Genomic DNA, 72,089 nt, shown 5'->3' with positions numbered 1-72,089 from the left:
TATTCCAACTTCTAGCCTTAAAGCCTTGGGTTGATGGCAAGCTATCAGCCACAGCTCTTTGGAGGCTGAGTAATTGATTCCCTGGTCCACTGTTAAATGCATCCTGGGGCCTACAAGGGTTGATTGCTAATAAAATCTGAGATTAAACTCCCATTCCTGGTGGCAAAATGACAATTTGCAATTCTAATTATAGCTAACCAGGGAGAAATACTATAGCAGCAGAAAACAAAACCAACAAGCTGTGCTATACAAGGGTGATCAAGCCATAAAGAAGGCAATTATTTAAAAGTCTTAAATGTTACAATTCCAGAAGGATGGAGTTCAGAGGAAGATGAATACAAGTGGCCATGCTCCTAATGGCCTTGCACACCTGACATACCACTCCAAGACAAGGCAAATGAGCAGACACTCTCCAACATTCTGACCACCTCCTTGAATCCCCAGGAAGCCATTGCTGACCCCGCAAGTCTAGGAGAAACATATTCATCTTCTTTGTGAATTCTTTCCTGATGTTGGTGGGCTGGATTCAGCATTTCTCACCTGGATTTTTGATTTGTTAAATAAAATCTTTATTCACAAATTCATGCATCAAAAATTGTTATACATTTATAGTACATTGAACCTTGGAAGAAGTTGGACAAATGGCAATGGATATGTGGATTTTACACTGATTCATTACATTTCTAAGTTTCATTTTTACATTGTTCTCTCAAGGCACCTTCAGGGCAGAGATTGCTATCTCACTGCTGTACACCTAGTAGTTATCAGGGTTCTGGTCACATAGCATGAACACAGTGATCTATAATTATGATTTTCATATAACCTCACACCCAGATCAACTCATAGATTTTGAATCACAAACTCTTTATTACTTTACTTCTCCACTCCACATACTTCATCACGTTTATCTGTGTACAGCTTTTCTATACTTTTTATTTGGGGCTGTTCTTTCTCTCTCTCTCTCTCTCTCTCCTCTCTCCTCTCTCCTCTCTTCTCTCTCCTCTCTCCTCTCTCCTCTCCCCTCTCCCCTCTCCCCTCTCCTCTCATCTCTCTTCTTTCCCCTCTTCTTTCACTGTATGTGTCTCCTACTCTTTATTATATGTGACATTGTTTGAACACTTGACTGTATTAGGTCTTGCATGAGGTCATACATGCTGAGGGCAGAGATTATCCCATTTATATTCACAATTATTTCTTCTGCAGTTGGGGGCTTGGACCCTCCAACTAGCTCATTGAGATTAGGAGCCTCATTTTAGTCCTTTTTGTATTTTCGATGACTAGAATATATTAGAAACTTGTTAACAATTAACATGAACTGATTAATAAAATAATAATTGCATATTGCATTTTTTCCCCTTCCCCTCGTCAGAGAACTTCAAACTTGGAATCAAATTTAGTATATAGCAGGACTGCAAATAAGATGTAATGTTTATTATGTGCATCCTGTATGTCAGATGAAAAGATAAAGTCTTTACAAATGTAATCTGATTTATTATTCTATAACTTTATGAGGTTACTTTATTTTCAGGACCCCCCATTGTATGGATGAGTGAACTTGGGGTTTAAAGATTGAAGCTAGAGGTTCCTGGCAGATCCATGATTCACACAGGTCTGTATTACTGTGTTCTAGCACAGAATGATGAGGTTGATCAAATCCCAAGTTTGATCACTGCTAGGTCAATTGAACGTGAGACTTCAAAGCAATGCCTTGCTTCTGGGATTATCGTTTGGATCAGCTCAGCATCAACTCATGAGCAAAATGTCCATAGTAATTGAGAAGGCCTTGGATCTGCAAAAGAGCTCATGGTGACCTGGTCCATTTTCTGTTGCTAATAATGTGACACCACAGGCCAGGTAAGTGATAAGGAATAGAGGTATATTTCAATGCATGGTTTTGATCTAAGGAGGAGGGTCTGGATGCAGTGATGGCCTTCTAGCTGGCAGAGCCTGAGGGGGTGCAGGGCGTCATTGGGAGTGCACATATGAGTTCATGTGTGCACACACGTTTCTCTTCTCTTCTCTTTTCTTATAATGCAACTAAGATTTGATCATGAGGCTCCACCCCATTACCTTGCTTGTTCCTAATCACCTCCCAAGTCCCCACCCCTCCATGCCAGAGTCTCTCTTCTACCCTCCTATCTCATCAGGGCACTAAAGTCCAAGGTGAGTTTTGGAAGGGACAGACTGTGTTCAAATTGCAGCTCTCGGTGTTCTTCTTGCTCAGCTTGTTCATTTTCTCAAACTCACATCTACCTTTTGACTTGGGTGGCAGACAATTAGCCAAAAACTGATTATCAATTCTATTGGCTTTACTCTTTGATTTGTCTTCATTTTATTGATCAAATAAAATTCATTTCATCAACCATTTGCATTTTTTGAGGGGGTAGAGGGAATTGAACTCAGGGGCACTTGACCACTGAGCCACATCCCCAGCCCTATTTTGTATTTTGTTTAGAGATAGGGTCTCACTGAGTTGCTTAGCATCTCACTTTTGCTGAAGCCAGCTTTGAATTCATGATCCTCCTGCCTCAGCCTCCGGAGTGCTGTGATTACAGGTGTGTGCTACAAGCCCAGTCATCTGCACTTTTTATAAGAAACATTGTCAACATAAAAACAATGTCCCTCAAATAATAACTAGGTTTTATTACACACTTCTTTTTCTCCTATTTACTCATTTGCTTCTGACAAATTTCAGGAATACTCCATTTGAAAATTCTCACATAAAATTACTTCGTATTCTTAGTTATCAGTCTATTTTTTTAATAAAAAATAAAGACTCACATTTGCTGAAGTTTTAATAATATCTTAGTTTATATTAAATGGTGCTATGTTTTATTAAACTACAATTGTTTTATTATTAATATTTCAGAAATATTAGCAAAAACTAAAACAAAAATTATTGCTTCTGTAAGCAAGCAGCTTCATTTTAATTTGTATTTGTGAGACACCTTATTCTACCTCTTTTCCACATTATAAAGAATCTTGCCCTTCCACCTCAAATCCCACAGTCCCAAACATTTTAATATTAATATATAGCAATTTTTATGTCACATGGTATTATTATAATCAAATTTACAAATTTACAAAAGTCACACTACATTAAAAGAATCATATTACACTTCTTGTGTTTTTAACTTGAGCTCCATTTTAAGAATCACCAAGATGCCAGTTTATAAAATTAACTTTAGAAGTCAGACCTCTTAATTTGTTCTTTTCTTCCAGAACTGTGCATAGTTAAGAATGCTCAGTGGAAGGCTAGTTGGCAGAGTGCCAATTGACAGAGGATGCAAAACTAGACGCAAAGCAGAAAATTTAAAACAAGTCTACTGCCTTCTCAAAGATTTCAATGGAGAATGCTCCATAAGAGGAGCAAAGGATGGTGAAGAACAACCTTGGACTGTCACAACAAATACACACAGATTTTAAAAGAGCGGCCAAGGAATAGCAATCAAGTCCTGAAGGCACAGTGGTTAAACTAGAATGTGAGAAGAGAACAAAACACATTTAAAAAGAAATAGAACAATTCCAGTACAATCAAGGAAAATAAAAAAAAAAACATATTTGCAAATCCTGCAGAAACAATAGATGGGTCTGTTTAAATTGTGAGTGTTTTCCTGAAGGGAGGAAGAGCATGAGGAAAAAATTAACATTAAACAAAGACGATTGGGGGGAGAGAAAGGGAGAGAGAAGGGAAAGCATATGGAAATGGTAGGAGAACCTCAATGTTACACAAAATTACATAGAAGAGGTTGTGAGGGGAAAGGCGGGGAAACAAGGTAGAGAATTGAACAACAGCAGATGAGGTAGAGACGGAAGATGGGAGGGGAGTGGAGGGGGGATAGTAGGGGATAGGAAAGGTAGCAGAATACAACAGTCACTAATATGCCATTATGTAAAAATGTGAGTGTGTTACCGATGTGATTCTGCAATATGTATTTGGGGTAAAAATGGGAGTTCATAACCCAATTGAGTCAAATGTATGAAAGATGATATATCATGAGCTTTGTAATGTTTTGAACAACCAATAAATAAATAAATAAATAAATAAATAAATAAACTTTAAAAAGGAGGCCGGGAATGTGGCACCCAGCAGCAACATTATTGATTCTTACATACATTCACATGGGGTGGAAGTTAAAAGAAATTATATATGCATACTAAATACAATAGATCACATAGGACAAAATTCTAGAGAAAAAAAGCTAAAAGGGGAAGTTCCTCCTCTCCTTCCTGATGGGTGCTATAAGACAATTACCATGATTTAGACAGGGAATCCAGATCCTTTGAAAGAGCACTGCCCAGAGATGGACCAAAGCCATACTTTTGGCCTTTGTTGTATCATATGTAGCTGTGTTAATTGGCCCAAAAGATTTTATAAAAACAGAAAAGTATATTTGTGATCTTCACTGTATCAATAGGGCTATCTATTCTGAGTAGAGTGTTTAGTTAATGATAAACATATGATTTCCTTAAGATCTGTTAAGCAAGTCTTTTTTTGACATAGTTATAATCGATCCAACAAATTCATTCTTGGTGAGATATAATTATTCAGCTTTATCATCTTTGTACAAATTAAACTTTATTTATACTATAAATAAGTATTATGACTATAGCTACAAGTTCATCTCCATCATGACTCTATATTTTATGATTGGAATAAGAATCAATATACCTCTGGAAGATGCATTTAGGAATTGATCTCTCTCTCCTCTTCCCCTGCCCCCTATATTGCATAATACAGTAACTATCAATCACATGTGATATGAATTGTTGAAATATGACCAGCACCATGTGAGCTGTGCTGTAAAATATTCATTAGACTTTAAAGATAATATAAAATATGTACATAAAAATCCCTGTATAATGTCATGCTGATTACATACTGAAATAATATTTTGGATATATTGGGTTAGATTAAAAGTATTAAAATTAATTTCACCTGTTAATTTTTATTTTTTAATGTTGCTACTAGAAAATTAACAATTACATGTATTACTCACATTGTATTTCTAAGGACAGCCTTGGTCTATGGAATATGTTTATTTCCTACTTAATTAAAAGCAACTGAAGTGTTAAAAAAAACAATAGATGAGTTCTATGACATCAAGTAAAGATAAATAGATAAAATACACTTCCATGAATGTCAATCATTCTGTGGTCCTCTTGGTTTTTGAAAGAGAATTTTTTACTTCTTGGGTCTCAAAATATTTGTAGTTTTCATTAATGGCTAGAGAAAATACAACTCTCACCCTTTGTCACTAAATGACCTGCTAAGTTTGATTTGGGTTGTTAAGTGTGTCAAGAGTTATCTTCTTAAGGAATTGGGAATAAACAGAGTCACTAAAGCAAAGTCTACCATTTGAACCAAAGAAATGGGGAAAAATCAAAGAGCATTCTTGTTTCTTTGTTATCATGGTTTCCAAAATCCATGCTGTTTAGCATCCTAACAGGAAACTTTTATGAAAAATAAACCTTATAAGAAGGGAAATTGCATGGATTTGGAAGTAGACCCACGTTGTTATACAAAATTACATATAAGAGGAAGTGAGGGGAAAGGGAAAAAAACAAGGGGGAGAAATGAATTATAGTAGATGGGGTAGAGAGAGAAGATGGGAGGCGAGGGGAGGGGAGGGGGGATAGTAGAGGATAGGAAGGGCAACAGAATACAACAGACACTAGTATGGCAAAATGTAAAAAAGTGGATGTGTAACCGATGTGATTCTGCAATCTGTATGCGGGGTAAAAATGGGAGATTATAACCCACTTGAATCAAATCTATGAAATATGATATGTCAAGAACTATGCAATGTTTTGAACAACTAATAATAAAAATAAAATAAAATAAAATGCCCTAGCTAGACTTAGAAAAAAAAAGAAGCAACATTTAATGAAATTGGGGATACATGACTATAATTCAAAAAAAATATATTAACCTCTAATTACTATTAGGTACCACTTATTAGACTGTTCACTTCCTCCTGTTTACTATTAGTCAAGCTGCTACCTACAGATGAATGGTACTCACTGGTTTATGGTTTATGGTTTTGTGGTATAAATACAAATCATATGTAAATTTTATGTTCTTAACTGTTATTTCTACCCCATCTATACTAACATTGTCCTCATAGGCCTAAACAGAAAGCAGCCTATTCTCAAACTATTTTGTAACCATATATATTTTTAAACATATGTATTATGTCTCTAACATTATTAATGTTTTAATGAAACTATGTGTCAAAAACAGGATCCATTTGTTTGGCAATTTCTACACAAATTAAAAGTGTTCACTTCATTTAACATATATTGATTATACCTCTAGATATCTTTTGTGTAGATATATGTGAATACATGTAAAAGCATAAGAGCAAAGTGATATTTAATAAAATCTTGCTTGTAATAGGAAAGAAAGAGATAGCACAGTAGATATCCATCCATTGATAACACATAAGTGATAGTACAGTATACCCATACTGTGGTTAAATTTTTATATAATTGATATAAACTAAGGTCTGGGGCCACTCAGATGTGAATTCCTTATATAACAAAATTTATATATTTTATTGCAGGAAGAGTATTTAGATGTCTTCTAGTGATTATTAAGGTTTGGATCTGGCTTTTCAGGAATGGACAAGAACAAAAGCAGCCAGCTCATATGGTTAATGGTGTCACAGCCTCAAAACCCTCTTCACAGAAGGTAACTAATTCTCCATTTCTCTCCAGAAAACATGTGACCTATGAATATGCATACCGTCCAGCAATAAAATGCATCCCATTCAATCAATGAATTCCTTTCTCTAAATTTCCCTGCTACCAACTGATCTGGGAGGCAGACTTGTGTCTGTATCTCCTGGTTTTCTTGACAGATATTAAAGCCTTTTCTTCTTGAAACTCCTGGTGATATAGTATCAGCTTCTTTGCTCATGGCACAGAAAGCCCTTGCTTAAAAACATAAGCAAAATGTGAAAATAAGATAGAAGTGTACATACTTACATGGACAAATCTCCAGGATTTATAATGTCAAGAAGGTAAGATTCAAAACACCTGTTCATATAGTGTAATTCTCTTTTTGCTAAGAAATATAATTTTAAACTTGCAGAATATTAGATATCTAGAGATTGTAATGGCTTAGGATCTGAAATGCTGTATATTGTGGCCAAAAATATTATATTTTTTTTATGTCAAAAGAAGCATGCTGCTTACAATAAAAATATGAAAAACGAAAGAGTAGTCTTACATAAGAAATTAATTTTCCTTTTGAAATTTGCTGATCATCTCAACTCTTTCAGAGAAACACATTACAAAATACATTTAAATGGAAATTGTACAAGTCAATAAAATAGCCTTGCAGTAGTTATTTTAAATCTAATGTTACAATTTGCATTACATAAAGAAGCTATGCACTGCCTGTTTGCTAACATTTGCAGTCATTTATAGTCTGTAAAAGGAAAAAGGAAGAGAGGATTGGCCTTGGCATAGTTATTCATAATTCTCTACAGGAAAACAAACCCCAGTTCCTCATCAGGTGATCAACATCCCTTTGAAGCCAATCAGATTGTAATGACTATAATTTTGTTGGAACTATTCTGTGAATCCAAAATCAAACAAAATGTATTTCACAGTCTAAACACAACAGAAAATAAAATCAAAAGTGACATACAACTCTAGAGCATAATTCTCTTCATTTCCAAGTATTACAGATTGGTCAAATGAGATAATTTAGAACATGTGGAAAATTAGAATCTGTTTATGCTATGTGCAGAGTTAAAATAAAAATTTATGGATATTATATACTAAAAAGTAGGAGCCTGCATCTCTCCCTAGGTCAGGCCCTCTTGGTCTTGGCATCTTTTCAGCCAGGTTATTAATTATTATGGGGACTGTTAATTGTGTTGTAGGATATTTAGCAGCAGCCCTAGTCCATTTTCCACTAACTTCCAGTAGCATATCTTTCCTCCACTCTTCCATTTCCAGTTGTGCTCACCAAAACTGTCTCTGGACATGGTCAAGTATGCCCCACAGTGACAAACCATTCCTGCTTGAGATCACTAAGATATAATTTATTGACTACTTTAATAGGGTTTAAATGGATTTGGGTTTTAAAACCTTTTTTTGGTATGATCCTCAGTAAAATGCATATTTAAATTATGAATTCGATTATAAATAAATATATATGTGTAAATGAGAATATATATCAAATATGTAACATATGTATGTACATATATCAAATATGTAACAATTATTTTTGTGGTGGACACTGAACAATCAAAGCAGACAATGGTGGTGGTGCTACAGCCTCTGCCACACCAGGAATACCCCTTTACCTGATGGGATTTGGAAATCTGGAGAGAAGGCAAGGGCTGCTATTAAATATCCCACAATTTAATTAACATGTTTTTTTCCTGATTTCTTTCAATGGTTCTTTGGAAAATATACTGAATTGTTCTAAGTTTCATTTTTCTGAAAAGTGAGTATAATAACAGTATCAAATGCAAACAGTAATCTTGAAAATTAAATTAAAATAATATATGCATAGTTTATAGCTCAGCTCCTAGAATGTAGTGTTCCATGAAGGTTACAATTAATAAGAATGACAGCAGTAACTATTTGAATACCAAGCCCTGTCATTCTGTGAATCTCAAAAACAGGAAGTGCATAATATAATTTGTAAATGAATGTTAAGGGTGCTTCCAGCTGTATAACAAAGTCTTTTTGGTCATCTTTCTTGTAGACTATTTTAAGTCACTTGAATTCTGTATTCGAAAATTTATTTGGGTTGCTAGGTTTAGTTTACCAATGGTTAGACTTCTTTTGGCTTTTTAATTCATTTTTTTGCCACTATTTGAAGGAAAATACAGGAACATCCAACTGAACTGAGTCTCATATAAATGCACATCTGCTACACAGCAATTCACATCTGCTATCTCCTTAATATAATACTAGATTGACACCAGCCTCCTGCAGCTCCCTCAAAAGTGAAACCGTTAGGGGGTATTCTCTGTGTTGAAAACAAAATCTCATCCACAATTTTATCTGAAGTCTCAAGAAATGGTTAACACCATAGTCAAGTGGTTTCCCTCATAAAAAAAATGGCATTCATGTTGGAAATGAGCTTGGCAGATTCGTTTTTCTTTTTTGTACAGATTTTTTAAAACTATATTGGAGACAATCTTTTGGAGGAAGTGAGGATACATAGTTAAATAGGAATTGTAACTAAAAATATATTTGAGATTCTGGAAGTCACAGTTTAATTTTGTTGGTCACTAACCCTAGTGAATCTTCATCTTATTTAACAACATGAAATGAAATACAAGAACTGAAAGATTAAGATCAATCAACTTAACTTGTTTTCCTTTTTTTAATTTGTTCTTTTTAGTTACACATTGCAGTAGAGTTATTTTGAAACATTTTCACAAACATGGAGTATATCTTATTCTAATTAGAATCCCAGTTGTGTGGATGTACATGACATTGAGATTCACCCTAGTATATTCATATATATACATAGGAAACTTATGTCAGATTCATTCCACCATCTTTCCTATTAACTTGTTTTCATACAGATACAGTATCAGAGGCTTATCGCCTTAGTTTAAATTTAATCTTCAAAGTTTTTAAGAAAACAAAAAAAAAGTGTTTAAAGAATATATGTTTTCAAATGCTAACACAGTATGAATCTGGTAAAGCTAAGATAGAGTGAACCTTCTGTTTCTTCCATTTGTTATAATTAAACAGTGCAGAGACTGCACAACAACTCTTCAAGGACTCTGAAAAATAAATTACAGCAGATAGATTAGAGGAATTTTGGAATACCAAAATATTTTGGAATACCAAAACAAAGAAACAGAGACCTGGTATTCAGCTCCTCTCTTGCCACCTGACCTCATCCCCTCATCCTTCATAAACTTATAGCAGTCCAAATATGCAGCCAAACAAAGATGTGGCCATAGAAAAATCTCTCTCCAATGAGAGAGAACATAGAAAGGTGACTTTGAGAATAGAAATAGTGGTGGACACCTCCATTTTTATCTCACAGCTTTTCCTTCCCTGGAGGCAGAATTCAGTCTCCAAGTCTCAGTTGTATGGTGTGGACTTGTTAGCCACACTTAGGTTTCTGATTTTCCTTGGAGAAATTCTCAGGAGATGTGCAACAGTGCAGGAACATTAAATTCTCGCTTTCTGACTAGAGAATGAGAAAAATAGGCTCTGAGAGATAGTGAAGTTGGGGAAGTAATGTAGATAAGAAGATCAAGAAGAAAATGGTGTCATGTCTTATCTGTGCATCTGTGGAAATGTTCCAAGAACCAAAGAATTTGATGACTGACCTTGAATATAGGCCACTCTCCAAGTCCCCACAGGTGTCTGGGTTGCACATACACAGGATGGATCCAGACAGCACAATAACAGCTTTAAAAACTGAACTTACATTAGAACCACAGCCCACATAAATCAGAACAGTATTTGAGTGCTACACCAAACAAGACTGATCATTTGTTAAAATAAACATTCTGCAGAGGATTTTAACAGGACCTTGAAACATCTACTGTAATATTTCAAATGTCCTGGACACAATACAAAATTACTCAACACAAAAAGACAGAGGAAAACTTCAACAACTTTCAAGGAAAAGAAGAATTGAGAGATGCCAAATACACAATGACCAATAGATTAAAATGATCAGTTCCAAATGTCCATTCAGTTATTATAATTAAGCCTCATTATGTATGGGTGAGAACTCTTGAAACAAATGGAAAGACTGAAATATTCAGAAGAAAAAGAAATTATTTAAAAATAGATACATTAATAGACATGGAAAATAAAACATTCCCAAAATAATGTGGCCTGAGAAAAGGGGATTAAAAAAGAAAGCCATGCACTGACAGCTTTCAGAAAACAAATGTTTTCCTGATACTAATTGCAGGCAGGAAGGAGGTGTCTCATCACACCAAGGTGATAGCCTTTGAGGGCATTCACCTTCTTCAGAGTAAATACTCACCAGATGCATAGTACAAACCCCTGACCCAAGAGCTCAAATTCCTCAGCACTGAAACTGACCCCTTCACTGATTGATAGGACAAACCCAAAATTCCTGGGTATTGTAGAAAACTGATATGCCCACTAGACCACCTCTCAGAATAACTTATATAAGCCCAGGCCCTTCCTTTCTTCAGTGGCTCATTTTCTACCAGGAATATGGGTCCATTCCTGTAGGTGTAGTCCCATTCCTGAATAAAGGCTGAAAAGATCTGTGAAGTTTGCATCCAGCCTGATGACTTTGTTCTAACACACATAAAACACCCAGTACAAAAACTTCCTGGATGAAGTGAATACCAGAATGAAAATTATATGGGAAGATTCATTCAGTGAACTTAAATGCAAATTAATAGAAACAATCCAATCAGAACAGCAAGAAGGGAAAGGATTGAAAAATTAAGAACAAAGTTTCAGAAAAAACAAACAAAAAGAACAAAATCTTAGAGACCTAAGACTTTGGAATGATACCCAAACATCTATTCTTTGTATCATTGTAGTCCCATAGGGACAGGAGAATGTTTGTGTCTTAAAAGTGAAGAAATAATATTTGAAAATGCCCCAAATTTAGTGAAACACAAAAACCTGCAAATTTAGAAACTAACGTTAACCACAAATATATGAATTCTTGGAAAGACACACCCATACACATTCAAATAAAATGCATAAAACAAAAGACAATGGAAAATCAAAGACACCCTAAAAGCTTTAGAATGGCTGAAGACAAATGTCATGTGACCTGCATGGGAAACGGAAAGTGCTCATCACTGTGGATTTCTCATCACAAACCACTGGGTAAGAAGAGAAGTGAACATATTTTTTTTTTTTCAGTGGTGAGGACAAAAAAACATTGCCAACCAAGAATTCTGTATCCAATAAACAAACCTTTCAAGAATGATCATTAATAAAAACATTCTCAGATGAATTAAAACCAAGCTCATCTAGCAACACTGTTGTAAAAGAAGCACTAAAAACAGTTTCTCAAGCAAAGAAGAAATGATACTAGAAGAAAACAAATAAGGGATGAGAAACAGAAATGGTAAATACTTCAACAAGTATGACAGACCATTTTCTTTTCTTCAGTTCTTTAATGTGTGCATCCTAGTTAAAAGGAATTATTTAAGATTACATGGTGATTTTGAATTTATTTGATAAATATAAAATTTACAACATACAAAGAGGAAAGAGGAGGGACTTTAAAGGGTGCCAGGAATCTACATTTTAGAGGTAGAATATAGACCTGGTTAGATTGAATAGTGACACGTGTATTCTACAAACCCCACAACAACCACAATGATAAACATAAAAACAGAAATAACAAAAATTTCAATAGATAATTAAATGGAGATCTAAAAATTACTCGCATAATCCAAAGAAGATAGGAAAGAGATAAGAGAAATAAAAAACCTGAAGACAAAAAGGAAAACAAACAAAAAAAGTAACCTGAATCCAAACTTTTTAATATTATAATAAATGCAAATGATCTAGACAGAGGTAATCAGATTGCATTACAAATTATCAAAAACATGGTGTATATGAAAAATTATAATTAAAAGTTGAAAATTGTATGAAAGTTATACCATACAAATAATAAACAAAAGATGGCTAGAGTGGTTGGGGCAAGGAGAATCACCAGGCATGAAAAGAAATATTACAATGTTATATAAGAGCATTTCATCAAAAAGGTATAATAATCAACAATTGTATACATGTAACAGAATAATTTCAAAATACTCTGTGTGTGTGTGTGTGTACATACATATACACACTTACACTTGGTACTAAGGTCTGAATGTTAGTATTGCCCCCAGAATACATATATTAAAACCTAATCTTACTAACATTGATACCTAAAATGATTGTATTAATAAGTGGGCCTTTTCAGTGGTGGTTAAGTTATTGGGGCAGAGGCTTCATGAGTGAGGGTAGTGCCCTTACACAAGAGGCCTGTGAGAGACCCCTTCTCTACTCCACCATTCGAGGATACAGGGAGAATATACATCTATGAGCAGACAGCAGGACTTGCTCTGGGACTTCCCAGTCTTCTGACCTGTGAGACCTGAATTCTTACTGTTTATAATTATGTTAGGCTGTTTTGTAAAACAATTGTTTTGCTACTGTAACACAATGCTACAGTCTAGGAAATTTATAATGAACAGAAGTTTATTCGTCTCATCATTCTGAAGGCTCTTGAAGTCCAGAATTGAGGGATCAAGTTTACTGAAGGCTTTTTGTTTCATTATAACATGGTAGGAAGCAACACACAGATGAGAGAATAAGAGTGCACAAGAAGGGCTGACCTCACATGTATTACAAAACCCACTCCTGTGATAAGGGCACAAATTCACTCACTAGGTGGAGAGCCCTCATGACCTAAATAAACAACTCCTGTTAGTCCCCAGTCCCAATAGTGTTGCATTAGGAGTTAAGTTTCCAATATATGATCTTCAGCAACACAATCAAACCAAAGCAAAAAGCTATCCAGTTAGGATATTTTGTAACAATAACCCATACTTCAGTGAACCCAAACAGTTGAAGATGTGAATGTTCCTTCAATGTAACTGACAGAAAAAGTGAACTGAAAATCCGCAAAAATAAGACTTGAACAATGCTTTGATAACCTGGACATAATCCATGAACCCTCTACCCAATAGCTTGAGAACAGCTCTGCTTTTCATATACATTTGAACATCCACATAGAAGATCTTGTTCCAGATCACAAAAAAAAAATACATTGTATATGAGGGAAATTATACAAACTATCTTGTCACCCTAACAGATGTGACTAGAAATCTTTAACAGAAGACTATCTAAAAGAAAAATCTCTATGTACCTGAAAAATTAAACTACACACTTGTAAATGATTACTAAGTCAAAGAGGAAGTATCAAGATACATTAAAAAAGATTTTGAGTGCAAATGAAAATACATCATATCAGTATTTGAGGGATTCACCAAAGAGAGGAATTAAAAAAATTATAACATTAAATTCAGATATTGGGAAAAAGAATTAAGTTTCAAAATCACTAATTTAACCTTCCACCCTAAGGATCTAGCAAAAGACCAATATAAACCCAAGGCATTCAAATAAAGGAAATGGTATGAACAGATATCAAAGAAATTTAGAACAAGATAGTAATAGAAAAAAAAGTCAGTAGAACCAAAAACTGATTCTTTGCAAATGACAATGAAAACAATAAAGTTCTTAGTCAGTCTGACTAAGAAAATGAGTAAACACAAAGTTTTAATATAAGTGCTGGGAGCCATCAGCCAAGTAGGTATGACAATTTCCTTGCCAGCGTACCCCCATGTTTCTCTAGTGGAAGGACTCATAAAAATAGGACATTTTGCAGGACATTGCATGTAAGGTGACCTTGCTCAAGGACCATGGTGGATCCGTGTTTAGGGTGTTCCCCCTTTAGAATAGGGCAGTTTAGCATAATAGGAGATTAGGGTGTTCCTCCTTTAGAATAGGGTGGTTTAGCATAATAGGAGATTAGGGTGTTCCCCCTTTAGAATAGGGCGTATCCTGCTGCTGAGTTCCTCTTGAGTTCTTAGGGTCAGACAGTATTTTTGGGAGACAGAAGCCCAGGAGTAGTGGATTAGGGCAGAGTGTGGATTTGGGCAGAGAACATGGATTCCCCCAGAACGTGTTTGTAGACGGCCAGTGTGAGTTTGGGAATAAAGAATTGCTGTTTGAATCTACAAGCTGTGTATTCTCCGGGTAAAATGAAAAACATGGACACTCACAATGCTGACAATACATGAAGCAACTGGAAATCTATCATGGGTGGGAATGCAAAATTGAAAAATAGTTTAGCCAGGATGAATATGATATGCCTACATTTATTTTCTTCTTCTTCTTCTGCTCTTCCTCCTCCTTCTTTTTTGGGCGGTAGGGGGTAGTATTTTTCCTCTATGGTGTTCTCTGAGCTTTTTGGATCTCTTTTCTTTGATGTTTAACATAATTTTGTGCAAATCCTGTCAGCTTTGTTTCAAATATTCCTTCCTCTCTCTTCTTCTTTATTTGCCTATGACGCCTGTTTTCATCTTTCTAGTTTCTCACAATACTTGGATATTTTGTTGTGATTTTGCTAGTATGTTTTCCTCTTGGTTTTTAAAGTTTGTATTTTGAATTGTTATGTCCTCAAGCTCAGGGATTCTTCACTCAGGGTGTCCTGTCTTGCAATGAGCCCATCAAGGACATTTAAAAATTTTTTAGAGTGTCTTCATATCTACTATTTTTTTTACTCTTCATTGGAATTGGCAACTCTCTGTTTACTTTACTCATGTGTTCTTGAATATTATCTTTCCATGGAAGCCCATAGCATATGAATCACTTGTCTGTTTTAAATTTTCCAAGTGATGAATTCCAACATTAATATCATATCTGAGTGATCCTAATGCTTTTTAAATATTCAAAAAATATTTTTTTCCTTTTGGTACGCCTTGTAAATTTTTTGTTGACAGGTGGGCATGGTGTACCAAGCAAGAAGAATTGACGCCAATAGTTTAGTGATGTAATGTAATGTGAAGGGTGGGGGGACCCTGTTGTATTCCTGTGAATAGGACCTGGTCTTTTGGCATCCCTGGAATGTGAACTTCACCAGTTTTTTTCTGTTTTTTCTTCCCTCTTCAGTGGGCAGGGTGGTTAGAAGGGGATGGAGTTAGCTATTTACCTCCCCTGGGCGGGTAGATTGATTATGTCCAGCAGATCAGGCTCTGGCTAATGGGTTCCTCCCTGAGGTAGGCATTAAAGAGGAACAGAATGCTTTGGCATATTTGAAGACAGTTTCTGTCTCACTGTCAGAAGCATGAGGGAATGTTTTTACTCAATTTCCTATGAGAACCTGGAGAGGTCCTGAAAGCAAACTTTTAAAAGCATGGTGGTGTCGCTGTGACTTGTTCCCTCGAATTTTTCACACTCCAATTTGTCCACACTGAGCCTCCAGCTATTCAGTTATAGTTTGGCTATTTCCTCCCCTGGCACTGATTCCTCAGAGATTTCTTGTCAGGGATATCTGCTCCTTTAATTTGTGATTCTCTGTGTTTGTCTATCTGTCTTTCCAATGTGGGGGCAGTTTCCCTGGAAGCTTACATCTCTGCCAGATCTCAAGAGTTGTTGATTTTAACTTTTAATTTGTTAGAACAGAGAAGCAACTGCTAAGTTCCTTCTTCCCTGCTGGAAACTAGGAGACCTAGGATCCATCAATCCCACAAAATATGAGCATGAATATTACAGTACTCTATTTGCAACCACCAAAGACTAGAAATGACACAAGTGGCCTCCAGTAACAGAATGGAGAAATTCTGGTTTAAACATATAATGGAATACTACTTCACAATAGAAGAAATGAACACTTGATGCATACAATCATATGGGTGGGAATTTCCAAGGCATGTACTGTGAAGGAAACAGTCTCAAAGTTTGCTTGATAGTGATTTTATTTATTCATGCATTCTCATATGTACATACACACACACACACACACACACACACACACGCACACACACACACACACATTTGGAAAAGGTAGAACAATCCAGATGGAAAGCAGGGCATTGGTTGCCAGGGCTAGGGTCACAGAAGGCTCTGATTTCCAAGAGACAGCAAAAGGGTGTTAAGAGTAATCGTGTACTCAGAGCGTACTGGTTGTTCCATAAGTCGATGGATGTGTCAACACTCAGAAATGTACAATTTAAAACATGTATTTACTTCATGTTATTTTAAAAATATTAGTAGAGTAATAGGAATTCTTTCCCCTTATTTAAAATAATTTTCAAAAATTTCAAGAAGTTTTTGATGCTATTTTTAAACACATTTATAGCTCCAAAATTAGACATCATGTCAATCATATTTTTGACTACTTTAGAACACCCAGAATATCAGAGTGATAGATGCAGTCATTCAGGAGTAAACTGACACTAACCAAGATGCACTAACACAAAATTGAATGAACCAACACCTTGTGAGCCTTCTGCTTTAGCAGGAAGGGCTATTAAACACAGCCTGTTATTTAATAAAGTACTGTGGAGAGGAAGTCTTGGGAAAATAAAAACACAATAAGAGACAAACGCCTTTATTTTTGAGTACTATTTAATGAATATAATTAGTAAGCCTCAGTGGTCCTGTAGATGCTTTGAGGATTTTTGCATTCATATTAAAAATGAAATGAATGTTCTGGCAGCTCCTGAAATGGAATGTTAAGATAAGAAATGTAACATAAAAAGCAGTCACCTTGAATCAGAACTGCAGAGCTGACTGGAGGTGCTGCTGAGACTATAAAGAAGTTTGTCTTTTCTCTGCAAGATCACCTTTCATTTCAAACTACTGGCTTCATAAAAAAAATAAATAAATACCAAGGATGAGGGAGAAAAACAACTGTCAGCCCTAGCAGGAACTCGTGAGGGGTTAAGACTCTGGAGGATTGGAAGAGAAATCAAACAATGTGGGACAGTAAGTAAAATGAGGATCAGTAAGTTGGCAATTAAGTTGGATGTTAATTAATCAGCAAAAAAGAATTGAGATAGCCACCATGCAGAAAGCCAGTGGTGAAGGCGTCCATTTCCAGCTACTTCCACAAGGGGAGTTTAGTGTTGATACTTCTCCAGGGCATCTCTCCAAAGTGTGTCAAGACAAGTGCCAGCCTGCCTAGCAAATCACAAAGGTCACACTTGTGTTCTCTGCCAGAGCCTCTGGGCCCATGTCAACATCATTAGGATGCTTTCTCTCAACCAAGAACTGGTTCTTACTCTGCCCTATTTTCCACTATCATCTCCCACAAAATCTGCTTGCCCTCAGCTGCAGTCAGTTACTGTGGCTTAGTTTGACTGGTAGCTCACTGCTCAGTAATATATAGAAGCTGAAGACCAAATGGACTCCTATGTGTGCATTAAATGTACAAGGACAAGGTGCACAGGGTCTGTAATTATCCTTGTGTACCAAAGTCACATGAAGTTTTAAATTAGGGGAATCCTCAAATAAGACAAGCAGCATGAGTCATTGTAGAATGAAGTTGGGTCTCTGGGAAACTATTGGATCTGAGGCATTGATCGGACCACAGGAATCCTGGATCAATCCTTTGACTTTGCTGCCTACATCATTATATCTTACACTTTACTAAGGTAAACTGCAAAACTAGACAGAGAATAATGCACAAAAGCAAAAGTTGGGGGTGGATGATGGTAAAAATGCAGGCCACAGTTCACGAAAGACAAATAGAATCTTCACTGGATTTTCTCCCAGGTAATTCTGTTGAAACATGAAGCTTGTCCACTTAGCAGCATGCAGTGTACAGTCACTGAGTGAAAAGGGACATAGGGTCATGACTGGCTATCTGGTATTGCTGAAAGAAACTGCCAGAGAGCATTCCTAATTGTATGCTAAAATGAAAAATTTAAGATAGGAGAAAAGAAAACTTCTGAGTTAGCATATTCATCTTTCGACAACTCTGAGAACATCTTGATGGTGTTTGCATCCTTGACTGCTTAAAAAGAACAAATTGTTCACCACATAAAAATCCTTCAGATGAGGTATCCTGGTGTGTGCACCCCTTGAAGAATAAAACCTATCTTGGGAATCCATTCATGGTGGGTCTAATCTAGAATCCCATGAAATGATGCACATCATAAATGTTTTGTGAGATTAAAATGAGATTTATTTATTAGTATTTTCTTGACTGTATGAGTTAACTTTAACAGCATCTTCGATGATAATCTATTTCTGGTGATAATTGTTCATGCACTCCTAAATTTCCAACTTTTATAGAACCTAAAATTATCTGTGGTCAATTTTATCCCAAAGTGCCAACCCAATGAAAAGGAAACAAATCAGTCATCTAACTGAGTTTTGCAAAATTATATGATAGATATATGCAAAAAAAATGTATTTTACTGGCATTTTCCTCCTAAAAAGATATCTAGTTATGCATGCAATCTCAGTTAATTTATTGAAAAATAAATGGATAAAATAACTATGTGGCATAATGTAAATCTTGAAACCACAGGTGTAACTGAAATTTTTACATTTTAGTATTTTTTGCAGAAATAATCTTAACTGACAATTGATCTGCAGACTCAATTTCTGAAGCTATGTTTACAACAAAAACCAAAGAAACAAACCTCAAGGGTTATTGAATCATTTTCAAGATGCTGAGCCATGAACCTGAACTAAGTTATGCCCCTTCTGAAAAATCTAACTATCAGACAATAAATCAAAAACACTATCCATTCCCTACAGGAAGAGAAGACCAGAAACCAGTCCAATTGGCGTGATTCACTAGGTCAGTACATGAACAGAACATCTGTTATAAGCTCCAGTGCCTACAGGCCAGACCAAAACCTAGATAACTGGATCAGTTTGCATAAGGATGGTGTTAACTCAAGATCACATGGCCTTGGGCATGACAAAATCACTGGCTTCTCTGACTCCTTCCCTAATGCCACAGCTTATTGAGACAAATTTGCTATATTTAGAAACATAATTTTAAAACCAAGGAAAAATTTTTTTGCCAATTTTTGCCTTTTATAAAAGCAAGACCAGTGTAATCAAATTTTCTAACTTTAACATATATTTATTTTTAGCTTTTTAATTCTTATTTTTTTAATGCCAGGGATTGAACTCAGGGACGCTTAACTACTGAGCCACATCCCTAGGCCTTTTTATTTCTTTGTTTGTTTGTTTATTTGCATTTTCAGACACAGTCTCACTAAGTTTTAGAGTTTGGCTTTGAACTTGAGATCCTCCTGCCTCAGCCTCCTGAGTCACTGGGATTAAAGGTGTACACAGTCACATTCAGTTCTAGATTTTCTAATTTTAAAAGAAAACAATTAAGTATAATGTTTTATATTCTCTAGTTAAAAACATTAAGTACATACACATATACACATATGTATTACTTATACATACAAATTAATAAAATTTAAATATCATTGTGTCTGGACTGATTTGTGTCGCCACCCCAATATCCATAAATTGAATCCCTAATCCCTAGTACCACAGAAAGTGACTGTATTTGGAGGTAGTTAAGATAATGAGGCCCCTAGGGTGGACTCTAATTCAATATGACAGCGTGCTTATGAAATTTAGATGCAGTCACATAGCAAGGGAAGGCCATGGGGAAAGAAACATGCAGAAGTTGTCAATCTGCATGGCAGGAAGAGGGTGTCAGAGGAAACTCACCCCATCAACACCTTCATCTTGGACTACCAGTTTCCAGAATTATGAGAAGATACATTTCTGTTGTTCATGCCACCAACTCTATAAACCTTTGTCAGGCAGCCTTGGTGAGCTAATACAACTACAATCAAAAGCACATTAGTAGCTACAACAATCCTAAGTGCATGTTGAACCCGAGTCATCTCTGAATTAGGAAGCACCTGTGCTGTCTTAGTGATCATCCCTTTACAGGACTCCTTTACCAGCCCCAGTCCCAAATGACCTTGTTTGGGGAAGCTTTAATTTAGAAGATTGCATGTTTCCAATATAGCTCATTTTTGATATGGTCTCTCTCACAGGCTACCCCATACTTCTAACAACAGAGTTTAGCTATCATAGCAAGTAAGACAATTCAATCACAAGTCATGTTCCACATTCCAGTAGAAAGAATTAGAATAGTTTGTGCACTGTTCGGTCACACATTGACTAGAGCAGACCTGGGTCATTTTTCCCTTTGCTTTATTACTTCTATTACTATGACTCCTGAAACCATTGATATTTTTAAGGTTGTCTGGTTAAAGAAAGAGAGAGAGAGAGAGAGAGAGAGAGAGAGAGAGAGAGAGAGAGAGAGAACACTTCTGAGTAAATAAAACCACAGAACTCTACAAAAAAACCCCACAAATGGTCACAAGATAAAACTGGGCCCAAGTTGAGATCACCATCTTAAGATATATTCTTTTTTTAAAAATTTATTTTTTAGTTGTAGGTGGGAACAATACCTATATTTTATTTTTATGTTGTGCTCAGGATTGAACCCAGTGCCTCACTCATGCTAGGTGAGCACCCTACCTCTGAGCCACAACCCCAGCCCCAACATATGTTCTTTTTATAGTGGTGCCATTATATTAATCATTAATTTGGGGGTATCTCTCAGGCTTTATCATAATACAAAATTTGTTTGTGGGAAATCTCAGATACTTTACTAAAATTCCAGATGATAAATTTTGTTAACTCAGTAAAAAGACTATCAACTTTAAAATAGTGTATACTTGATGAAATAAAATCCTAACCCACTCAAATGCTAGTATTATTCCTTTTGTAACCAGCTCAGACCTTGTTCCCAATTCCAATTAATGCCAATTTAATAATGAGGACACAGTTTTTTGAGAAAAAAGAAAAACAAGGTTTATTCCTTTGCTAGCAAAGGAGAAACACAGGGGACTTCTGTCCCAAAGACTGTGACTCTGCCCAACAGGAGAGACAGGGGGTTTTAAAGGAATTCTTCAAGGGTTACATTACAGGTGTGCTCTGGTAGGGGGATCCCAAAGCACCCTGATGGCATGTTAAGATTCACTTGTTAATTTGGGGTTAGTCACTCCCCAGATCCTAGGCAGGCATTTTCTTCCTGTAGTGGGAGTTCAAGGGCAATTAAGTAGGTGAAGATAAGATAACTCTGTATCCCTAATCTCTTAAGGAGGGGGAGAGGGAAGAAGAAAGAAAAAAACATTTTTATGAAAAATAAGTCTTAGAACAATGAGTGCTATAGTCAGAAGGTAAAGGGACCACTGTTACACTTCAAGTTTAAATTTGTAGCTACTATGAAGTGCTAAGCTGCCCCTGGACAAAGCCAGAGGACTACTGGGAAGTCTGTTTATTATTTTTCTCCACCTCCCATTTCTATTTTTCAAAATCTTTGTTGAAGGATTTTATGCCCTCAGATTCCTAGAGCTTTAAGAAGCCTTCAAGTTCATTTTCTCACTGCTTGGAAATGTTAACTTTGACCTTGAAAGAATTTGGCAGCAGGAGGAGAGCCAAAGAAAATAATGAAAGGCAAATTGGTCTTCAGCATGACTAAGGTAATTTCCTCAAGGTTTGCCTCTCAGAAGTTTCATATGAAATTCTCCATATCCAGAATCCTACTCCCAGTTTGGATGTTTGGCCCAGCTGAGGTTATACTAGGCAAGTGCTAAAAACATATTTCAGCCTAGAGACCTCCTAGCAGTAGTGTGATATGAGTGAATTATTTAGCCTCTCAAATACTCAGCTTCTTCTTCTATAAAACCAATCCAACCTCAATGGCCTATTGTCAGAGATAGGGAAATTATCTATGTAAATCACTTAGAATAGGGCCTGTCACGTTAAATGTACTCTGTAAATATTTGTTATCAAGGAGTCCTGGCACTAGCTCTGAGTAAGAGGTAATAAACATATTCCTCTCTGCCTGTTCCACTAATCATATTTACATGTTATGTTATGCTTTGTAACATGTTATGTTACCTGCACAAAATGCATGCCACTGCTTTTTGAGGACTGAGACAGTGGAACCGTAGCAGGCAGAATCGTAATGCAAAGGATCTACCACTCACACAGTAATCAGTTGTTTTTCCTTTTTTCTTTGCTTTCCTGTTTGTACTCAATGCACCACAAGTGCATACTAGTGGGCGTGGAGAGAGAAAGACAGAGCAATCTCTAAGTAAAACTCTATAATTCTGTGTTTAGTAAGTGAAAATGAAACTCGCAACACTCAGTTGAATGTGGTAACATACCTTTCTTGTTTCTGTGTTGTCTCTATTTTCCCACAACCTAGTCTCGAAGGGATTCCATAGGGTTGGTGTCAGCTGTAGAAAACAGGCACACACACAAACGGAGGCTAAGGTGGGGCAGTGTCTCTTCCTCTTGAGTCAGTAGAACTGTGCTTCCTAGAGTAAAGATTCTGGGCAGTAATGCCTTTATGCACCCTCTCTTCTGCTACTTGGCCCCAGATGAGGCAGTTATTGCAAAAGCACTTGTAAGATCAAGACAAACTGTCTTTGTGTGTAGAGAACAGAAACAGAAGCCCCAGAGAAATAGACATTACTGAGAGCGCTGAAAAAAATTTTGGGAAAGCAGCCAAAAAAAAAAAAAAAAAAACTTCTTTTGAAGTTCTAGACCTACTTCAAGCTGTACATATATGGTTCCAATACTGTTCAGCATATTAAAGACAGTGAGATCTGAATCAACAGATATATCAGCCAACACCTAGGATTCAAGAACCATAAGTGGGTGATGCATGAACAAGACAGATCTGAATAGCACAGTAATGTCTGAAAACTGTAAGTCAGACATAGTGATTGAATTTAAAGAGGTCTGGTGCTGCTAAAGTAAATATGTCACATTTATAAGTTAACAATCTCAGTCTTATATGATGATACTCCAAATATCTAATATCCAATATAAATTTATTTCTGATTAAAAAAAAATATATATAAAAATCTTAACTCAAAAGGAAAAAGATAAGTCAGGCTTGATGATATATGCCTATAATCCCGGCAACTCAGGATTGCAGGTTCGAAGCCAGCCTCGGCAACTTAGCAAGGCTCTAAGCAACTTAAAGAAAGGGTTTTAGATGTGGCTCAGTGGTTAAGTGGCCTTGGGTTCAATCCCTGATACCCTCCCACCAAAAAGGAAAAAGACAATCTGCAGATATTAAGAATAGTATGTCATTTATGTGATAATTGCCTAATATTAATTTTATGGAATTTCTTATAAGATATTTTTAGCAAGAAATTGTAAACACTTGAGATATTTAAAAAATAAAATATCTACGAAAAAATTAAAATGAAGTGTAAATTTTAGAAATAGAAAGGATACTAAATCAAATTACACTGGATGAGCAACAGCATGAAGATGATGATAGGAAGGGTGAGCAGGTTTGAAGATAGAGCAAAATTTTCAACACCATTCCACTGTTCTCTGGGCAACAGATAAAAAGTAAAAATAAGCTAAAAAAAATAATAAGCTCAAGAAGATTTTGGATAATAGTAAGAAGCATAACATCTGTATCATCAAAGTTCCAAATCAATAAATACATAAAATGGAGGAAGAGTATGGTATTGAAAAGAATATTTTTAAAAAGTAGCTGAGAATTTTCCCCTAATAGATACAGCCCTACAGATTTAAATAAGTGCAGAGAGAGAGAAAAAACACAAAAAGGCTAAACTCACAGGACATCATTCCTAAATCCTTCATAATCAAACTGCATTTAACTGAAGAAAAACAAGACTTGCAAGGAGACACAGAAAAGGACACATTATATATAGGGGAATGGTAATTGGAATGAGAAATTTCTTATCAGTAAGCACACAGGTCAGAAGGAAGTGACACAGTATTTTTAAAGTGCTGACAGAAAATATTAACCCAGGATTCTATATCCAGCAAAAATAGCATGTACAACCACAGATAAAAGGAACACAGGAGAAGAAAAACTAAGGTAATTTGTTTCCAATGAAACTTCTAGAAAGCTTCATTGAAGGACATTCTTAAAATATGCATGAAAGGGTATCAAAGAGGAAAACTCTTGGAACCTCAGGAATGAAGGAAAAACAACAACAAAAAAAAAGGTAAATCCTGGGTAAATGTATTACATTATCATTGTCCTCTTGGGAATTGCACAATATGTTTGATGATTGAAACAAACATTTAAAATTATCCTTTATTAATCTGTCCTTTTTCCTTGGTTCCTAGCATTGCGTTTCAAAATGCTCACAGTATTCTTGAACGTTAGGTGTGACTGTCATTCCTGATGGTTGGTAAATGTGGTTTCCCAGTAGGTCCTAAGGTAGTTTTTGCATTGGGCTTGCCAAGGCCAGAAAGATCAGTCATTTAGCTAAATTTAGTGAATTGCAACACATCAACGGGTATCAGAATAATTGTTTTATGAATTTTATAAGTATGCATCCATACAATATACCAGAATATTATGAAATAAAAGTGTGGGAATAACCTCTCTTGTGTTTTCTACATTCTATTGGGAGTTGTAAAGTATCCTTACATAGACTATGAAGCCAGGTAGGTACATTGTGATTCTCAGTGCAGATACCTGAAAAGGCATAGAAAGAGACATATACAAAAGCAGAAAAGAGGAAAAAAAATGAAAATAAAATTTTAAATAGAAATTAGAAATCTAAAAAGAAAATGAAAAAGAAGAAGGGTATCTTTTTAAAAATGGTAAACAAAAACAGATAATAAAATGATAAATCTGTGTGTTCGCTTTTTTCAAGTACCTAATCAAGGATGGTTATTGAAAAATTACACACACACACACACACACACACACACACACACAAATCTCTTAAAATTGGATACTAAGAAAGCAAACAATTTAATTTATTAATGGGTTAGAGACTTTAACAGATGCCTCACCAAAAAATAAATAAATAAATAAATAAATAGATAATGGCAACATGGATATGAAAAAATTCTCCAAATCATCAGTCATGAGAGAAACACAAATTAAAGCAATGCAGTATGACTATATGCCTATTAGAATGGCCAAAATCCAGAGCCCAGACAATGCCAAATCCTGGTGAGGACAGGGGACAACAGAAGCTCTCATGCATTTTTGGTGGGAGTACAAATGGCACAACTATTCTGAAAGAGTGTTTGTTAATTCCTTACTAAACTATATGCAAGTTGAAAGCTTACATATGTACAGAAACCTGCATTCAGTTGTTTATGGAAATTCTATTCATAATTGCCAAAACTTGGAAGCAAATTAGGTAAACTTAAGTAGGTAAAGGAATAAGTAAGCCATTGTACACACAGATAATGAAATAATATTGGTAAAAAGAAATAAATTATTAATACATGTCTCAAGAGACATGGGAAATGAATTAAAAGTGAACCTAGTTGCACATGATACTACATAAACTGGAAGGGTTTTCTGGACTGGAAGGTCCAAGATAGCAGGATTTGTCTTGCATTACTGCTAGCTGACAACCAGGACAACATGCTTTTCCTTCTCCAGTGTTTTAGACCAGGTTCTTTAAATGGTGGTCTAAAGAAACATTCCTTGAGGGTAAAGGTGAATGCTGCAGAGCAAACTATAGTCTGTGCTAAGGAACCTGCCCCAGCCAGCCTGCCACATATTATGGGTCAAAACCAATCACAAAACCAAGATGGATTAAGATATAGGAATAAGTTGCATCTTTTCATTGCAGAAGCCTGGAAATATTTATGGTATATTTTTTTTCTGTCTACCATATCATATCTTTTTAGGTTAACACAAGTTAATGACTGAACTAATAGTGGGTACTTTTCCAGAGAACATGGGAAGATAGAAATTTCAGACTTATCCCTAAGCAAGGAAGAGAGAGAACCTTCCTCTCCAGTAGGCGCTCCCTCTGTTTGTCATGTGCATTGCCCCATATTCATGATGCCACTTAACATCTCTATCTCGAAGGGTTTTTTTTTTTCACCCATAAAAATCTATTGAATATGGCAACTGTGTATTTATTGCCCATCTCAGGCCAGCACCGAGCTCTTTGCAAAGCAGATTTGATGATCTGCAAACACCTAGAGTTTTAGTTTATTTCAGAGGGGGGAAAAATCACACTAACAGAGGAATGAGATTCATTAAATTCACCCTGTGTTGATTAGGAACTGGAAATAGTATTCCTCACTTTTATTTGTCAGGTAAAAAGATAGAATTCTTATGATTAAAACCTTGAGGGATTATTTATACTTTGTAAAAGGTGTTAAGCAATTTTCCCAAGGAAGTAATTTCCAGATTTCTATTTTCAGAACTGCTCCCCCCACCGTTTTTCTTGCCAATATACTTGAAATCCTCATTTTCACTTTTCTTTAATGCCTTGTGTTTAATTTAATATATTGGGCTATTTTATTTTTATTTTTGTGGGCTACTTATCCAACATATTCCTGATTATCTAGTGATGCTGTGGTCATGCTGACATGTAAAACAATGGAGATAAAATGCCATCTATATTACCTTAGCTGAATATAAATTTCTTGAATAGCATGCAGGCTTATTTTAGTATCTATTTTTTTTTCTAATGTAGCAACAGCTTTCAAATTCACCTTAAGAAATACTGAAACAACAGTATTTATTAGCAGTGTGAAATGGCCCCCCTCTTCTTAAATATATCCTATGCCTAATATTTCAGTTGTTTGTTTCCTCATTTCTAACCCAGATGTAATGATTTGATTAGTGTTATTCTTTTCTTTTAAATACAACAAGTAGCTTATAATGAAAAATGGCAAAATTGGTAAAATTAGAAATTTAGGAACAAATAATATTTACAGTAGTAGTCAATATTCATGATGGCTGCCAGGCACAGAGGCCCTCGCCTATAATCCCAGTGGCTCAGGAGGATCACAAGTTCAAAGCCAGCCTCACCAATGAGGAGATGTTAAGCAACTAAATGAGACCCTGTCTCTAAATAAAATAAAAAGTAGGGCTGCAGATGTGGCTCAGTGTTCAGTGCCCATGAGTTCAATCTCTGGCACCAAAAATAAATAATCAAATAAATAAAATATTCACAATGGCTTTGTATAGCAATTGGAGGTAGTGTTTCAAAAGAAAAAAAAAAAGTGGCTTGATGAACTTCCTCACTTTTATCCTCTTAAGAGATCTGTGAAAAATATTTTTTCCTTTTAATCATAGACTTTGACAGTCATGAGGATATGGGTGTATTCTTGTATTGGCCCCTGCTTCTAAATACTCCCTAAATCTACTTTCTCTATTGAACACGACATTGGTTTGATGATTTAGTCCTTCCATCCATATGTTGCAGCATCTTTTCAACTAATTGATTTCACCCAGTTACCTGGCCTAACAAGACCAGGTAAAACATTAGGCTCTGATAGATGTATGCTTTCCTATTGCAAAGGAATTCGGTCCCTTGGAAATAGTTTGTCAAAGCCTGGGTTATAGAGGCAGTCATCGGGAAGAGACCTACAAAGGTCTTGTCTCCAGTTGATATAAAGTCACTACATATAAAAATAACCTCTGCAGTCTTTTAACAATGAGTCTGCTTAGAGCGAGCAATCTCAGTTTGTATGGCTGTGTGAACCCTTTTAAATTCTAGTTTGAGCCAAGTTTCTTAATCTAGCCCATCATTTTCGTATGTACATAGAAGTCTAATTCCTCTTACACACAGCATTGATTTAAGGAGAGTGTTAGCGAGAAAACACTCATCTCTTCAAAAAGACTTTATTCAAAGATCTCCTGTGTTGTCAGCAGCTTGGTTGAGCTCCATCCTTCCTGAAGAGCCCTTGAGAATTTGGCTCTCTGTCCCAGAGGCAGCTCTGTCAATAGCAAGCACAGTGGGTTGACTGGCTCTCTTGCTGTTTATCCATTCTAAGATTTTATTAGGATTCTTCAGAGTCATTTCATCAATCTGTCGAGATTTATGAAGCTTGTCATCCTCTAAATGCTCAGGTTTTGTTCCTATGGATTTCTGTCAAGCCAAATTCCTCATCTAATATTTGTGTGACTTTGCTTAATGTCTGTGTTTCTGTGAGTGGGGAAATGAGATGATTAATATTTTCCTTCAAGACATTTGGAGTCTTTTAAACACGGATATCCTCAACAATTACGCCTTGTGACTTCGTACAATGAATAAACTACTTTTCTCTTTCCTAAATTATAGGAATAAATGTGTAAGATACACCTAAAAAAAGGAATAGATTTCTAAATATGACTTTCTGATTATTGTTAATATACAGCAAAACTCAAGCCATAGAAAATTAAATAGGTTGCAAATCTAAGAGAAGAGTTGATTTGGGGCAGTCTACTTCTAGAAAAAAAGTAGAACATAAGAAAAATAGAGCATACGGCATGACTAAAAAAACCACATTTATACAGAACCCACAAAACACAACTGTCCAGACACTCTTTCCTGTGTTATATTCTGTGAGTCCTCTAAATTACTATACCTATTCCATTCAATTGAAAAAGTTGTTCAGAATAATTAACATAAAATAATAGAATGGAACTGGGAGTAGTGGCACACACCTATAATTCCAGTGGCTTAAGAGGCTGAGGCAGGAGGATTGCAAATTCAAGTCAGCCTCAGCAATTTACTGAGGCCCTAAGCAACTTAGCAAGGCCTGTCTCAAAATTAGGATTGGGATATGCTCAGTGGTTAATTGTCCTGGATTCAATGCCCAGTACAAAAAATAAATAAATAAATTGTAAAATGGTACACAACAAAGTTTTCTGTAAATTTCACTTGTGCAGCACTGTAAAAATTTTTTAAAAATTATATGCAGGTGTTTTTCAGCTATTTCCTCATCTAAACAGAAGTATAATTCCTCAAGTGTTACCATACCATTTTCCTCCATTTAGTTTGACTTCTTATACAGAAGTTTTGTTATTTTCTTCTTGTTTGCTAATTTCAAGGTAGAATATTCTTTCAGACACATTAGATATACTCATTCATTTCTTCACCTCTAGGAAATATTCTTGTTAAAAAATACTGCTGTATTTACAAAATAGATTTATTTATTTAATAATTAATAATCTTCAGAATAAGACATGTCAATTCATTCTTATAATAGACATTAACTTAGTGCTTGCCATGGATAATGTATCATGTTAGGGATCAAAGAGTTACCATGTATGAATTCCACTCAAATCATTCACAGATTCTCAAGATGTTTGTGTGTGTGTGTGTGTGTGTGTGTGTGTGTGTGTGTGTGTATTATATATATATATATATATATATATATATATATATATATATATAGTTAAAATTTCACAGTTATTATATGATATTTGAATCCATCAGCTTTTAATCACTTTTGAGTTTCTTTAAATATTCAGGTGGTGATTATATAACAATTATAGAATTTAGGAGAACATGGAGAAGATGATCTTAAATATCAATAAGCCTATTTCAATGTTAACTGAACAGATTAGAAAGTAAAAGCTAAACTGTTAAGCCAATAAATTAAATCCACAAATTGAGGAAATATTTTGATTTATGTATGATATAAATTTCTTTGATCCCCCAAAGTATACATGCTGAAAATGTGGTCCCCAGGGCAGTGGTACTGACTGGTAAAACCTATAAGATATAGGGTCATGTGAAAGGTGATTAAGTCTTGGGTACTCCAGCCCCACAAATGAATTAGTGCTCTGTTCTCAAGGAATGAATTATGTCTTGTAAAAGTGGCTGTTATAAAGTGAATCCATCTATTAGCTTTACCTTTTCTACATGTGGCCATTTCCATTTGTCTGTCACATTGTGATACAGCTAAGGGATCCTTGTAGGTACTATGGCAACAAGTCCTTTGGACCCTCTAAGCTACCAGAAATATAAACTGAACCAACCTCTTTGTAAGTTACCCATTCTCAAGTATTTTGTTACAGCAACACAAAATGAACTCCAACAGTTTAGGAATTAATACATTTGAGTGCTAGTCCTAAATTTGTAATTAGCTTGGTATGGGAACATGAGAAGTTTATCTTGGGTTCTTTGATACCAAATATCTTTCTATAAAAGAAGGAAGAGTCATTGACCTTTTCCATCAGCATACCTAGAGAGTCCTGATACTCCACATACTGACAGGAATGAAGACGTGTTCAGATGATTCTGCACATTCTTGTCAAGATTTCTACTTCTTCCTCCTCTTATAGATTGCATATGGTATTATTTACTTTATGTTATGAACTGAATATTCATATTCCCCTCAAAAGTCATATATTGAAATTCTACCTCCCCTAAGGCCACAGTGTTAGGATATGGTGTTTGGGGAGAGTAATTTAGAGAGGATCCATTAAGTATAGGATGGTTACCAGGTGTGGTGGCATATGTCTATAATCCCAGTGACTTGGGATGCCAAGGCAGGAAGATCGTAGGTTCAAAGCCAGCCTCAACCAAAGTGCGGTGATAAGCAATTCAATGAGACCCTGTCTCTAAATAAAATACAAAATAGAGCTGGGGATGTGGCTCAATAGCAGAATGTCCCTAAGTTCAGTCCCCAGTACCCCCTCCAAAAAAAAAAAAAAAAAGAATGAGATGAATACTCCTATGAAATAGTTCCCAGAGAGAACCTCACCTCTTTTACTATTTGTAGTCACAATGAAAGATAGCCTCAAAGAACCAGGAAGTGAGCTGTCATCGCCATTAGGTCCACTAATTCCTTAATCTTGTATTTCTTAGATGCTAACCATCGTGATAAATAAACTTTTTTGTTTATAAACCAGTGTATGGTATTTTGTTAGAGCAGATCTCATGAATCAAGACACCTTAATGTCTCTCAAGACTAGCCATTTTACCTGATTTATATCAGTAATCTCTAGGCACCTAGTAAATCCAAGTCTTCTCTCAGACCCTGACTTTATGTCCATAAAGAACAGTAAGTAATGAAGTAACAGTTCACTTCCAGGCCAGCCAGCATTTCCATTCCTTTCTACTACTTTACTTTCCCCATAGCATTTATTACCATCTCTCATGCTATATATTTTATTTTTATTGATGCTTCTATTTAATTTCAAAAACAGATAACCGTCAGAAGGACAAAAGTTTTAATTTCTCTATATACTTTATTAAAAAAAACCTATTTTATAATTGTAGAAAATTTTCAAATGTAAAACCAGGTTTCCAATATATTGCTATTATTCCCTATTGCTAATAATTCCCTGTTATTATCCCCCATTGTATTATTACTTAATGTGTAGTATTGGCAAGACTTCTACTTCTGCATCCTCTTATAGAGTGCAAATATTATTATTTGCTTTGTGCTATGGAACGAATATTTGTGTTCTCCCCAAAAGTCATATGTTGAAATAATACCCCTCAAGATAATGGTATTAGGAGATGGGATTGGGGGAAAGTTATTTGGTGATAAGGGCAATACCACATATTAAAATATTATTTTATGATAGTCAAAAAATAACATGGACTTTGTTTTATTGGGATTTTCTTATTTCTCTTAGCATGATACTCTCCAACTGCAATCCATTTACTGAAAAATGTCATAATTTCATTCTTCTTTAAAGATGAGTAATATTCCTTTGAGTGTATATACTCCATGTTATTTATCCACTCATCTGTCAAAAGGCATCTCGGTTGGTTCCATAGTTGAGCTGTTGTGAACCGAGCTGCTATAAACATTGACATGGCTATTTCACTGCAGTATGCTGCTTTTAAATTTTTTAGGTATAATCTGAGGAGTGGGATAGCTGGATCAAATAGTTGTTCCATTCCAATTTTCTGAGGAATCTCCATACTACTTTCCATGTTTTCTCTACTATGTGGATTCTAATTCACAATAAGGGATGGAGGGCACTAAGAAAGAATAGAATTACCTTAGACTAGGTTGAGGCAAGTGGAGGAACAGGAGGGGAGGGGATATAGGGATAGGAAGGACAGCAGGATGAATCAGACATTAGTATTTCATATATATAAAATTATATATATATATATAACTACATGCCAGTGTGATTCTATAACAGGTACAATCAGAAAAATGAGAAATTATACACGATCTATGTGTGATATTATCAAAGTGCATAAATGCATTCTACTATCATGTATAAGTAATTAAAACAAATTTAAAAATTTTAAAAAGAAAAAATACGGATGTATTATTAACTAAGATTATTTTGCTTAATTTTTACCTAATGCAAGTTTCTGTTCCAGTGCCCATCAAAGATATCATCCTACATTTAGACCTCATGTTTACTTGGGCTCCTCTTTCCCATGACATTCTCAAGCTTTGTCTGGTTTTGATAACTCTTGACAATCTTGTGAAGTGCTGATGAAGAATTCCATAGACTGTTCACTGGATGAGATTTGCTTGCTTCATGGTTTTCTCATGAGGGTCTAGGGTTCTTGAGCTGGAGGGTGATCACAGGAAAGGCTTTTTTATCACATCATGGGAATGCTGTATACTATCACCATGATGCACCTGTTGACTCTGGCTTTGATCAGCTTGCTGCAGCAGCCTTTGTCAAGATTCCCCAGGACAAAATTACCCATCCCCCATTTTTGTACTGTGGACTTTGGAAGGAGATCACTGGGCCTTGCCTATACTTGGGGAGAGGGGAATTATGTTCTTCCTTCAGAACAAAGTAGCTTCAAAAATCATTTGGGATTCTTCTTCATAGAAAATTCATCAATACCTCCCATTTATCATTTAATTACTTTTATATTTGTATGGATTTATGGATACTTATTTTATAGTTTGGGTTATACTCTGGCATTATTTTTATTTTGTTTTTCAGCTTTTGCTACTCATGGCTCTTTAAGTTGGCTCCTATATCTCTTTGACATTTCCCCTTATTTTTTTTTATTGTAGTACTTTCTTTGTTTCTGGCACTAAAGATATTCCATGCTTATCTTGTATATTTACTAGCTCAGCCTTAAAATCAATCATTTTTCTGAGGTGTATTTCCTTTTATTGAATAATGCTTTTATAACCAAGACCTGTTTTTTTTTCCCCCTATGGGTGTATTATTTCTTCTCAAAGGGCAAAGAAAATAATTAGGTGTAGATAAGATTTTGAAAATGGCATTCTCAATATTGGACTAGTGCACTCAAAGTGAACATAGTGAACATGAGAATAATAAAAAAGAAGTCATGTAATTAACAAGATGGAAGGCCATGTATAACCCAGGAGAAACCCCATCACTCATCCATGGCCAATTCTGCCACTCCTGGACCTTGATCTAACCCATCTCCATAACTGTGAGAAATAGATGTCTGTTTTTAAGTCAATACAAAGTGCTAAGACATCATTCAGTATTTATTTTTGAATGAAGATATAGAATGATGAGTTATGAGTTTCCTTATGGTCAAAAAACAATGCTGTGGTTTTCCCATAAGTTGGTTGATGATGTCATTTCCTTTTGCCTCTTCCCCAGTTTCTTCTCCAAAGAAGTCATGGAAGGAAATAAAAATGAAAGCTACTCTTTGAATATTTATTGTGATATAATTGTTTTTCTTTTTATCTGAAAGGTCTTTGGAAAGAAATTTGGAGGTTTGTTGTATTGATTAAAAATAGTATACAAAGAAACTTGAAGTGTTTAGAATTACATATTAATGATAGCACAATCATGATCTTCTGGCATTTGATATTACCAGCTAAGAAAGCACTGTTTGAAATATTAAAATTAAAAATTACTTCAAAATTCTTCCTTACTGTAGTTTAGGATTAAACATATAAACATGAAGTACTTTACCTAAAAAGAATGTTCAATGTCTGAACAGATGCTGAGCAGAAATATAGACATATGAAAATAAAATTTTCAGTCTTTCTTATTTCTAGGAGCCTGTCAGTTAAGGTTTAGTAAAACAAATATGAAAATATATCTGCAGTTCTTTATATTCACACAGTACTTGCACATTTTAGCTTTGATTTGATTCGAGGAAGCTGGGTTATTGGGGTATAATTTATTATGCCTATCCAAAGCAATGACATTGCACTGATTAAATTAGAAGCATTACTAATAGTTTCAGCATTCATCTTCTTACTGTAGACAGGGTAGATTTGTTTAAAATAAGATAATATGTGCAGGTGTAAATTTGTGCTGATCAGATGACAAGCCCATGAGCTTTACTAAACATACAAAGAAAATTTTCAGGACTTTGATGATTAATTTTAAACCTGAGACCAGGTGTAATCTCAGGGACTCAAGGAGACTTAAGGCAGGAGGCTTGCAAGTTTGAGCCCTGCATCAGCAATATAAGAAGACCATGTTTCAAAACAAAAAATTAAAAGGGGCTGGAGATGTAGCTCAGTGTCAGAGCACCCCTGTGTTGTAACCCAAGCACCATTTAAAAGAAAGGAAGGAAAGAAGGAAGGAAGGAAGGAAGGAAGGAAGGGAGAGAGAGAAAAGAAATCTTAAGCCCTCGTTGGAATTACAGAAATGATTCTCAGAGTTATAATTCTTCCCCACTAATTCACCCAGAAATCTTAAACTATGCAAATATTTTTCCTAAGACTATTTTTTTCTGTAATTTTTTTCCCTAAGACTATGCAATCAATGGACTCCTAGAAGAACTTGCCTTTAATTTGGCCTTTGGTTAATGACAAGCACTGTTGGAATGGCTTTGAAAATCTGTAAACAAAAAGTAGCTTTCCCTGAATTTTCTTAGAAATTGTGTTTATATGAACTGCAGAATAAAACATTTGATTTTTTCTTATGAGTATTAACAAGGCACCTTTAAAATCTTTAGATGTAAAATTATAGTGTTTTGATGAAAAACTTTGCTGTTCTCCACCTCTATGCCCTATTCCATACTCATTATTATTTTTTCTCATTTAGGATTTTCTTTTTACTTTCCAGCTTCCCAACACTATTCCTTCTTTTATTGTATTTTTCATTCTAAGTCAGTCTGCCAAATATACTTCTAAACACCCAAATTTGCACTTCAAATAAAAAATGCATAATATTTTTCAGTATGAGTATGTCCCAAGTATTACATGAGATACAGTTACACTAAATAAATTATTCATAATTTATATGAAACTCAAACTTAATTGGATGTCTTATTTGTTAAAATTTTAAGCCTATTATGGCACCATATTCTTTCCATCCTAGTTGTTTGAATACTGTTCTCCCTACCCCCAGAATGTCCTATATAAAGTGAATACCTAACTAATTATTCAAAGATTTTCAGCAGTGAAGCATTTTAACTAGTCAGCATAAATAATCACTTTGAAGTTTAGTTGTATATACACAAATTTCAGAGCTAATAGCATGCTGACCAAACTCCAGTCCCACCTCTTTTATAAATTGTTCTTAACTCTGCCTCATAGGACTTTGTTCTCTTTCCTCTATGTTCACATTTTAAAAAACAAAACAAAACCTCTTTAACCCATTAGTATATTTCTCATGTTGTTTTGCTTATTCCACTAATGTCTCTGTCTTCTCATGAAGTTTTGGGGAAAATAGCTATTTTATCTTTGCATTTCTTAACTTAGCATGCAACCACCTTCTAGTTAATTGGACTAGTGGAAAAAATCAAGCTAGTGAATGACAGCTAAGCACTGGCACTCCATTCATTTTGACGTGGCAGACATAAGCTCTGCATTCCAAATCATTTAACAGTCTCATAGCTGCTTGTTAGGTCAAGGCTGAAAATAAACTGAATAACAGATGTTGAAGTTTAGCCTTCTCCAATTTATGGTACCTTTGCGAAAAGTAGTTTTGGGCCACAGAAAGGAGTTGCAATCATTAAAATAGACGATACTGTCATCATAACAATCTCCACCAGAAAACTAGGAAAAACTATCGGAGCTGCTGTTCTACCTTATTTCAGATAAAAATTCTTAAATAGTTTGCCCTCTAATTTTTTAATCTCAGGGAAAAGATAAAGTAATGAAAATGGCTGTTTTTAAAAATTCAAATAGCTTGTAGGTATCGGAAGTAAATTAGCTGTATTGAAATATTATTTTTTGCAATCTTTTTTCGTATGTGTACTTATTCCATAAAAACTTAATTTGGGTTATGTAGAAAACTGATGCCATGAAAATCCAAAAATTGTTTGGAATCAATTCAATATGTATTTACATTTTATTAATATGTAATTTATAAAGGGTATCATATTTTGATATATCCAACATGATGTGACCTAAAAATGTTAATGGTCTATGTTTTGTAAACCCAAAGTTTAACATATTATTGCTATTTTGGTCTGACTTGCATTTGCTCCTGTACTGGAGAAAGGAAGGAAGAAAGGAAGGAAGGAAGGAAGGAAGGAAGGAAGGAAGGAAGGAAGGAAGGAAGAAAGGGAGGGAGGGAGGGAGGGAGGAAGGGAGGGAAGAAAGGAAGGAGGGAAGGAGGGAGCGAGGAAAAAAAGAAAACTGATTTTATCTGGGAATGACACCTTTCCTCATTATATAGATTCATGGTAGAACTGTCAATCAAAACACTTGTACATATCTCAGAGGAGAGTTCTTCATGTAAACTAGAACAAACAATACTCTCTTACTGGAATGTGAGTCTGGAGAAAGTACACACACACACACACACACACACACACACACACACACACACACAAAGAAAACTTATTATGACTCTCTCTCCATCCTGAGCTCCCAGAATCCTGCCCACTTTCCTGCTTCCAGTCTTCCTAGAAGCCTGGCTCTGTAAACTTTTTTTTTTAATTTGTGGAGCTATTTCATATCTTCCAGTATTTTCTGTTTCTTTAATTGAGCAAAACCTGTTTTTGTTTCTTGAAACTAACAAAGTTTAGCTAAAACACACAATTATTCATTTACTTAAAATTTAGGAGGAACAAGTCCAAGATACAAATACAAGGAGATTGGATGAATTTGTTCTGACCACCATAGTAAAATCCCACATATTAGGTGACTAAAACCATAGAAACTCATTTTCTCACAGTCCTGGGGCCTGGAAGTCTGAGATCAGGGTTTAGTAGGATTTGTTTCATGTAAAGCCTCTATTATTTGCTTGTAGATGGTGGTCTTCTCCTCATGTCTTTATTGAGTCTCCCCTTTCTTTGTTTGTGGCTGTGTCCTCATTTTCTCTTTGTATAAGAATGCATATTGGATTCAAGCCTAGTTTAATGACCTAATTTTAATTTAATTACCTTGCTAAAAAAATGTATCTCCAAATAAAGTCATATTCTGAGAGAGTGGGGTTAGCACTTCAAAATGTGAATTGGGGGGCATAGGAATTAAGAATAGTGTTGGGTTGATGTTATGATCACTTTGCTTATCTGGGTGAGAAAGACCAAAAGAACAAGAATGAGATCAGGAGGGGGGATGGGAAGGAAGAAGAGAAATTTTAAAAAGGGTACTAAGAGATAAAGAAAGTTTTAGTGTGTGTTCTAGGAAAACACAAGTTAAATTTCAAGGAGTAATCTGATAATATTTGAGATTATTGATGAATTTAATAATTTAGGTTTGTAGTAAAGACTTCAGAAAATGGCATGATTTATAGCCTTTCCTCATTTGTTTTCACAAATAACTTGTATATGCTTAGATTAGTAATATAAAACATAGCTCTAAAACTCTCATTCCTTTGAAATAACAACATTTTGCATTCTCTCTGAAAGCCGAAAAATCAAAATGTTACATTAACACTTGTGGAGGTGCCAACCCTGTTAGATTTTTCTATAATTGCTTTGAAACATTTTTAAATATGACCCACTGTAAGTAAGCATTTTTACATCATGAGTCAATGTGGCAAAACTAAAGAAGAAGTTAAATGAAATAATGTTCAGCCTATCTATGTGTAATGGATTCTTATTTTACTTTGATGGAATTTTAATTTTCTAAAAAATACTATTTATTATTTATTTTATCTGGGAAAGACAATTTATGGTGCCTTTGGGAAAAGTGACAAGTTTTAGAAATAGGCCATGGGAGAATTGCCTTCTGTGATGGTGTCTAGATAAATTGGGATTGGTACTTACTGGGAATACTTCAGAGTGAAGTGTAGACCGTTTTTGTTGGGTGGGTGAATTGGTCACAAACTGACCCCATGAAATTAAACAAAAAAAAAATGTTATACAATGGAAATCACAAAAATGGCACAAGTATACAATTGCCATTGCAGAGAGGAAAAACATTTTTATGATGATTAAAATACACCAGTGCAAACTGTTCATTATTTTAAATTATTTATATAAGTTTCCTTTCACTTTCAACATCTGGAATAAGAAGAAATATAAGGCGAAAGCTAGGATGAAGGCCACATGTTTATTAATCATCTCCATGTGCAAGAACTCCTGGAAGACTCAAGGCAAAGCTCTGCTTTTCAAAACACTTGTTCACAAATTCTATAGTCGACTCCTTCTGAGGATTGCCTGATAGAACTTGCTGTAGAGATGAAAGTGTTTTAAAATTTGCATTGTCTATATGATAGCAATAGCCACACGTGGCTAATGGACAGGTAAAACGTGAGTGATGAGAATGAAGACTTGAATTTTTAAATTTTATTTACTTTCAATAAAATTCCCACAAGTAGCTCGTGGCTACTGCATGCAGAGCACAGTTCTGGGCCTCCAGGGCTGCTGGAGGTGCTGGCATCGAAAGTGCTAGGAAGCAGATCATAATGTTTTCAATCTCTAAGCATAGAATTTTGGAAGAACTATCTTCTTTATCTTTCCCTCCACAAACGTACATTTACAAATAGTGGACCACATTTTTTTTAAAAAAAGAAGGAAACTACCATTTAGGGCGTGTGAGTCTGTGTGTGTGTATGTGTAGTAAGTTGAAGGTAAATAATACAATTCATACTAAATTTCATTTTATGTGTGTGTGTGTGTTTGTGTGTGTGTGTGTGTGTGTGTGTGTGTGTGTGTGAAGAAGGGTTAAAAGAAAAGCTTACATATCAAAATTTGCTTAAGAATAAAGTGTGGGACTCAAAACGTATCATTTTTCTTGGTGAGCACATGAAGCAATCTTCAAGAATGCGAAGGAAGTGCAAACCCAAATGAGATCTAAATTGTTTGGCATAATAAACATGGGAAGAGGCAAGTAGCTAAGACAAAGAAGATGAAAAATGTGAGTGGAGTTTTAAAGAGGAGGCTGCACTTCAGAGTGGAAAGTGTATGGAAATTATATCATGAGACATTTTGGGTGATAAAGGAACCCTAAATACAAGAATTTCTAGATTAGATTTTAAGTACATGGCAAACCCAACAAATATTGATAGAAATTATGTGACTACAATAAATTTAAAAGAAATTTATATATATATAAATATATATTTTATAAATATATTATAATATATATATATATATATATATGTATACACACACACATATATATATGTACATATATATATGTGTGTATATATATATATATATATATATATATATATATATATATATATATATAAACAGTGTGAAAAAGGGTGGGTAAGCACCACAAGAAGCTCTTTAGTAACTGAAATAAAGTATCTTAAGAAGCAGCAATTCATGAACAGATGTGTCCCTGTATTTTAATGCCCTCTGACACTTTTCCTGGATTACTGATAAGAGCATTGGGTCATAAGATATTTTCTTATATTCCAAACTTCTATAGTGATTTAAAGAAAGAGTTAATATAACTATGGGGTGATTCTTGATAAAACTCAACTTTGTTTAAAACACTACTTTAAAAAAATATTTGGCTGAAAACCATAATTTGTTTAGAACTTACTAACAGCAATATATATTATATAGATACAAAATTTATATTGCTATCTAGCTATCTAAGTTTCCATAGTCAAATAGTCTTATAATAATTTTAAACATAGTTTATTTAATTATCATAAAATCTAGTTTTCAGATGTTGAAGTTGAAATAGAGAGTTTACACAACTACCCCAGAGTCACACTGCTAGCAAATTGAGGAAACCTTGATTTTCGTTCTAAACTTTATCTCCAAATCCGTACTTCTCAGACATAATACCTGCTTTTGTGCTAGTAAAGTTAATGGACTCTGCAAACATATGTATTTATTGACCTTCTAAATCATGTGACATGTCTAATTTACCTATTTTCCTCATTGTAGGTGAAATTGAATCCCAGCTAATTTTTCACCACGTTAAATGTGACTTAGAATTTGCACTGCTTCCAGATTTAGCTTTCTTTTTCATCTTATAACCCTGTGTGCACCAGTATTTCTGCATGCTTGTTATTTGCCCAACATTGTCATTATCATCAGTACCTCAGTGCAGCCATGGATAGGAAAGGTAAGGTCACTGGTCTTCTGAAGTTTACATATTATGCACTTTAACATCTGTCATAGTGGTTCAGGCCATTCATTTTATTGTGTCCCCATCTCCTTCCATGAGAAGTCAACCAGTTCCCTCAAGTGTGCTTGAAGCTTGTCAAATGTCTTTTGACAAAATAAATAAGAAGATCGCTCCATATCAACCTCAGTCTTTTGGAGTCAGGTGGCATATTTGCAAATAATGTGACTGGACTGTTCTGATCAGTCTATATGCAGCCAGGACAATGACAAGCATAATTACAGATGAATATGAATGGCCTTTGTCCATGAGTAGATTCTACCTTTGTCAAGAAATCTTAGGCATCAAAGAATAGTAATTAATGTTAATGTGAATCAAAAAAAAATCAATTCCTTTCAAGCAAGTTAGTCTTCCAGGAAGAGTTTGCTTCAACTCACTATTGATGGATAGGTTCTTTGAATTTGGGAAAATTACACTGTGATTATTTGGGCTGCTTAAAGTAGAAATTCTTCTTGTGGGATTGACTATACAATCATCTTTCTCCCTTAACGGATACTATTTTGATCTTGATTAATCATCATAAGTCCAAAAGACTACAGTCAGAAAAAGGTTGCATGTGACACAGACTCTATAAGTCACTGCAGTTTGTCATCTCTGTAACTGCCTCAATTTCTATTTGAGATCAAGGATAGCAACTACTGAGAAGAAACAGTGCTTGAATCACAGGATTAGTTAGGTGTGCCTGATATTATCATTGTGGGGACACAAATACATCCCATTTATTTTACTGTTACTGTGTTACTTCGCTGTCATTTTGTTTGGTACTGGGGATTGAATCCAGAGGAAGCACCAAACCATTGAACCACATCCCCAGCAATTTTTGTTTTGTTTTGTTTTGTTTTTGAGGTAGTCTCCTGCTGAGTTGCTTAGGATCTCATTAAGTTGATGAAATTGGCTTTGAACTTGGGATTCTCCTGCCTCAGGGTCCTGAGCTGCTGGGAATACAGGCAGGGGCCATTGTGCCCAACTACTCTTGGTTCCTCATCTCCCTTTCTTGGTTTTTGATAACAACACATTTGTCTTAATTTTTAGAACCACTTATTTCTCATTATCAGTTTGCTGGCTCTGATTTTAAGTATGTTACACAGCCTTGGTCAGCAGCAATTTCTCCCCCGTGGCTACAGTGGAATGAAAACATAACTCAAGTTAACCAGTTCAATGAATTTCAATTCTTGAATTTTTCTGGAACTCTTCCTTATGTTGATTAAGAGGATCACACACAAATCTGATAGTGTTAGGATGCTCCATGTGGAATAGATTGATCAAATGTAGAGGAAAGCTACCATACAGAGAAAAAAATTGAGTTCTCTTGGCATTGTTGGAGATCCTGAATTTTGCCTTGATGGAAAATTCACAATACCTTCCCTTGCATTCTTCAAATGTGGAGTGTATCAACTTTTCTTTTTACCTAGGCCAATTTGGATTTGTTTTTAAGAGTTGCCTGGAATTACTCAAATACTCCTTGAAAAGTCTGAGGCTGGGTTAAAGTTCCATGAGCCCATCATGAGGAAGAGTGTCTAGTATGGACTAAAGTAGAAACAAAGCCCACATTATAAAGTTGCTTGGATTTAACAAAGGTGGTCCACTTGCCAGAGGCCAAGAGGTAGGCATAGGTAAACTGGATCTGATGCCATTGCTTAGAAATATTTCAAGGGAAAAAATTGTAGTCAGGAGTCCTCATGCTATAGCTTTTGGTCATGATTCAGTAGTTCAATTCAGTTAACCAGTGGAGTAAATGTTTTGTGGGTAGCAGCCTCGAGTCTTTCAGATGGACACCTGTGATGTATAATAGATCAAATATCCAAATGAGAGGTTTTTGAAGAGAATTATATAAGAAAGAGCTTTACCGTAAAATATCTTGAAAACAGCAGATCAGAACTTCTTGTGAGGTAGAAAGAGAAGGCTCAGCTAACTAGGAGAATCTGTTCCCCACCACTCAGGTGCGTTCCTGTGGCTGAGGATACTTGGTATCACCTACATTTGGCATGTTAGTATTTCAGGTTTGTTGTCTTCTGATTGAATCTGTGCGAACCGTGATTTGTTTTTACAAGTCTCTCTTTGAGCAAACTTTGACTTTTTCTGTAGAAACCTATGATGGGATAGCCAGATGCTCTATACATGAGCCTTCAATCTTCCATGGCTGCTGCTTGAGTCATAATTAAAAGTTAGCTGTAAAATGCCACATAAATTGGTCAAACTATTATCCACTCAGCTCAGGTTCCAAGAGAAATATATTTTTGGTTTATAATATATAGGTCATTAAAAAAATGGAAAAGAATTGAAAGAAGCTTTTCACTGTAACTCATTTATATTTTATAGAATAAATGCCTCAGTACTTATATTTTATGCAGTTTTTAATTAAATCATGCATACAGTTTTATGTAATGATGAATAAGTCAAAGTATTTCTATGAAGCATTTTTATAGAGCCCATGGTAGTAATTCTTAAACTTCTGCTGGGATATGTTTGCTAAGATGCTTTGTATATAGTGAACATCCCGTTGAACAATTTAATACTTGACTCTTTTTTGAGTTGCAATCCACTTTATGTTCCATCTTAATTCCAAATAATCTAAGCAACTCTACCAGATTTGTAGAGCTCCTTATATCCTGGAATTATTTTAGTCAGTATGTTTTCAGTTGACACAACCCAAGCTAGATGAAGGAAGGAAAGGAAGAAATGGACAAAGAGCAAGAAGGAAGAGAATATAAGAATTAGGGATTGGGTTTAGGTACACGGGATCCCACAGTGCAGCCAACTTATTTGTGCTCCTCATTCCCCCCACTCTGTTCTTCCCTTTGCATGTTCATAACAAACTGAGGGTTAGACAAAGATCACAGTATTTTATGTTAGTTGAACTATTGAAAAAATGATTAAAAAATGGTAATTCAAGAAGTATTGTTGGCAAAAAAACACTTGAACAGTGATTAATTTCAGTTTTTCTATTTCATATAAGAGTATTTAAATTTTAGTATGCAATCAAAATTGGCCACAAAAGAATCAGTGTTTATATTAGAGGGTACCATTAAGATCTCGATACTGGTGTTAATGGCCACAGAATAATTCTAGCTACTATAACCAATAAACCACTTCAAATAAGTAGTGTTTGTGTATGTGTGTGTACATACCATGTGCATATGTGCACACGTGCACACACACACACACACATACATATACTTTTCACATAACTTCTATGCAGATGTTCTTGGCCAGCGTGGATAACATTTCTCTATTTGGGAATTTGGGAACTGAGGATCTAAACTTCTTCCATCTTATAGCTGTAATGTCTCTGAGAGTTTGGAAAGTTTTGCATCTGGCAATCAGATGAGGTGTGGACAAAAGTATGATAGGGCATATTCTATTTTATTAAACAAAATTGTGATCAATCTCAAAAGTGAAATAAATCAAAATACCTTGTATTCCTTTGGCAATAACCCATCTAGATGCAGGGAAGAATGGGGAATGTGGTTTCTAGATGCCCAATTGCTTCCCAGTTCCAGCTGCACGGGTGAAATAAGAGAATTTGGTAGGCAGCTATTAACGTCTACCACTACATTGTATTAGATATGACTCAAGTAGGCTGATTTTTGAGTTTCAAAGGGCTATAATACTTAGTGTCAACAAAATTGGCAGCAATATAAATAAGTCAGGCAGCCAATTATTTTTTTCTGCAGTGAAAGCAAAACTAAACAAATATCAAAAATTCTGGAGCCCCGAACATGTTACCCTGCTTTCGTTTTCATTATTTTATTTCTGATTCCTCTTTCTTACTGCTTATGTAATTTTTTTGTTGTTGTCTTAAAATTACATGGAAATTAAACCTATGTCAACCAGGATAGAATAAGTGGTACAACAGACTTCTTATGATTTCTCCAAACCTTATTTTTTTCCTTTATTACTTTTGAAAATATTTTCACATTATTTTTATTTTGTTGATTTATTTTTATGTAGCACTGAGGATTGAACCCAGGGCCTCACATGTGCAAGGCAAGCACTCTACCACTGAGCCAGAACTCCAGCCTGTGAAAATATTTTTACACTAAGGTAAACTTAGATAAGATTGAGAAACCTGGTGTGCTATTGCATGGTAGAGTAACTATAGATAACAATAATGTATATTTCAAAGGTAATCAAAAAATTTTTAATGTTTTTTTTTTCCAATGGAAAGTAATAAAAGTTTGGTAGATATGCTTAACCTGGTTTGAACATTGCATAATGTATACATGTACTGAAATATCACATGGTACTCCATTTATATGTACAATATTTATGTACCAGTTAAAATACATTTAATTTAAACTTTAAACATAGTTTGTGTTAATGCCAAAAGAATTGATATTAGTTAACCTGCAATCACAATATCTGTCAATCCTGTCAAGGTGATGCCAATTAGTTGCTTTTTAAATTACTTCACTGAGTTTGTTTGACACAGCAGTATACTATTTTGGTCTTCACAAAACATGAGGCTAAAAGTTACAACAGTATATTACTGATGGAAAATACAAAAACAGTTGGCAATTACTACAATATTGTGCTCAGCATTAAAATACTGACAAATCAGATAACAACTCATCAGCAGATGTTGCAATATGCTAATCCCTTCATTTTTTGATTAAAAAAGAATCTAAATTCACCTTAGAAATAATGTGCAAACTAAGAGAATGTGGAGACAGGCATAGAACTCTGATCTATATTTAATAATTTCTCCCTGATAACATTCTCACCAACATCAATTTTATTTTGGTCAAAAAGTCACAGCAAATTATCAACCCTGATTTCTCTCAACCACATTTATTGAAATCTTTTTGTTCTACTGCTGTTTCTCATAGTCATCTTTAAAAATAATAATTTTTCACAATTCATTTTCTCCATTGATGTAAAATATCTCCTTCCCATTTCTTACTCATATTTATTCAACAAAATCATTAATGAATCCCTTCACACATCTATTTATTCATTCAGCTAATAAACTTCACCAAACCTCTAATAATGTAAATAAGGAACTTTGTTAGTTACTCTAGGAGATGCATATAGTTTTTTTTTCCATCAAAGAACTTGCCACTAGTTCTTCCCATACTAGAACTCTTCATATCAGAACTAAAAAATCATATATGACAAGGACATCAATGATGAATAAGAGAAGTATATGGCAAGTGATTAATAAGTATATGAATAATATTCATCATATGTCCAGAGTATAAAAATTGTTATAGAAAGCAAAAGTAAACATGGATAGTTTCTCTGAGGAGATGAATTAAGAACTTTTGAGAGTGCATAAGAAATGAGCAATAGAAGTATATGCTATGAAATGTCAAAGAGGAAATTGATATACAAAGATGAGAGAAGGAGGGTCAGGAATAACACATGGAGAGGGGGTTGATGGAGCATTATATCTGGAAGGAGGAGAGTTTGAGAAGGGGAGGGGAAAGAGACTGTGATGGTGAAATCACCACCCAATTTATCTTGGGGAGCAGAGTAGGTGACCTGTAAATTAATCCGTCAAGGTGCAAATGAGAGATATTCAAAGATTTCCAGTAGAAGGAATACCACATGTTAAAATATAAAGAACATGAAAAGTATTGTTTATTTAAGAAATTCAATACTATTAGAAGGTAAAGTATTCATGCGTGGAAAGGGAAAAGAGAAGACAAATGTTCCAATTGAAAAAGCTGAGACTTAAGAGGTTGGTTAACTGAAGCCATTACCTGTAGGTTATTTTTTATTAAGCTATAAAGATTTTCTTTTGTTTTCTGAAGCACTAGGAGTGAATGAGAGGATAGAATAAGAAAATACTATGGCAGATTACTCTTAACTACAGTGGGGATGATTTATAAAATACCATACTTAGAGGCAAGAAGAATTATTACTAGAAATATAAAGTAATTCAAATGATCAACAGTAGTTTAAGTGGATTCTGGTGACATGTGAATAGAAAGAAATTAATAATGTTACTCAGCCTCAAAGAAGAATGGAATTATAGCATTTGCATGTAAATGGATAATATCATGCTAAGCGAAATAAGCCAATCCCCCAAAACCAAAAGCCAAATGTTTTCTCTGATTAGTGGGTACTGATCCATAATGGGAGGAGGAGCTAGGGAAGAATGGAGGAACTTCAGATTGGGCAGAAGGGAATGAGGGGAGGGGAGGGAGTGTGGGGGTGGGAAGGATGGTGGAAGGAGATGTATAATTATATGGCCAGTGTGACTCTGCATGGTGTACAGCCTGAGGAATTACAAGCTGCTCTCCATTTGTGTACAAATGTGTCAAAATGCATTCTGCTGTCATCTATAACTAATTAGAACAAATTTTAAAAAGAAGTTAATAGAAAAATGACATGGCACAGAAAAAGCACTTGTAAGCACTTCTATGCAAATAGATGATGGTGGGAGCATTTTAGAACCCCTAGTCCACCTTACTGGATGAACTAGTAGTCCATTTCTGCTTGGGAATCCCTGTTGCATGCTGTGTTAGGCATATTAAAATATACGTGCATATCCATTAAAGTAAAATTTTTTTAATTTTTAATTTTCTAATTTTTATAACTCAGTTTCTGTAAGACACATTATTCATTTTTATGATTATAACCTCATTAGGTTTGATTATACTTTATTATCTTTATATATATCTAAGAATTACATTGAACAGCTGTTGGTTAATTGTTAATAATTTGTGGATGATTAATTGAACAGTTATTAATTTCAATTTTTATATTTCATAAAAGAGTATGTAAATTTTATGTAAAATTTCAAACATTTTTGGAAGCCCCCACCAAGAGAGTTTTACTTCTAGGCATTGTGATTTATATATAAAATTCCAACAAATAGTAGTGACACTCAGTATTATATCAGGAAGTATAAGCAGGAACAGCAAGTTTCAAGTGCCTCTGACCATATCCTAGTTTTGTGTACTGAAGTTCTAAACCAATTATTTAAATTCAGCAAGTCCTTTGATGGTATTCTAGGTCCTAGACTAATTTTTTTCACCTCCTTGTGTAGCTTTTAATAGTGAGGCCAATGCAATATAAATAAATAAGAAAGCTGGAGAAAAATCTGTGGAGCTGCCATTTACAAGGGCACACCACACACGAGACCTGGCTAAGATCTGATCATATGGATAGAATACACTTGAGCCCAATCCAGGCTAGCTTTCAACCAGTAAAGGCAATGGGCTTGAGGAGAGATGAAACTAGGAAGATGCAATAAATTCTCTAAACTAAGGGTCGTGAGAACATAAAAGATAGGTAATTAATTTCCCCAGCGTTATCAGATTGATAGATTATAATCTAAGCCTGGGTTTTAAAGTATAAATATGAGTTTACTGGGATACAAATTAGGAAAATCTGAGGAAGAGAAAATGACAGAAAGAAATACTGAAAATCATGAAAAAAGTTTCCCCACCATTTAGACAGAGCAATGTAAATAATATTTACTAGTCAATAATAGTCTTATTTTGATTAAAGATTGTTTAGGTTGACTAGAAAATATAGATTCATATTTGCCTACAGATTACAAGTAGAAACCAAATCCTTTCACTTTTATTGACTATACTACCTTAAGTAAAATTTGGGACAGTTCTCATAAAGACACCACCAAATATTCAATTTAATGTGTATGGTGATGTAAAACTACAAAATATCTTTAAATTTCAAATGTTCTCTGATGCTCTCTAACATTAACACTGTATCTGAAGGACAGTTTAATTTACCAAAGCACTACCTAAAATAATAGCATTTGCAACTTGCTTGATTTCTTTTATGAAAATGAGGAAGACTTATGTCCAAATGGGAAGTAGGGTACTAACCTAATCATCTATTTAACCATAAATATATCTTTGATTCTAAATTTTATTCACCCAAATGTTTTTCCTTCAGTTTTGCCAACTATAGCTAAATTATAAAAGTTTGATAATGTTTGGAATCAACTTTTAGATAAAGGATTTGACTCTCTAGATGCCTAGTTGCATGACACTATGCACATCATGTTTTATATCAGGCAAATAAGCAGTAAACAAGACAGGTACTAACCAACTCTTGAGTTTTCTAATGGACAAGCAGTAGAAAATAAGGAAATACCTGACCACAACTCTGTGATCAAAAGACTCAAATGAATCATTCTCACTTTGTCAAAATATCTTTACAATTCAAAATCATGAATTTTTCTAGACAAAGATGCCAAAAACATCTGTTGGAGAAAAGATAGCCTGAATGGTCCTGGAAAAAGTAGAAATCCATATGTAGCAAAATGAAATTAAACCTCTATCTCTCAACCTGCACAAAACTCAACTCAAAGTGGATCAAAAACTTAGGCATTATAACAGAGACCCTGTGCCAAATAAGAGAAAAAGTCGGCCTACATCTCTACCATGTTGGTTTAGGAATTGAATTCCTTAACAAGACTCCTAAAGTGCAAGAAGTAAAATAAAAAATCAATAAAAATGGGATGGATTCAAACTAAACAGCTACTTCTCAGCAAGGGAAATAATCAACAATGTGAAGAGAGAGCCTACAGAATGGGAGAAAAATCTTTACCACATGCACCTCAGATAGAGCATTTATCTTCAGGATATATAAGAAGCTCCAAAACTTCAACACCAAAACCAAAAACAAACAAACACACAAAAACCAAATAACCTAATCAATAAGTGGGCTAAGGAATTGAACAGACACTTCACAGAAAAAATACAATTAATCAACAAATATATGAAAAAAAGTTTCAACACCTCTAGCAATTAAAGAAGTGCAATTTGAAACTACCCTGAGATTTCATCTTTCATCTTACTGTAGATAGAATTGCGATTATGAAGAATACAACTAACAATAAATGTTGGCAAGGATTTAGGGAAAAAGGTACACTCATCCATTGCTGGTGGAACTGCAATTTGATGCAACCACTATGGAAAATAGTATGGAGATTCCTAAGAAAACTTGAAATGGAACCACCATTTGACCCAACTATTCCACTCCTAGGACTTAAATTTAGCATACTACAGAGACACAGCCACATCAGTATTTATAGCAGCTCAATTCACAATAGCTAAACTGTGGAGCCAACCTAGATACCCTTCAACATATGAATGGATAAAGAAAATGTGGTATATAATATTACTGAACCTTCAAGAAGAATAAAATTATGGCATTTTTCAGTAAATGGATGGAACTCTCATGATTTCACTATCATACTATGTGAAATACGCCAATCCCAAAGAACCAAAGGCCAAATGTTTTCTCTGATATGTGGATGCTAATTCACAGTAAGTTGGGAGGGAAGAATAGAAGTACTTTAGATTAAACAGAGGGGAGTGAAGGGAGGGGAGGGCATAAGGAGGTAAATATTAGGATGAATCAGGCATTATTACCCTATGTGCATATATGATTACATAACTGGTGTAACTGTACATCATGTCCAACCAGAAGAATGACAAATTATACTCCATTTGTGTATGATGTGTCAAAATGCATTCTACTGTCATATATAACTAAATAGAACAAATTATGAAAAAAGAAAAAGAAAAAGAGTCACAATTTGTGAGAACCTGTAGAGTCAGTTCCTAAAACTTCCCCTCCATGGTCATCTACTTCTTTCCCCAATTTTTGCTTAATCTTAGAAGCATAGACCTCAATATTCATCTTCATCAATGAGAAACTCATTTCCATACCTGAGAGCTTTTATTTATTTTTCCCTTGTCAAGGAGATCCTCACTAATTTTCTAAACCCAAAATTTATTCAAATATTATGTTCAAAAGAACTTATTTAAAGTATGTTGCATCTACCATCTATCATGCTGTAATAACTTGGTGATTAAACTACAGCCTTAAATACACCCCCTACACACACACTACTTTATTTTTTATTTTTTTAAAGAGAGAGAGAGAGAGAGAGAGAGAGAGAGAGAGAGAGAGAGAGAATTTTTTTAATATTTATTTTTTAGTTTTCGGCGGACACAACATCTTTGTTTGTATGTAGTGCTGAGGATCGAAACCGGGCCGCACACATGCCAGTTGAGCGCGCTACCACTTGAGCCACATCCCCAGGCCAACACATATTACTTTAAATCTCTCTCTGTTCCAGAGAGGAAAAACAGACTCACTTTACAATCTTATCTCCAGTTTCTTGGACAACACCTAATAATAAATGTCAATTGGTATTTTCTGTTTTTTTGCTGTAGTTGGCTTATGTATGCAGAGTGATATGAAAGAAGAAAAAATACTTTTTTGAGCATTCTTTCCCTTTGAGAAATTTGCATACGATCATCCATCATAAATTTCCCACTCTATTCTATCTATCATCATGGAAATATTTCTAATAGAATAATCTTAGTGGATAATTAATTCTGAAACTCAAATTGATGAATTGAAGTGGAATATACTCCCCTGCCTGAATATCACCAGCATTTCAAAATTATATAATCACGTCTAGCAATAGTCATTAGAGCATACCTGTTCCTTTGCCTAATCCAAACACATACTCCCTTTATTGAAAAATATTTGTTCTGTTTTGAGGTGGGTGTTCTAGTTATCTTTCATTACTGCTGGATACTCCCCCATCCCCAGTACGAGTGCTTTAATTAAAGCTTAAAGCATGTGTGCATCCTTCTCAGGCTCCATCCCTAAGAAATACTTTAATCATTTCTTAACATATGCCTCCAGCTTTAGTGTCAGAAAACATCTCATCTTCATAGATTAACTATCTGCATTTTCTTTGAGCTTAGACTTTTGTTCTTTTAACTTAAATTTAACTCCAAATATAAATGGGGTTATTCAAGTCCAATAGACCCTAGCAATCTTTCCATAAGTTTTACAGGTTATTTACTTCCTAATTACCCTTAAAATGATCCATACATTTTTATATGCAGGTATTCATTGCTTTTATATGCAGCTGAATAAAGATAGATACAGAGAAAACCAAAATTATATCTGCAAATCATTGCAATAAATTAGATGTTTATTAACAAAAACATTTAAATGATGGTCACTTGATGGCGACACGGGACAAGTTTCAAATTTTTACTTCAAATGAGATTTAGCATACTGCTTAAAAAAAGAGAAATCTCCACATAGCATAATAAAGACTTTCACATTTGCCAGAGAAACTATGACCCCATCACAAAATAATTTCCAACTTTGATGGTGAGATTTCATTTATTTAGTCTGATAATAAGTGCAAGTCTAGAATAATTTTGGTTTTGAGAAAGAATAGAGAATGATGTTTCTGATCAAGCAAATTCAAGTGGAAATTTTGCCAATTCCTATGTTTTCCTTTATTAGAAATTTACCTTAATACCTTCAGATACTATTGATGGAAATGGAAATGATACTTTGGGAGGGAAATTTAGAAACAAGAATGGTATCATTTAGCATCCTTGTTGAGGTATCCTTATTAGAAACTGATTCTGTCCACCTGAAGCAAAGGAAGATTTAGGATACCTCTGAGGTCTTAAACTGGCAAGGCATCTAATGGGTCAGATGAGGCTACAAATACAAGAGCACAAGTGGAAGGACCAGAAGCAGGAATGATACATGTCTTTTAGGAAGTTTGCAATGAAATAAACCAGGTCTGAGCCTTTCCCACTTTTTGGATTCACTTATTCCTCTTCACATTTCAAAAGATAATGTTTGATTGGCCTACTGTGCATGACATGTCCATTATTCCTCCGAGGCAATGCAGAGCACTCTGGCATTTTTATCAGAATACATTCTAAAAGGAAAAGTTGGTTACAAACCAATCAATCATTCATCAAACATGTAGACCACAATCACAACAACAAAAACAACAAAGATCCTCCATTAGGGATACCCAAAATATTTAAAGTAAATTTCTGTTTTGATCCAGATGCCTACCTCAGGGTCAAAACCTGGGGCAATAATCAAAGAACTTTTCTGTTTAACAGCTAATCTTGTGTGTGTGTGTGTGTGTGTGTGTGTGTGTGTGTGTGTTTGTGTGTGTGTGTGTGTGTGTGTTGAAGGGGATAACTCCATATTAAGCATGCAGTTAACAATAAAATCAGACTCAGTGTATGGAAATATATTCTACTTTGTGCTTAATGGACAATGTATTTATAAGAAGGTACCATATGAAAATGTACTTTAAATTTACAAATTTAAATTTGAGCTTTGTGATTCCCTTTGGGGATGAAGCCAACATAATGGTATAAGAATGAGATAATTATCATTTGAATAATTATATGTCCTTTTTGGAATAGAGGTCATAGTATTTCACCTACGTATAGAAAGATGAGACACCCTTAAAATACTAAGAAGCATAGGACTAAAACTCCAGGTTCTATCCTTCATAGTCCCTTATTTTGATGACTTTATTTTCTTTTTTCTTCAGTCTACTACTTCCCAATTTTCATGGTTAGGAATGTGAGGTGGGTTCCTGAAAGGACATTAGGAATTAGTGGGAGCAAGCCATATATCCCTTGCTTGCACATTTTTTGTATGGATCATCTTTGTATGTGGTGGAGATGAAAAATGAAATTGATTTAGATAAGGTGGAAACATACAAATAGCAATTTAATATAAAACCTATCTTATTATCTTTTGGGTGATAGCAATGGGGAAACAGAAAACAGGATGACATATTTTATTCATTTGCTTATTTATTTACTTATTTATTTATTTTTGAGATACAGTTTCATTATGTGGCTGGTCTTGAACTCCTGGGCTTTCTGCCTCAGATCCCCCTGTGCCAGAACTACATACAGACAGGCATAGCCACTTCCAGCTGGGTGACACGTTTTAGAACATTAATATTATATGGTAGTATATGTTGGAATCAGAATGTTGAGATGAACTCCTTTCAAAATCAATATTGCCTTTATAATTTAAAGCAAATGTAATGTCTAACTTGTCTCATAAAGCTTTACTAACTTTTTTGATTTCTCACTCCTGGAATGATCAGTAATAATTCTCTGTTCAAATCCAATCAATTGATCAACTGGTTGGGAAAGAGTTGGAGCACTTGTCAAGGTTCAGCTGGGACAAGAACCTTGCTGATTAGCAATGGACTAGATTCTAAGTGAGGAAACAATAAAATGACCATGAAAAAAATGTATTCAAATATTTTTGAAAACCTATATCGATCTGGTAAAACTCCAAATTTCCACATTAACACACCCAGTCAGGTGTGAGTCACTGACAGTACTACACCAACCTTGGGAATTAAGTATTAGCAATGTGATGCATAGTTATTATAATCTTGAACATAAGCCAATAGAATGATATTAGTGATAAGGATGAATTTTGTTCAAATTTCATTACCCAACCATTTGTAAATAAATTGAACTAGATATTATTGGCTTACAACAGGAAGTTCTAAGTTGGCACAACATGAAGCATGGAAAAGTTCTGAATGATTACTGAGGATTAAAATGAAATTTTTCCCCTGTCATTTACTCATCCAATAACAAATACTGTACTTAATTATCTTCAATAATAACCTTTTAAGTAAGCTACTATCTCCATTTATAAATAAGAAAATAATTTCAAAAGCTCTATGCTCCAAAATAAGTGAGAGTTGAACCCCAGTTGATCTCTGTTATAGCCCATGCCTTTAGTCTTCTCACTATTACCTGAAATGACACAGTGATACCATCCACATTCCCTAAAGATTTCCTAGTGAACAAGAGAAGGAAGACAGAGCTAGCAGCTGATCAGAGTAATCATGAAGTAAGTGCTCATTCTAATATCTGATAGGTGAGAAAGAACACTTTCAGCAAGAAAACATTGAAATACCTACTCTCCATTGGGTTAATTTAAAAAAAATCCTATTAAGCTCCTCATTTTATTGTTATTACAGAGGTCAAACTCAAATACAAAAGTGGTGAAATGAAAAATACTTCATAATACTGGATGGGTAGCCACCTTCTGGGTTTCATATCTTTGGCTATAATACCTTCAAAATATTTGACATAGGGGACATTATATAGGTCCTCTGTTCTTTAGTTTCTGTGCTGAAAAATGCAGATAAAATGATTCTCCATTAAAATATGAAAAGTCCTTTACTATACCCAGTGCATAGAAAAAATATTCCTGAATTGTTAATTATCATTGTTACAATAATACTCTTATTCCAATTCCAGCCAAAGTAATAATAATTAAAACCTTTTTAGTATTTCAGTGGCTCACTTCACACTCCTCTACCAGGAGCACTTACATATGATTGAGACCTGAACATTGAAAGCTTTCCTTTCCCACATGAAGTTGCAAGGATATGGTGAGAAGCACAACAGGTGCTTCTGTGCCCTCATGGAAGTTGCAGTCTCTCGGGAAATACAGAAGTTGAGATAAATTTATAAGTTGGAGTATTATGAATACTTTGGATGTGGAAATGTCATGGTGATAGAAAGAATAATGGGGGTTCTGGTGTCAGGCAAAGCTCCTTAAGGAGTGGTGTTTAAGTTGAAACCTGCATGAGGGAGAAACTACGGAAGGAGAAGTTAATCAGACACAAGAAAATCCCTGCCTGAAAACATGGCAGGTAGAGAGAATACGAGCTAGGCATTCATTAAGGCTTGACTGTAGATTAGAAGGGAAGGGGAAGAGAATAGAGCAAAGAAGCCAACCAAAGGCAATGTCTTATTTTCCATCTCAGGACAATTATACTTTAAGAACCATGGAAAGTCACAGAGGGTTTTAAGCAAATGAGTGACAGTCATATTGTTACCCATAGCAAACTTGACTTTAGCTTAGGTCAAGTATTACAGACACAAGAACTGCAAAGGGATTTAAGTGTTTAAGGTGTTTTTTCTTAAGCCAGGTTGTTATAACAAAAATATCATATAGACTGAATATCTTATGAACAACAGAAGTTTACTTCTTATGGTAGTGGAAGCTAGAATTTCAAGATCATTATTCCATCCTCATCATGTTCAGTGAGGTTCCCTCTTCCTGTCTGAAAACTGCTGTCTTCTCCTTTTATCCTCACATGGAAGAGAGCAGAGAAGGGAGGCAAAGTCTCTCATAGTCTCATCAGGGCACTAATCCCATCTAGGAGGTTTTTACTCTCAAGACCTCAACTAAGGGCTGGGGTTGTAGCTCAGTGGCAGAGCGCTTGCCTAGCATGTGTGAGGCCCTCGGTTTAATCCTCAGTACCACATAAAAATAAATAAGTAAAACAAAAGGTATTGTGTCCATTTACACCTGAAAATATTCTTTTTAAATGTAGATGTTTCTAAAAGGGGAATATCTAACCCTTTCTGTAAACAATTTTAAAATTCTAAAGTATTTTTTATAAAGACCTCAACTAAGCTTAATTACCTCACAAAGACCCTATTTTTTAACACCATCACATGGAAGAACTACTGTTTCAATGCATGAATTTGGGGGGGACACACATATTCAGGACAAATCAACTCTTTTTTTAAAAAAACACTAATAGGAAATTTAATTGGATATGGCACAGAATGTCCCAGAATTTTCTTTCACCATCCATCTGCTCCAAACCGAAGGCTTTCTAGCATAATAGCTACTTTTCCCATTTACAAAGCATTTCCATTCTCAAAACTCCACCTTTCTTTCAAATTTTAAAATTAACCACAGGGCATGGAAGCACATGCTTATAATTCAACAACTCAGGAGACTGGAGCAGTTGGATCACAAGTTCAAGGCCATTCTGGGCAACTGAATGAGACCCTGTTGCTAAAACAAGCAAACAAAAAGCCAAAAAAGAGCTGGGGATCCCTCTCAGTAGTATAGTAATCCTGGATTTAATCCCCAATACTGTAAACAAAACCAAATGGGGGGTGGGGGGGAATGCTGATTTTTCTCTCTCACCTCTCTCTTTATTTCACTCTTCCTTTACAAGATAAACTTACAAATGCACATTCCAGATCCCCTTTCATTGAAGGTTTTGCTCCTGAATTGAAGGGAGTGTGGTCAGCAGGCAGTCTTCAACTGTCAGCTCATTCAAAAGGCCTGCCTCAGCTGCAGAGAACCACCTCACTCCAAGTCTTGTCTTTCTCAAGACAGCCCATATTTGGTGACTGAGAGGTGTGGTATATATACACTGAGCCATTTCTGCCAAAATCAGGAAGTCTTGTTCATCCATCTACACCCAGAAAACCTCATAGGTTGGCCAAGGCTTTGCCAGACCTCCATGGAAACATTTTCTATTTCTCTGTTTACCCAATCTTGCTTTTGGCCCTAATAAACCTCTTACCTCCCACACTACATCTGCGCACAATGCATTTCCAGAGAAACCAGTAATATCTAACTTTCCACCTCTATTTTGTTCTTTAGAAGAGACCTCTGCCAATTCAGATATGATTGCATTTACTTCCCAAACTGAACTTAACTCTATTTCTATACTTTGTACATGGCTCTCATCAAAATGAAGGAAGTCAAGGCTTGTGGCTTGAGTGACAACAAAAATATCCTCTCTCCTAAGTTCAGGGAGCAATATGAGCAAGGAATGAGGCTATGACATGATGTATATTAATTTTAGGTACATGTCACTCTTTGGATCTCTGGATTACTTTTCCATGAGGCTGCTGCCACCATCAATGAGATTTCTGATGCTAGGGGAAAGACATCAAATCTGACATTTTTGTGTCAATGGTGTCTTCCTGATGTCTGCCCTTGAAGGTAAATCTCTTGGCCTCCTGATTCTTAATATTTGTGATGAACCATAAAATACTAGAAAGATAAAAAAAGTAGGAATAGATGAGAAAGAAGGGGAAATAATTCGGCGAGGTTCTCCATATAGTCAAGAGTGGAGGGTGGGGTGGAAGATTCTTATTTGTTGGGTTTTTAGTTTGGGGATGGCAGTGGTCCATGAAATGAACAGGGAGTGTCAAATATGACAGAGGGGGAAGAAGACTAGGAGACTTGAAAACTATTTGGAGGAGTTATGGACTTGATCTTCTTTTTTGTGTGTTGAGAGTTAAAAAAAAAAGTTAATTTTTAATTTTTTTTAAACTATGACAGTAATTTCCAAAAGAATAACCTGGAGGCAGAGGCTATCTGTACAAGGAATACCTGGAGATCTTTAAACCTGATTCTGCAGCCCTACCTCTAGAGTTATTAATCAGGTTTGGAGGTGGTTTCACAGGATATTTTTAAAAAAATAAGTAGCCCAAAAGCTCCACAGACTCTATTTATGTGAAACATTGGCTCAGTCTAGAAATCAGTCTTCTAACTGAGAAAGGTGGATCTTGAGGATCACAATTAAGGTTTTTCCAGGGTTTATACATAAATGTATGGTTTTCATAGAATACCTTTCCAGACACTAAACTTCTGGATGTACATTTTTCTAAACATGATCTTGCTGAAAATGTCTGTTGTCTCCCAGTTCCCTGTCAATAGTCCCCTATCGAAACTGTGCTTTTCTCACTTTCTAAAGGAAGAATACTGTTTATCCTTCATGTAATGAATGTTTCCAGGTTGCACTGCCCTTAGGCATAAATCATCCAGGCACTGAAAACGGGACAATGCCTGAGTTCATAGTTGTTAAGGAGACTCAAGACAAAAAAATTTGGTAAGCACCAAGAAATGCTGAAGTTTTACTCCTTCACAAAATTGTGACAAGCCTCCTGATGTTAGTTCTTTCTGTGTATCTCTCCATCAGATTCTCTACCTACCTCTCTTTCCATCCATCCATTAATCAGAACCAGTTGGGTTTCTTCAGAGAAGACAAATATTCGAAAGAATCCATCTATTTAGATAGATAGACAGATAGATAGGTCTTACAGATAGATATAGATATGTCTGTGTAGATATAGTTGGCTTACATGATTATGAAAGCTGAGAAGTCCTACAATCTGCTCTCTGCAAGCTGGAGACCCTGGAAAACCTTTGCTATAATTCCTCCAGGAGAAGGAAGGTGGGCCCAAATGAGAAGTCCTAGCTCAAACAAACAGGTAGAAAGAAAAATGGGTGAATGTCTCCTTCCTTTGTATTCTATTCTATTTAATCCCTCCACAATTTGTATGTGTCTAACCACATTGGGAAGGGTAATGGAAATCTCATCTGGAAACATAATTGCTGACAAACTCAGAAATAATGTTCAATATGAGCACTGCCTGGCCGAGTCAAGTTGACACGAAAAATTAACTATTACCAGTAAAATATCCAGAGCCAAAATTTTAATTAAACATGTTAATAAAAGCCAATATACTATAAACAACCAAAAAATTTACTATGAAAATATTAATTTTGTAGTAAAAATCTCACCTTGCAATTTAAAATATATATGGATTTAAATAATTTTAAAATATTTTTAGAACATACAGGAAATTATATGTTTGCATCCTTGCATGCGCGTGCATGCACACACACACACACATTTATCAGTAGTAACAAATTTCTTCTACACAAAAAAGTCAATGTAAAACACTCCAGATTATCAGAAACCTCTGCTCCATTAAATCCAAACCTGATTTAATGGCTTTGTTTCACCAACTCCTATGGCTATGTCCTCATTTGCCAAATCCAGCTGGGTACTCAGTATACTCAGAGGAAGAATGGGCTCATTATCTACAGGCTCTGTTCTGATCATGTTCTCTCATATTCCACTGGAAAATATTTGGCCATATTTAATTGCAAGGACACCTGGGAAATGTAGTTCTAACTCTGATTGCTACATTCCTAGCTATCCATGCAAGTCAATGGAAAAGATGACCTAATTTCAGAAATACCATGTAGTTTTGCCACCCAGGTATATTTTATTAATTTATCTTCCTGGGATTATCATTGCCTAACTAGTGCATCATTGACATATTGATGAAGTCTGGTTATTAGTGTTTTACTTACTTGTTTTGTAGTATGATATATAATTTTTTTCATACAATACTTGTCTACTTTTCATATAAAGACTATTATTAGATGTATGAGCTATAATGATACTTTATTTGTACTTGAAAAAAATAAAAGATGATTTAAAAAATACAAATATGATCTATTCGGTTTGATGAAGCAAGTAGAAAATCTCTGGGCATAGGATGATTTTTAAATTAATTGACAAAAATTTAAACAAATTATTCCATTGCTTTAATAATAATATTTTTTTTTCTATTGGGGTAGCTCAATTTTTCTGAAATAAGTTTTGATAAATTATGACTTTCCTAGGACACTTGATACTTTGTGAAAACTTTCAAGCATAATGGGATAACATAAAATACTGATCATATTTGCTTGTGATTTTTAAGATTATGTTCTTGTTTTTAAAAAAGCCCTGCAGCTATTCTAGTCTGTAGTGCAAGTTAATCTTTCCCTTTGCCCGTATGACCCAGTGAATATAATGATGGTAGAAATGTTAATGGCAGTTGCAGATGCTCTATTGATCCTCTGGTAAATTCCAATAAGAAAACAAAGTGCAGATCCATCAGCATTAAAGAAAAGCCACGATTTATCCTACAAATATGTTTTGCAAAGCAGCTCCTGGTTGGCCACTGGATTTTGGTATTGTGAGCTTCTAACTGTGGAATATCAAGTAATTTTACAATCTGGGCTGCCTATCAGAATTGGAAAATCATAAGGTGGAGATTGACAGCAGCACTTTATCATCCAGCTGAAGTGATACTTTCAAATGGGGTTTGATCATGTCTTTAAGTAATTTGTAGGTTGCATGGGTCTGTGGCTCAGATGAACTTGCCAACAGGGATCTAGTTTAATATCTATAAATGAGTGACACTCAAAAGAAGCCTGGGAAATAGGAGGGCAGATTCCATAGGGACAGATAGAGAGTATTCGAGGCATTTTTCCTGTGAATCACCCTCTTTAGTGCTATAGGCAGCTGAGCTCATTCATGAAGTTTCATTCTGTAGGAATTCAACATAATGTAGATGACCTTAGGAGTTGATAGTTTATATTTTTACTGTTGTGTCCATTAGCACAGGTTCCTGTGTCCAAAATAATGCACTGATGAAGTTACAACAGTTTAGAATAATGTATGTTAATGATTTTCTAAATTAGGGGTGTTTAATATAGACTCTCTAGCATGGCTATGATTTCTGCTGTAATTAGAATGAGGTATTGGGAATTGCATTAACATTTGAATATCTTTTTAGGGGACTCCAGTCATGGTCTGCAGATACTGCCAAAGAGTTCACTGACTTCAGGCTATTCTGAGTTGACTGAAGTGATCTCAGGCAAGTTAGAGGAACAATGTTTTTAGAAGAGCTGAGTATCTTTGAGCTTACCATGGTGCCACCATGGGGCCTGAGAAGTAGTTGGAGTGTTTGGTTGGTCCCTGAATCCCAGGGATGCTAGCAGCAAGGAAAACTGAACACTGCACTCCTTTTATCTGTGACACATGGGATCCATAGCTCATAAGGAATATTTTGGAAATTACTTTCCTAGACAATATCTACTAGTTCTTGAACTGGGTGTGACATATCTCTGAGCAGGGGTCAGCCTCATTGGAGGGCTCATATACATATAGCACAAAGAAAGCTGCTGCCAGGGAAAACAAAGAATGAAGCAAATATAGAGAGGAAAGTAAAGAAGTGTGGGGAATGCCAATGTGATAGTAATGAGAAACAGAGATAGGGTGCAAAGCGGCTAACGACTCTTCAGTTCTAATTCTAGCCATTGTAAGACACAGCACCATTTGCTTTCCATGCAATAACACTTGTTTTCCTTTAAATGAATGTCTCCCTTTTATATGAGGCACTGGGGCTTGAACTAAGGGCCTGGTCCATGCTAGGTGAGCACTCTACCATGAGCTACATCCCCAGTATAAAATGCCTCCATTTTTTTTTAACATAAGTAAATCTGAATAGATATCTCACACTACCTTAAATACATTCCAAATAACCAAGACACGGTCATTTTATGTCTTTGAAAGACAAATAATAAAGCATTCTTCAAACCACTGCTGGAATCCCAGATCAACAGCATACACCTTATTAATCTCACTAATTAGGGTGCTAGAACAAGAGCTAGTTCAACCTCTTCATTTTATAGCTAAGAGAACTCCCTGTATGGTCAGATTTTATGCAGTCCAATCAAAGTCTCCAAAAGGAACATTATAGATCCACATGAAAGAAAATAATTCATATCTTCATAGAAAATAGTTTGAAATACTAATCATGGCTTAGGGCATTAGTTCATAATGAGTAGATGATTTAGATTTGGGAAGATGTTTCCTCAAATACACTTGCACTTCTCACATGCTGTCTCAGCAATTTAGGTATCTTATTATGTGCTTGTATACATTCATAAGAGAGGAGCCTACAAAAATTAACACTCACCTAGTGAATCCGAAATTAGGTTGCCACAGTAACGGGGCCCATTCTCCTCTAAGTCTGCACTCTTAACTAACTTATTTGAATATGATGTGTTTTTTTTTCATTGATGCTAAAACATTATGACAGATTGTTGTGAAATTCCTATGTATATTATTCTATAATCCTTCACTTTTCTTTAAGAATTATTTCCCAGGCTATATCCTATGCTATGCATTAATATGTCCCCAAATCCTCCTGTTCATTTGGAAAATGTTACAAATTTTTGTTTGATTTTAGTGTAGGCTGACATAAGTCATTTTATGCTTTAAAGCTCCTTGTTTAGGCACTTTATAGAAAACTTGGAAGGAGAATCAAAATAAATTCTGAGGATGTAGCTTTACTCTTTATTTATACCTAAGAAAATGTTCTAATACTTATAATTTTCCTCTAAGCGCCAAGTGGGTACAGAATATCTTGACATTCTGTGAATCATCTGGAGTAATTAGAAAGCTACCTCAATGTGTATCTACTAAAACTGGACATACAACATTCTAAGGTAGTATCTATGAATGTCCACCATCTTCCAATCCCAAATGTCTCCTTTCACTGCTTGCTGTGGTGACTTAACATATCTGCTATGAGCTAGACTCCTTGGAAAGATGTCAGGTTTCAAGGAAGATAAAGACATAAAAAAAAATCCCAGGTGAAACTTAATCTATTTCCAGTTATTATTAGCATAATAATTATACTCTACTATTTTCTAGATGTTAGAATGGAGGTGGATTAACTACTTCAACTTGGTGGGTCCATGGCCCACCACATTTTATTGGTGAGGAGAATAAGGTTTAGAGAGGATGGAACAACTTATCTGAAGACACACAGTGATAAACTATTCAAACCCAGCTCTGCTGGATGTCTTTCATTAGTGACAGTATTTCTAGTAACAAGATAAAAATCAGACTCACTTTCAACCCCAGATCCAGGACAAGTAGAACTTAGAAACAAAAGTCCTAGGGTCACAAATCTAATGAAGCACTCACCCTGAAGTCCACTGTCTTTCCAACCCTGCTCTCTGCTCCAGGTCAACCTGAATAAACCACATCAGAGTGGTTGTCTTCCCTTTGGTTTGGGCTTTTCTTCTATATCTCAGGTTGAAACCCGAGAAAAGTAGAACAGAAACTTGCTTTCAAAGTAACTTTAGACTCATTCCTTTATGAATTTCCTCAGTCTGCATCATATTTATTACAGAAGAATCACAGAATAAAGTCTGTTTTATTTATGAGACTGGGTAATACATATGTTTAAAAGCCAATATCGCAATCTACTAAAACAAAAACAAAAAGATATGTCTCAAATAATATATAAAGATCATTAATATTGGTTTTAGAAATAATTGGTAATTATTTCCTCAAAGTGCAAATGGATTTTTATTTGCTTAATATAAGAACCCAAATCCTAAAGTAACAAAAAGTCTTCCATCACTTCACTCCTTTCTGCCAGTTGAGACTCTTTCCTGTCATTTAATCTCTGTCTTACATCCAAAGCATTCTCAGGGATGCCAAGGCCTTTGTCCACTAAACCTCTGCCTGGAATTCTCTCCTCTAATCTCTATTCAGGTAGCCTTACCTATTATCTTAATAGTTTTTGAGAGATTAAATGAAAGAATAACAGGGAAGTGTTAGTTATGGCCATATAATAACATTTGATAAATTTCTTAGCTATTATTAATTGCTAAGTGTGGATGATTTCAAGATTAAGAAGATAATCAAGTTGACCAGACAGATCCCATATGCTATTGGAGGAAAGAGGTTTAATTGCTATTTTATAGGTTCTAGTAATTGTTATTATATTATTAGAGTAAAATTACATCAATTTTTGCCTTACCTGGGGGATTTTTCTGCCAAATAGAGGAGAGACCTTATCTTGTATTTGCAAACTCTGCCTTATTTCTACTGTGTTCAACTAAAAGAAGATGAAATAAAAAGAGAGGGTATATCTTGAGAATTCTATCAGAAACCATGTCTCTTAAAAGTAATCCCAACTATATCCAGCTGAAAAACATGTATAGGAAGGTAGAGAGAGTTGGGGGTAGGTCCTGTCCATGGAACTTTGCTGTTATCCTCAGGGGCTCCTGTATTCTTATTTTCCAGATGGAAAAAAAAACTGAGGACATCTCTTTTGAAGACTGCTAACCTTCTTCTAAAAGACGACAATAAGATGTTCTATATGAACCCACAGAAAAATAACTCAAGACAGCTGACCCCCTCCAGGTATCAGGGGTGTGAGCATAGATTGACGTTGCAAAGTAGAAGATTAGGGAAGAGGAGAAACTCAAGGACCATCTGTCTTCCAAAGGACTAGGGGAAAAAATTAATATCAAGACTTACAAACTCAGTCTTATCTTTTTTTTTTTTTCCTTTTTTGAACTCATAATCCAAATGCTGCTTTTAAATTTGGAGGTAAAAATTGATCTATCTCATTCTTCTAAGTGCTTCTAAAAACTTACTCAGAGAACAAACAGGACCAATTGTACCCACCTGATCTGAGTTGGTGTTTTGTCTTTGTGGCGTTGTACTGATCTTACTGGCTAGCTGTACTCTGCAAACGGTAAGGTAACTCTTTACTGTAAATAAATCTTTTGAGTACTGAATATGCATCAAACTTGTAATATTCAGAAACATTAGGCATAGGGGAATGAATTAGTCAAAGTGGTCTGCACTTCTCTGAGTGATCCTTCTGTTTATTAAACACACTGCTGCTTTGCTTTTTTTTCCCCCACCAAGTCCCTGCCATTGGCTGGGATAACACCAACAGACAGGACAACTATATAACACACTTAATTGTCAGTTCCATCACTTTCTCCTCTCAAATGACATTTCCAAAACTTCCTCCATGATTCCTGTTCATCATATGCCATGGATTTTAAGATTCCTAAAAGTATCTGCATTCTAAATAATTAGTTCTAATAGCCTTATTTAGCTCTTTTCAGATTGAGTATTCTACTGTTGCACTTACAATCCAGTGGCATCTCAATACTTTTTACATGCTACCTTCCTCTCAATTGCTTTTTACTCTCCAAATCCCCTCCACTTTTAGTTGGGATTTTAAATTCTCTATAACCAATAACATCCTTTCCATTATACCTCTGTACTTTCATCAAAAATGTAAAAAAGCCAAGGAAATCAAACAAAGAAAGAAATGAGCAACTTTCCTTTCAATATCTAGCCTGGTACTATGAACTGAGTATACACCCATCCAAGCTAAATCCAAATGTGACTGTGTATGAAGAAAGAACTTTTATGAGATAATTAAGTTTAACTGAAACCATAGAGTGGAGTTAATTCTAATAAGATTGAGAACCTTATTTTTTAAAATTAGGGGGGGAGGAGAGGGAGAGAGAGAGGAGATTGATTTTTCCATGGGCATTTACTGAGGAAGGCTCATGCAAGCGAATTCTCAAATTCAATGGCCCCCTCTCTCTTTTGGATTTGTTGCATAACTGGCTTGAATGAATGCAGTCTGTGTTTGAAGCTCTTTTCTGCTTGGAATCTGAACATAGATACATGATTATGGGGCAGTAGCATCTTTATGCAAGCAGAAGTTTGAAAAAGATCACATATTTTTGTTGTTGTAGTTGCTTCTATATTCATCTGCCCTGTCTGCAAAAACAAATAACATAGACTGGCTGTACTGAAGAAAAAAAATCACATTTTTTTGACAGTTCTGGAGACTGGAAGTCCAATACTTGGGTGCCAAGATGGTCAGATTCCTACTGGGGGCCTTTTCTTATGTTGCAGTGGCTCCTTTCTCACTGTGTCCTCACCTTGCAGAGAGAGCTCTCTGGTTTCCCTTCTGGAATAGGCCCCATCCTAGACCTCATTTAATCTTAGTTCCACAAAAGACCTGTCTTCAAGTACAATCACATTGTAGTTAGGGCTTTAAAGTATGAATTTAGGGATGACACAAGTAATCTGTCCATGATGGTTTCTTCTCCTGGAATACTGTTACGACTTTTAATAGTGTGCCATGCTGATTGAGGGGAAATTAACAAACTCAGTTGGAGTCATTATGGATCAACCAGACCTTAACTGACCTGGGCACTGACCAGACACAAGAAGAAGCCCGGACAAGATCAGCAGAACTGCAATGCTTTGTAGTCAGAAATTCTTGAGAAATAATAAATGGTTGTCATTTTATGCTCCTAAAATTTAAAATGGTTTATTACTCAGCAATAGCTAACTGATAACACACCATTACAGTCTAAAAGTTATATTCCCATTTACACAGAGAAACAGAGACCTCAAGACAAGAATTTCCTTTACGCTGCCTACTTAACAATTACTAAAAATACATCTCGGATCTCCCCTCAACTTCTTTTTCTATATAAAGAAAAAAAAGTTGTCTTTTCTTCTACCTAAAGCCAGTTGTTTCATCTGCACTCTGGACTCTGTATCTTCCTGTTTCCTTTACCCACCCCTCACTCAACTGGGTTTTCATCTCCTGTCAGTAAGTGACAGTAGCTCATAGGAAGATCACTGAAACTTCTCAGAATTTAGTACAGTAGAAACTTCCCATCTACATAAAAATACTTTTCTCTGACTTCAAAATACCATTCTTCAGTCTTCCTTCCTTGCTATTTTTTTTGTCAAATTTTTCCTTGGATGTTCTTTCATTTGGATTTGAGAAATTACTATTTCTCAGTGATTAGTATTAAAAATTCTACTTGAATTCTTCAGTCTAGATGCCTCTTGATTTACAATAGGAATACATCTTAATAAGCCCTTTCTAAATTGAAAAAAATTGAGCACACTTTTGGTACACCCACCCTATTAAACATCCTAACTTAGCCTAGCCTACCTAAAATATGCACAGAACACTAGTGTTAGCCTATAGTTGGGAAAAATCTAACACAATATTCAAGACTCTTGAATATTTCATGTAATTTATTAAATACCTGTATCCCCCCACCCTCCAAAAAAATCTTTGTAACATAGCACACTATCAGTTATTTGCTTTCAAGATTGTGTGGCTGACTGTAACTGCATCTCACCATTGCTGCCCAGTTTGTACCAAAGAGCATCATAGCATACATTACTAGGTTGGGGAAAGGTCAAAATTCAAAATTTGACATCTGGTTTCTACTAAATGTACATTGTTTGTCCATCCTTGTAAGATGAGAAATCATAAGTTAAAACATTGGAAGTCGGGGACCATTTGTATTCTGCCTGTCCCTGGACTTATTATTCCCAATCTCCTCATGCTGTTATTATTATTCCCAATCTCCACATTCCTTTATTCCAGACATCTTCTCTAAGTTCTGCAAGGAAGCTTCTGAAGTCCCCTCCTGGAGATATTCACATACCAAATTCAGCATGTACATGTCCCTCTTGTCATTACTGTGCCACACAACCCTGGTCTGCTTCCATTGTTACCTGGTGAAGCAAAGGACAATATCATCTCAACGCAGTTGGGAATGCAGAATCACCAATTTCCTCCCCTTCCTCCCACTTCAACCCCTTCCCCAGAGACATGCAATTAATGGATCCTAAAGTTCTTCCTGACTCTCAAGATTGTGTCAGTTTTTGGTTGTCCCATATATTTTGTCATCCTGTATCTCTTTGCAGTGTTCATAAATGTTTTATTTAAATGAATATCTGCTTTCCCACAGTATTAACTCATTGAAAGGGGGGTCAGTGTGGATCTAACTCATCATTCTACCTTCCTATGTAGTACATTGTCTTAAAATTCATGAATATTCAATAAATAAAAGCTGAATAAATAAATGAACTTGAATGAATGAATGTTCATTTGTACATTTTAATCAGGCAAAATGAACTTTATATTCTTTCAGAGAAAGTTGAGATTATAAATATTTCAACATCTAAGGCAAAATTGATTAACCTGGATTTATCTACACATCCATGAATATTATATAGAAACTGGGAATATAGAAGTTGGGAATCATTGCAAAATATGTGAGATTCTACAAAGGTAGTATGAGAGTTGGATTTCACGTCGTGAAATTGCTTAGTTACTTTGAGACTGAAAAAAAAATAGGTGATCTTGGTAGGCAGAGGCTCACATGCTATATTTACCATTTGTTCATTAAACCTTGAATGAATTAACTTCAAATTGCTTCTTTTGTCCACATACAGAAAAAAAAATGTTTTAAGTCATTAGAATCACTTAAGGAAAAAGGGATAACAAGGAGAAAACCCAGAGCTTACGAAATGACAATTAGGACACATACTTTATGAATCTCTTAAAACTTCACAGGCTAATGTGTTACTGAGCCAAGTTTGAAAAGACACGGGCACAGAAAGGGACATTCTCAATACTACTAGAAGCAAGAGAATGCAGGCAAGGACAAGCAGAGTCAGAAAAGAGGAGCCTTCTCTTCTTTCACCTTTTCCCAGGAGGTTGACAACAGTAAGAAAAATGCTTTTCTAATACTGATGTAAAACAGACAGTCCTGGGTTCAAATCCTACCTCTACTCATCACTAGCTAAAAGAACTTGAGTTTTCCATCAATAAAAATGTTCATATATAAATGCATATAAATACCAGTGAAACTCCACGTCATGTACACCTCAAGAATAGGATCCTAATTAGAATAAGTTATACCACATGTATGTATAACATATCAAATACACTCCACTGTCATGTATATCTAAAAAGCACAAATTTAAAAAAATTTAAAAATAATTCTTCCTATATGTTTATTCTGTCCATCAAATAAGAGGTGATCAATATACTCAAATAAATAAATTGTTCAATCAAATAATCAATTTGTTGAATACTTTTCTAAAAATACTTATTCTGTTTTTGGTACTCATCATGAGAAAAAAAAATTAAGTGAACTTGGTTCCTACCATAGGATTCTTATGGACTTTCCATAAAGATTTTTAAAAATTAATAATAAACAATTAACCAATTTTACTATATACCATAAAGTAAGTATCAGTAGTTCAGATAGAAAAATAGGCAGTAATGGTGAAGGGTAATCTTAGTTGAGATAGATGATCTCATCAAGAGTGGTCACTCTGTAAGGTCAATCTAAGAAATACAGGGAAAGTAGGACATTTTCGGGTGGAAAATAGAGCTTTGAACTTAGATTATTTTTTTTCAGTTGAAATCTAGAAGACAAGAAAGACTCAAACAATGGACAATTTCAGACGCTTGGCATTTTGTTAACTCTGATGAGGTCAAGGTAACTGCCTCAGCCAAGTTTGAGAAAAGAAGCAGATTTTGCCCTTTCAAGCAATGGAGATATGCCAATACCACCCACTGGTATTTGATTTTCACCTTTTAACAGGAATGTCTTAGACTCTTTCATCATCAGAGGTATCCAAAGACCTTTCACACTGTATTCATTTTATTCACTAAATGCAAATCAGCAAAGTTGTGGGGCTCGCAAATCAGCTTTGAGAGAAATAATATTGTAGATTCTACCACAAAGTTATAGATGTCAAGATTTACTAGAAAATTAAGTTAGTTATGTCCATGTGACATTGCCCAAGTGTGACCTGCAACCTGCATATTTTTCTAAGATTATTTTATATCTAATAGCAAGGAACACACAGGTGTGTGCTTACATAAACAAACATTTTCATTATTCCTTATCCCTGTCTATTAGTTCACAGAAAGAGAGAGAGGACATACTTAGAAGAATGGGCTGTACTACATCTCACCAGTTGTGCTGTATTCTAACAGTGAGATAGGGAATTTGATATTCATCTTTGAAGCTTTCGGATCCCCAAGTGTTTAGAGTCACCTGTTTCTGATTAGCAAAGAGACAGAATTTTAATCAGGGAGTCTCTGTAGATGCAGCAGCCTGACACAGTGAGAGAGTGGACTTTTGTTATGTCACTATGCCCTGGAGAGAGAACTGAAGAATGTCCTCATTTACAGGACAAATGTGTATAGACATAGCTCTCATCTCAAGGGTTGAAAAAGCTCCAGATGTTAAGCCAAAATTCCATCAATCAAAAGCATTAAAATTTAAGTCGACACACATTATCATAAAAAACTGTTTACCATGTAAGTCCTGTAGCTTCTATTAAGGCCCAAAGTAATTTTCTCCAGATTCTCATGTGCACGTGAGGTGTGGCTTATTCCTTGATTCATCCTGTCATTTTATGCTTGCAACAGATGTGCACATTTGTGCCTACTGTGTTCTAGGTACTGTGTTAGGCACTGAGAGTTCACCACTGGGTGGATGGCCTTGAAGAACTCAAGAAGCTAACTAGAGGGGAATACAGTTATTAAACAAATAGCTCAAAGAGATATTTAATTATCAATGCTTTAAGTCCTGTGAAGAAATGCAGAATTTTTGAGCTCAATCTACAGAGGGGAACAAGTAGGTATTAGAAATCTCATTCTCCAAGGAATAAACATTAAAATCTTGCCAGGTTCAGTGGCACACATCTATAATCTTAGCAGTTTTCAAGGCTGAGGCAGGCCGATTGTGAGTTCAAAACCAGTCTCAGCAACTTAGTGAGGTGCTAAGCAACTCAGTGAGAACCTATCTCTAAATAATATATATATATATATATATATATATATATATATATATATATATATATATATATGTATATATATATAAATGAAGGGGGGCTACGGATGTGGCTTCTGTTGTTGAGTGGCCCTGAGTTCAATCCCTGAAAATAGATAGATAGATAGATAGATAGATAGATAGATAGATAGATAGATAGAATCCTTAAAAGCTGGAAGAATCAGGAACAAGTGAACTCCAGAAAGAAAGGGATCTTTGTAGGTCAACCCATAAGTACAAAATAGGATATTACAGGAGAAGCGCTTGGAGCTCAGGCAAATTACAGGATTGAAAGGAAGCAGATCCTCATCTTTGACCAAGTCAGCCAAACCCCTGCAGAGCCTGTGTCCTTGTTCTCTGTATTTGAATTCCTCCAAAAATGCCTGAAAATCCAGAGCAATGATTAAAACCAATGGTGGGAAGGTCAGAGGCTAGAAGATTGTAAAGCATTTATTGCTGAACGCGAAAGGTTCTGTCCAGAACTGTGAAAAAGAAAGTAGCCACTACCATCTATCTGGAACTTGTCTCATGCACCTTGGTAAGATTTCAAACTTATATAAGTGGGCCTGATACAGCTAGACTATTTCTCTCCTATCAACCATTAAACACCTTATAGAAATTTTTATGTGCATAGATGACTCTGTCACAAAGAATGTCACTATTTTGTATGATTATAACCAGTTATGATATTTGAAAAAAATTAAAAACTGCATAGAACATCAATATCAAGCAGCATCATTCTGAGATTATCACGAAGTGCTATAAAACAAGATAACTGTATGGCTCATATACAACCTGGGTTAAAATGAAGGGCTGCTATTTCTTTACCAGTTAAGCTTTATTATTGTGCTAGCTTCTTCCACATGTTGATAAGATTTATGGAACTATTACCCATAGAGTTGCCCCACTTTATGATGGACCACATCTGGAGCAACCCCTCCTTCCTTAGACACTGCCCCCATATACAAAATTAAAGCCAAAATCCTCTAAGAGGTTATTTCTAACCCGTCTCACTCAGACACCATCTATGTGTCAGTTTCTCCTCAATGTCATGAACTACCATCTCTGGCCAATGTCACTGACCATTGTTGATGGCTCATAGGGAAGCAAAAGGCTAATGAAGTAGTTCATTTTTATCTGAAAGTCATGTCGGTAGTTTGAGAAGATCTGTTTTTTAAGAGAGACAGATCATTCACTGTAAAAAAAATGTTATGTTTTGTTGGGTTCTACAAGAAAAAAAAGTTAGAATTTTTCTTCTTCTTAACTAAGATTTACACTGTCTAATTGACACATACAAAACCATCTTCCAATTGGGTATAGGAAACCACTTTTACATCCTTTTGGAGAACTTACTTAACACCATATGAAAGCTATTAAAATACAACTTCATCTTGCACTAAATATTTTTTTGGCTTTGAATATTTGAAAGTATTTTTGGTATTTTACTGTTGAAATGATTCAGTGCTGAGAAACTCATTTCATTTATGGTTGACTGATTTTTTTTTCTTTTTTAGCAATTATTTCACAAGCCTTGGAAATCTTACACTGTGGGAAATTGAACTGTAGTTTGCTTTCAAATGTAGTGAAAATTTTATAAATATTAACTATGGCACTTAATGAAGTTGACATAATGATGTGTTTATTAAACATTTATTAATTTTTATTATATATCTTAAATTTCAAGT

The sequence above is a fragment of the Callospermophilus lateralis genome, unplaced genomic scaffold (assembly GCF_048772815.1).
Source record: "Callospermophilus lateralis isolate mCalLat2 unplaced genomic scaffold, mCalLat2.hap1 Scaffold_406, whole genome shotgun sequence".
NCBI classification, from domain to species: domain Eukaryota; kingdom Metazoa; phylum Chordata; class Mammalia; order Rodentia; family Sciuridae; genus Callospermophilus; species Callospermophilus lateralis.
This window is presented reverse-complemented; position numbering follows the sequence as displayed.